This window comes from Notolepis coatsorum (assembly GCF_963971535.1).
Source record: "Notolepis coatsorum genome assembly, chromosome: 12".
NCBI lineage: Eukaryota > Metazoa > Chordata > Actinopteri > Aulopiformes > Paralepididae > Notolepis > Notolepis coatsorum.
The window spans coordinates 86,677,882-86,739,297 of NC_140176.1; the positions used below are offsets into that span (position 1 = coordinate 86,677,882).

General features: G+C 42.6%; 1 protein-coding gene across 1 annotated transcript; it reads right to left on the reverse strand.

The window, feature by feature from the left end:
• Positions 1 to 19,024: 19,024 nt before the first annotated feature.
• LOC311237956 (uncharacterized protein) lies at positions 19,025 to 51,305 on the reverse strand (the record flags this gene model as incomplete). The annotated part of the gene is made up of 6 exons (XM_084325930.1): positions 19,025 to 23,147; positions 33,358 to 33,750; positions 36,705 to 36,848; positions 38,093 to 38,160; positions 46,345 to 48,335; positions 50,496 to 51,305. 6 exons carry the CDS (start codon positions 51,303 to 51,305, stop codon positions 20,611 to 20,613), a joined length of 5,943 nt encoding a protein of 1,980 aa, XP_084182056.1. The 3' UTR covers positions 19,025 to 20,610.
• Between the last annotated feature and the right edge of the window lie 10,111 nt (positions 51,306 to 61,416).

Below are 61,416 nucleotides of genomic sequence, written 5' to 3' on the forward strand. Positions count from 1 at the left end.
AAACACTGTGGCGCCAGCAGTTACACAACATTATGTACAGACACACAGACACACAGACACACAGACACACACACACACACACACACACTAACACTTAAAATCATTGCTAAACAAATGTAATGCTGACAATATAAACTTTGACTGCTGTTTTGATAGGATTAGGGTCTTTACTCTTGGCTACATTTGAAAAAGAAACACAACATCACTTAATACGGACTGTATTGATCTATTTGTGCAACATTAAATATATCTCGGCCCGGTACCGGGCTTAAGGAGTTAATGTAGCCTAGATCCTTACTGTAGCCTAAGTCCTTAATTTAAACTATAAATCCTAACCTTAGCCTGAGTCCTAACCTTAGTCTAAGTTTTTACATTAGCCTAAGTCCTAACCTTAGCCTTAAGGTGCTCCCATAGTCGAGCGGACCGTACTCAGAGCGGACTCCGCGGAGGTCCGTGCGGACTCAAAGCGGACTCCAAGTGCGAAGCTCCAATTTTCTAATGCGCGGACGTCTGCACTGCTCACTTGGTGTCACACAAAACGCTGCTCTGCGTTTTGGTTGACATCGACCTGCATTTAATGTGACGCCGATCTGCATTTTACTCTGAACACTCGCTCCGTGCCAAGTGAGAGTAGGATTGGTCCGGTAAAACGTTGGCAGGTAGATGACGCTAAATTTTGTTTTACTATCCCTAACCGTCACCCATTCCAATTCATATAAATTTGGACCATGTCTTTTTTCATCATCTGAACTTGAGATGTTTGAATGGCTTTTCTAAATGAAGTGTGTAAAACTGCCAGTTTTATTTCTAAATATTGGAAACAGTGATAAAAAATACTCTTTATTTTGACATCGGATGACGACGACGTGACAGAAGTTGAACAGCGTGGGAATTTTTTTTTAAACTGGCGCGAGACAGACAGGAAATTGGTCCACGGAGGTCCGCTCGACTATGAAAGCTCAAAGTGTCCGTGCGGACCTCCGCGGAGTCCGCTCAGAGTAAAGTCCGCTGGACCATGGGAGCACCTTAAGTCCTTACCTTAAAACACAAGTCCTAACATTAGCCTAAATCCGTACCTTAAACTATAAATTCGAACCTTAGTGTTACAAAGGGTCAGATTAAACTGAATATATATATTTATTGTTTGATATCCCTTGTATAATATTTGTATATCGTTTGATATCCCTTGTATATTATTTGTATATATACACGGAATATCCGTTTACCTGCGTACAAACCAGAGTAATATGCGCTCTCCTATTGGACACCCCCCCCCAGGCTCCAGGCAGTCTCGTACTCAGACAGGTGCGGTGGGCGAGTTTGGGGCATGTTACAACATGTCTTTGGCAGTGCAGTGATTCAGGACCAGAGTGACCAGGTTGGCACTAGATTGTCACTTACGTATAAATACGGCGCAGGTGTAAACAGCAGTAGTTCAGTTCAAACCTTAGCACTAAAACGTTGATGCCTTCACCACGAGACAACGTGTAGTGAAGTGGGCAACTTTGCCCCTGAATAGAGCCTTGAGAACCGCGTGCGAATAGATTGCTAAAGTGTCAGAGTTTAACGCAGTACCGTTGAGTTCGACTTATTCTAATGTGAAGTAATAGTCTATCATTTATAGTGTATCGTGCGGCTACCGTTCTTCAGTGACCAGCATTACCACCGGTTCGTCGTGTATATAGCTAGTGCACTTATCCAGGCTGGGCGGCCTAAACTCGTGCCCCCATCCGAGGAGTCCTAGACGAGAACCGTTGGATATGTACACCGGAGAACCTACACCGGCGACTGCAGAACCTTTTCTGGTTGGATTATATTGCTTTGGTACCGTGACTGCTGGAGCAGAGAACCGTCTACCCCACTATCGTGTGGGATCTACCCCCGTGAGGAGCATCCCTCGAGCCCGCCTCTAGGAGGAGGCTGGCTAGCTTTCATCCATGCTGTCGAGCATACTGGATTATAGCTGTTGCTTTGTCTACCGATCAAGGGAGTACTGCACTGGTTCCTGTATCTGGAACCTCGTTATTCCTCGTTGACCCAGACTTTGCATCCGAACATTCCTCTACCCTGCCGGCCTTACACCCGGAGGGAACCCCCCAGTGTCTCCAGCTGGTACTAGTGTGCCTTATGTAATTGCTATGCTACAGGTGGCGTCAGTTTAGACCCATCTTACTATTCTCATTGACTTACGCTCTTGACCTACTTTACGTGTGTTCTTCGCCTTACAAGCGCCAGTATAATTCTCAATCTGTAACCTAACGTTGCTTGCTCTGATAATAATAAATACCCTCTAAATAGAACTTTATGTGTCATTGCCGTATTCTTGTGTGGGTGTTCACCATATATATTCATGTACTGTATGGCCAGTAATTAAAGTACATAACTAAGTAGTGGTTTAATAATACCATACTCTCAATACAGTCAGGGAATTGTACCCCTCAGTTACACTTAGCCTGAGTCCTAACCTTAGTCTAAGTCTTTACCTTAGCCTAAATCCTAACCATAGGCTAGATTCTTACTGTTTCCTAAATCCCTGCCTTAGACTATAGATCCTTACCTTAGATTACAAGTCCTTACGTTAAACTACAGGATAACCTTAGCCTAAGTCCTTACCTTAGACTATAAGCCGTTACCTTAGCCTAACTCCTGACCATAGAGATTAAACATTAAAGAAGATCATAATTAATTGCTATTCTCAAATGGACCCATATGGCAGCCATCTTACCTGGTCTAGTTCTAAAGCTGCATGAACTGAAGCCAATGAGAAAAGTACCCCGAATGTTGGTTCTACATCTTCCAGTTCTACATAAACCTTTCATGAACTACTGTTAAGATGCATTGCATTATATTTAAATAACCAGCTAATGTGTCTGCAATAGTCTACTCTTGTGGAGACATTTTGGTGTGCACACGCACACACACACAGATAAAGGGTATTTGGGTAATAACCAGTAAGAGACTTGAGAGACATAAGTACCATCTACTACTCTATCTCCCTCTATTCCTCCACCCATCCCTTCATATATCCCTCTCTCCATGCCTCTTTCTCTCTCCCTCCCTCTATCTGTTTCTATCTCTGCCTCCCTTTCCCTCCTATCCTCAACTCATCTCCATCCATCTCTCTCTCTCTCTGTCCATGTCTTTCTCAACCACCCTCCCTCCGTCTCTCCATCCAACTCCTCATTCTTCAGAGGGGTCAGTGAGCAAGCAACTGCCGCTCTCTCTCTATCTATATCCCTCTCACTCTCGATCCCTCCCTCTCTATCTATATATATATATCTTTGTTTCTCCCTCTCTCTCACTCTCAGATGGTGACCTCAGCTGAAGTGAATATAATCAGTGATACAACATGAGACAGGTCACACACACACAGACACACACACACACACACACACCTGGTTTACAGATACTGGTATTTAACCCCTTAAACCTGACAGGCTTATAAAAGCCCAGACGGGCTTATAAAAAAGTAACGGTACAGTAGATTTCATTGGCGGTTTTTGCTGCCCTGTCAGGGGCACCTGGTGGTACTAAATCCAGGTTTACCTCTGCCATTGGAAAGAGGAGATTTGGCCTGCTCCATAGATGTATAACTTGGCCAGAATAAGGTCATTTATATGCCTGATATTCATATTTCAAATAGCATGTGGCCGGATTGGCAGAATTCAGTACTGTATCTACAAAACCCCCCTTAAATCATCTGCCCTTTTTCATTTGCTTAGTTTTTTGTACACTTGATCTCAAGAAGGTGCTGAATGAGCTCAGTGAGCATGGTGTCATTCACCGTCAAAGATTAAGAAAAAAAATACTTCTCCTTTGGTTCATTACAATTTACTCAAGCATAGTAACAGACACAATATTTCTGAAACTGGGAATACATTCCCTGAGGTCCATAGATGTCCCTAGATGCCAAGCACATGCAAATGGACCTTGTAGAAGTGGAGCAATCTTCCATTTACTTGCGTATGTATGTACTTTTAGCCAAATTATCTGAAAATATGGCTAGGGCTTAACCCTCATGTTGTGTTAGGAATTGGCACCACTAGCCGTTGTTAGCGGGTCAATGTTGACCCGGGGTCTAACTCAGTCCTGACCACTAAAAAGAAAGGAGTATCACTCAATATAGTTAATACTACATCCTAACTAACATTATATGCATCCATAACCATATAATCCCATTGTAATTTGATTTTATGGCCCCCGAGACACATCATGTCCCTTATTTTTAAGATGAAAATGAGGTTGTTCAATCATAATACTAAATGTGAAACCCATAGATAATAATGTTTTCTGACTATAATAGAACAATATTAGAATATAACTTCTGAAAAAAAGTTTAGTATATTTATTATTATTTTATTTATTTATATTTAGTATTTTTATAGTATAGTTTTACCTTGCCGGGTCAAGAATGACCCTAACACCACAGTCGTACCTTTTTTTCTGCAGATACCTTCCGAATATTCAAAATGGTGAAACATAGTTTTGCTGTGCTTATATATGTGTTGTGGAGGCTATCATAAAGCCTTGTTCTAATCAAATCAACTACATGGTAGTTATTACATATCATAACCTTGAAACGGGTCGCTGGAGACCCTAACACCACATAAGGCTTAAGAGGTTAATAGCCCGGGACAGAGCCTCTGCATCTCTCAGTGGGGTGAATGGATCCAGAGCCAGTGGCTTTACTAGTCTCCTAAGGTGGGGGGGGGGGGGGGGGGGGGCAGTTAGCCTGCCCCTGTGTCACATGACTCATTACAGGACATGAGAAGGAGTTGGTTCACCCCCCCCCCCCCCCCAGGCTACGCTGCAGGAAGCTACTGGTCTGAAATACAAGAGAGCAGAGAAGAGAGTGGAAGCTAAAGAAAATCTGTGTGTCTCTCTGTCTATCTCTCTCTATTCTCTGTCTGTGTGTGTCTCTCTATGTCTCTCAATGTCTCTCCCTGTGTCTGTCTATCTCTCTTTCCACAATCCACCCACTCTCTCGCTCTCTCTCTCTCTCCCTCCCTCTATTCTCAGTAATGGTTGTGTATTGATTGGTTCTGAGTCTCAGATCGTCTGTTATTTGGTCCAACACACTCTGCACTTACCGCTGATTACACCCTCAATACACACACACACACACACACTTAAACATGCACGCACACACACAAATGCATGCACGCAGATACGGAACAGAGAAGAGGAGAAGAGAATAGGCTGACTCAGTAATTATCAGAAAGAGAGAGAGGGAAGAGGAAAAGGAGGATGTGAATGATGGACAGAGACAGAGAGAGAGAGAAAGAGAGAGAGACACAGACAGAGAGATAGATTGGATAGAGAAAGATTATGTGGGGACATCAACGCACGCACGGGAATACTTGCTGACCTCACAGATCCACAAGGAGACAATTACGTCTCAAATGAAAATGTCTCTCACACGATCACTCCCCCCCCCACCGGAGCAATAGTGACCAGGTCATCAACAGGAGTGGAAGAGACCTCCTGCAGCTCTGTCAGAGCCTCAGTCTGTACTTTGTCAACGGTAGGGTTCGGGGGGACAGCTTGGGTAGATTCACCTACTGCTCACCTCTTAGCCACTAGATTACATGATCAGAGACCTTGAACCTTCCTCTCTCAGCTCATTCACTGTCAAACCACTAACCCCTCTGTCTGATCGCAGCCAAATTACCATGTTTATTAAAAGATCAGACACAACAAAGGCACAAACACAACCCAATAAGCTGTACAATATCAGAAATTCCTAAATTCATACAGATGGGACCAAAACAGTACCAAACTTGATTTTGCCTGGGCGCAGTGATTTCAGCACCGCAAAAGCCCCATTTTTCAAAAAGCAACAGGGCTTTTGAGGTGATGAAATCATTGCGCCCAGGCAGCAGTGGTTGGGCAAAAACATTTTCAGAGTAGGCTATATATCAGCTTAAAAAACGAAAATGTCTAATTATTATTATTATTATTTGTTTTTGACGTGGTAAACACACAGGTCACAACATGTTTACAGGAACGTTTTGGAGTTGTATTTGGAGTGACTGTTGGGAACTAGGCTACACTGGCACACCTACTTCCAGTGAATGATGCTAAGCTAGGCTAACGGTGCAGCTGTTCCCTAAGCCTAATGCATGCACAGAGAAGAAAAGGGTATGTATCTGCTTGTCTACCTCCAGGGTAGATGGCAACTAAGCACATTTCCCCAAAAGTTGGCGTGTTCCTTTAAGTTAGATAGTCTAACAGGATTCATAGAACCTCAGTTACATGCGTAACTATGTAACTTTCTTTTACTCCGATGAAGACATGCTAGGTCAATATCAAATGTTGTTTCTTATGTTTTGTTGTAAAAAGGAATTAAGAAAAAAGGCTTTATAAGCAGACACACTGATGACAGTCTCTGAGCGGATCTCGGCCTGTCTGTCCGACATCTCCGCCTGGATGACGACCAACCACCTCAAACTGAACCTAAGCTAAACAGAATTGCTCCACCTGCCGGCCAAATCCTCCCCCCTGACCGACCTTTCCATCACAGTCGAGAATGCAGCTGTGACCACGTCCCCGACCGCTAAGAACCTTGGTGTTGTCCTCGACGACCAGTTGAACTTCTCTGCTCACATCGCAGCGACAACCAGAACCTGCAGATTCCTCCTGAGCAACGTCAGAAGGATCCGCCCCTTCCTGACAAAAGAAGCCACCCAACTCCTCGTCCAATCAACAGTCATCTCCCGCCTCGACTACTGCAACACACTGCTCGCTGGCCACCCGGCCACTGCCACCAAGCCTCTTCAACTCATTCAGAACGCAGCGGCCCGCCTGATCTCAAACCTACCGAAGTCGGCCCATGTCACCCCACTTCTTAGGGACCTGCACTGGCTCCCCATTGCTGCACGAATCAGCTTCAAGGCCCTCGACCTAGCATACCGTGCGGCAAAGAGAACCGCTCCCGCCTACCTCCGGTCAATGGTCTCCAACTACACACCCTCAAGACCCCTACGCTCTGCATCTTCTGGCCGCCTCAGACCTACTCCTATCCGAGCTCCGGGAGGGTCATCAAAGAGATGCCGCCTATTCTCAGTCCTTGCCCCACAATGGTGGAATGAACTACCCACCCCAGTTAGGACAGCCGAAACACGTCCAATCTTTCGCCGTCGACTAAAGATGCACTTCTTCAACTATTATCTGAAATAATTAAAAAAAATTAAAATAAACTCTAACCCTAACTAACCTTACTGTCATGCACTTGTCCTAATAAACGAACCTACACTGTAACACGCAACACTTTGATGAACATTGTTACTCAGCTGATTATGCTGGTCTCCCGTGGAAAATCTCAACTGGACTTTCCTGGTTAAATATAACTATAGAAGGTTTCAAAGTTATTTGCAAGATTTTCAGTTTCATGATCCTTTCCAAGCCACCAGTCATGTTCCATGGAACGAACGCACACACACCTACACACCATGTGATCACGATATAAACCTGGCCACAGGTGGTCGTTAAGCATCAATCAGGAAGCCACTCCGAAGACAATGTTCTGTCTGATTCTGAGAGATCAATAAAGCTTTTCCTGCTTTCTAAATATGAATCTATGCCTCTAAACGCCCATCATAACAAACTAATAAACACATTTATTACCAGGCCAGAGGTGTCTGTCTGACCTCCTCTGTGTGTCTCTGTTATGAGTGGTTTGTGTTGTGACTGAATTTAAACATGATTATAGATCATCTACTGAGCATGCTCAGAGTGAGGCGTGGCTTTATAAATCAATATACTACATTATGAACACACACACAGAGACACGCCTGCAATTGCTGACAAATACACACACACATGCTCTCTCACTTACTGTACATGCAAATACGTCACACACACACTACATGCTTGCACATAATACAGAGAGACATGCACACACACACAGTTAGTGGATGTTATAACTACTGTTTTCTGAATCTCAGATGACCACCTCTCTCTACATTTCTCTCTATGTCTCTCTCTCTCTCTCCCACCCCTCTCTATTTACTACCAATCTCTCAGGGTTAGATATTAAAAGAGCCTTGAGGCAAAACTGCCCTTGAAAATAGAATGAAGGTTAATAAATATATATATAAATATCCCAGATAAATAAATGTGTATTTAAACAGATACATTCTTCTCCACAAACCAAACATGTTACTGTGCAACTTGTGAACCTGAGACAAATAAGTTTTAATTAAATTTAGACCCTAATGGGCCTCCATACACGTGTGTGTCCAACTGTGCCCACAAGGAACATATACCGATACTTTGAAGTTCGAACTCCAAACAGCTGCACTGCCGGCTAGGCTGTCCTGAGCCTGATGTGTGTGGACATCAATAAGTTGATCTAGTCCCTAAGCTCCAGCTATGAGGTGGATACGGTTAATTAGTGTGTGTGTGTGTGTGTGACAGAGAGAAACAGACAGAGAGAGTCAGAGAGAAACAGACAAAGAGTGAGACAGAGAGAGAAACAGACAGAGAGCGTGAGAAACAGACAGAGTGACAGAGAGGAGAGAATAGAGAGAAACAGAGAATAGAGAGAAACAGACAAAGAGAGAGAAGAGACAGAAACAGAGGGAGGCTAATACGACTGACAATAAGTTGATCTAGTCCCTAAATGAAGTGGATAAGGTTAATTCGTGTGTCTGTGTGACACAGAGAAACAGACAGAGATAAACAGAGAAGAGACAGAAACAGACAGAATGAGAGACAGAGATAAACAGACAGAGAAGAGGGTGAGAGACAGAGAGAAACAGACAGAGAGTGAGAGACAGAAACACAGACAGATAAGAGAGAGAAACCGAGAGAAACAGACGGATACGAGAGAGAAACAGACAGAGAGAGAAACAGACAGAGAGAGAGAGAGAGAGAGAGAGAGGGAGGCTAATAAGACTAATGAATGGCTTACAGTGATTCAACACAAAAAAATAATTAGCTTTCCTCTCTCATCAATATTATCCGTTTAAACAACAGCGATCGCCTTGTGTACACACACACAGTATTGATTGACTGGTGTGGTCAGTGAGAAAGGAAAATAGTGTTTAATCTGTCAGGCTTCATTCAGGATGTTCTGATATTTTAAACATCCTGTTATGATGAAACACCCCAGCAGCTAATAAAGTTGTATTACCCATAAACCACAGCTTCTCATTTACATTTGACATTTAGCTGAAATGCTTTTATCCAAAGCGACTTACAAGTTCTGTACGACGAGTCAGCAGGAAGGGTACAACTCTATCAGCTGAGTAACAATGTTCATCAAAGTGCTGAGTGCTACAGTGTAGGTTAGTTTATTAGGACACGTGCATGACCTTAAGGCTAGTTAGGGTTAGTTTTATTTTTTTTTCATTTCAGGTATTGATAGTAGAAGAAGTGTGTCTAGTTGACGGCGAAAGATTGGTCGGGTTTTGGCTGTCCTAACTGTGGTGGGAAGTTTGTTCCACCATTGTGGGGCAAGGGCCGAGAACAGATGGCTTCTCCTTGATGACCCTCCCGGAGCTTGGATAGGAGTGGGTCTGAGACGGCCAGAAGATGCAGAGCGTAGGGGTCTTGAGGGTGTGTAGTTAGAGACCATTGACTGGAGGTACTCCGTTCCCTTTGCCGCACAATATGCCAGGTCTCCTAGCTTCATCTTAAATCCCATTTTTATAATTCATACATGCTATTCCTATATGGTCTAAGACAGTCCAGACATATTAGTGAACAGGAATAACTACAAATAAAAAAAACTAAGAGTGCTAAATCTCAATCGTGTGATGTCATCATGTATAAAGCCTGGAGCTGCTCCAGAGACAATGAGTTGGTGAAGATGACACAGAGCACACTGTTTCAGAACTGACAACACAACTGTACAATTCCATTTCAAACCTTTATTTCAACTCGTGAGACAGAGGTTACCCTCATTTACAGCGATGACGAGCTTACAAAACAAGACAGTTTATCAGCTATTTCATATATTATAGGCACAACAAATAAGAATAAACAATCATCTCCAAGACGAGTCAACACAAAGAACCTTCAGCTTCAGAGTCAGTTGGAGGGCAATTCCACTCATTTGATCATAAAAAAATTTAACTAAATGTGCTGTTGTGTATTTTCATTTGCATTTAAATATGTTTAGTTGGGAGTGTGGATCTTTTCCTTGTTTGATTATTGCGTCATATATGACTGATATATAACTACATATATTTCTAGGAAAACATCAAAATAAGACATTTTAAAGGTGGGAATGCAAACTGAACAGACCAAGCCTTCAACCTGAGCATCTGGCTTTGGTTCAGTGTAGTGTACATTCTACATGTTGGGAGTTGACAGAGCTACAGCTCAGGACACAGCTCCACCCTGTGGTTGATAAGCAGAAGTGTCGGACCAGGGTCGGACCAAGGTCATCAAACATTATTGTATACAGTGTAAACTGCCTGACTGTTTTATAAGACCTATTTGATTTGGATGAAGTGATACGTCAGCTTTTGTGGGGCAGTATTGAACGAATGTGTCCATCCCAGAGAGGAGACATTGTAAATAAATGCTGAGATGAGGGTTTTTGGATAAACACTTCTATAAAAACGTAATAGACTAAACTAACCAACTGTTAGTCTGCAACACTACTATCACCGACATCTAAGAAGGGAGATCCCCCCTTGAATGGCCCTTCTAAGGTGTCTCTCCTCCACACTGCCTGTGGAGCATTTCTTCCCTATTGTTAGGTTTTAGTGAGTTTTTCCTTACCTTCGCGTGGGGTATGTCTGGGAGTGCTTGCATATTTCTATTATTTATTTGCATTTATTTTAAATTTGTTGGACCTTATGGTGTTTTTGTTTTGTTCTTGACTTATTGTTATGTTTCTTCTTGACTCGTTTAAAGAAGACGTGTCCGGCCCATGGGGACATTAACGTGTGTTGTCCCCATGGATTTGATTTGATGAACCAAGCCTCTCTTGTCATAATATGTAAACTATAGATTGACACAGTTCTAATATGTGATGTATTCTGTATTTGGTGGCAAGCATTTTCATGCTTGTCGTTTGTAATATTGTGATTCTTGCCTTTTCATGGCTCCTCCCTTCTTGAATGAGTACTGTGAAGGTAGTGGTTTATTGATTGAGAGAGGTTGTCTGGAGGAGGGCATTTTCACTTTTCCCATATTATGGCAATACCGCTTGACTCTGAAGAAGACGTAGTGCACGTTAAAATGTTAGTAGTTCGTACCTTATCAATAAAATATTAAAGTGAATTGTGTGCTCCAGGATCTTCTTTGGTTTCAGTCATTGAGACGTGGCCCATAGACCTGTTTCTACTATAATATATCTTCCCATTCTGCGACTGACCTCCAACTGAGGAGGGGCTAAAATGTAAGACATTCCTTCAATATAAAAATTAATTGTGGGGGGGGATGCAGATAACCGTCTGTAGTGTGGTAGTGAAAGGTTAACCTTCTGTAGTGTGGTAGTGAAAGGGTTAACACAGTGTTAGACAGTGCAGAGTCACAAATGGTTTAAAATATTTTATTCTATATAGAAGTCCCTCCCCTTCCACTGACCTCAACAGTATGAACACATCCCTGAAGACGACGGTGTGGTGTCCAGGAAATTCTAAAAAAGTACTCAAAACATAAACTCAGTCGAGTTGCTTGGCCAACTTTTCAAATCAAAACCAAATCCATTTAGAAATTATCTATACCGATCTCCACATATGTGACCCGGCATAGACCCAAGTCTGGGTCCTTTAGAGGGATCTTCAAATTATTATTATCTTTACATGATATGAAAGTACATGTTCATACCTTCAAAATAAGCCACCACCACAAATCGGGCGGATACTTCAATCTATGTCTTATGAAACATGCTGATAACACAATACGTATTCCAGAGCTACAGGCCTCAAAAGAAAATGGAGACATTTCTCTTACAATGTATAATGACTACTCTACCCAGATAACCCCCCCCCCCCCCCCCAAGTTAACACCTTCCACAGCAACACCTTGCTTTGTTATTCTGATGTCTTGTGACCTTAGGCCATCAGGATGCTCAATGACTATGTAACACATAAAACAAACTTTAAACAAAAACACTCACCTTTTACTGTATGAAGCACATTCTCAGGGGCTCATACAGAACCAAGCATCACTGTAATGTATATGTACTTTATACATGACAAATAAAAGCAAACTTGAAACTTGTGAGATCGTATAACCATATAGAGGATAAAGGAAAATAGTCAAGATAGTAATCAAGATTCAATATTTTATTATCTTTTAAAATAATAGTACAAAATAGAGCTGGCTCATGTTTCCAAAGACCAGAGATGGGACGGGCGTATTAAGTTTTGCAAATAAGGAAACAGATAGAGAACATTTCAAAGCACTCAAAAATGGCAAATTTCGACCCATTTCTGAATCACGCAACGTTTTCGGCATTTCTGAAGAATCTTCTCCGCCAAGATATGGTGGGGCGGCTATGGCTCAGGGGTAGAGCGGGGCGTCCAATGATCGAAGGGTTGGTGGTTCGAATCCCGCTCAAGCCCATGTCCATCCAATTGCTGTTGTGTCCTTGGGCAAGACACTTAACCTACTTGCCTCGTATGAATGTGTATGCATGTGAATGAATGTTGGTGGTGGTCGGAGGGGCCGTAGGCGATGATTATTCGCCACGCTTCCGTGAGTCTGCCTCAGGGCAGCTCTGGCTGCAATTGTAGCTTACCACCACCGGTATGACTGTGTATGAACGAATAATGGACTCTGTGAAGCGCTCTGAGTCAGAGAAGAGCGCTATATAAATCCAATCCATTATTATTATTAGACCGTGCCGAGTCACATATATCAAATGTATACATTTTTCATATATATATATTTTTTTTAGCATTTATCGCTTTTTGCTACTGGGCAGTCCAGTAGAGAGAGAGAGAGAGGAAGAGCGGGAGACAGAGTGGGGGGAAGACATTCTGCAAATGACGCCGGGTCGGGGAATCGAACCCGGGTCGGCCGTGCCACGACGCAGCGTGTTACATGGTTCGCCCAATTTTTCATTCTTACTTACTCATTCTTATTACGAATAAATAGGATAACCCAACTAACGGACACGCCCACCTTCCCAAAGGTTACTATGTTGGAAATTGGGCTACAACAATATACCTCTCGCGTGCAGTCTCCGGAATCTCCTATAGCTATAGCAAAATTAATGGACTATTAAATAGATGGCTCTTAGTTTCATCTGTAGCTATAGCTAAATTAATGGACTATTCATATATTGTTGTTGTTCTTGTACAGGAACAGAACCAGCTTCCGAATGATTAGCAGAAAGAGGGTCATTGAAGCAGTTTTCCTATGTGTCTTGAATTATGGCGATGCGATTTATAGACATGCTGCTGCTTCCACTCTTAAACCCTTAGATTCTGTATATTACTCAGCCATTATCGATGATATTTATGGTACTCACTGTACAATAAGGTTGGGTATGGCAGATTTGCACTGGCATCTGTTTCTATATAAAGCCATTGTTAGGAGATATTCCCCCTTATATCACTCATTTCACAATAATGTTAGTGATAGAAGGGAACTCATTTTGTGCAAAAAAGGAAAGCTTGCCAATGTTCATGAGGCACAATTATTACAATAGCAGATAATCCATTTTCCCAATGATGAATCCCTAAATGGGTGGACCGAGCGGGAAACTAAAGCGATACGACTGGACCTCAGTCTGGACCTTATCATACTCGCTCCAATGCTTGTTTTACATTTCAAACCCTTTGGTCAATTAAAATCCTTAATGACCAACCCGTCTGCAGTTATGTTTAATTGACTTTTCTTGTTTGTTTTGTATTGTTTGTATTTATTGTGTGGTAATTCTTGATAAGAGCTTGCTCTCAGTGATATTTCACAATTAAATAAAGATTGAACGAATTAATGAATTTACATTTAGTCATTTAGCTGACACTTCCTTTTATCCAAAGTGACTTACAAGTTCTGTACGACAAGTCATCAGGAAGGGTACAACTCTATCAGCTGAGTAACAATGTTCATCAAAGTGCTGAGTGCTACAGTGTAGGTTCGTTTATTAGGACAAGTGCATGACAGTAAGGTTAGTTAGGGTTAGATTTGAATTATTATATATATTTTTTTCAGATAATGGTTGAAGAAGTGTGTCTTTAGTTGACGGCGAAAGATTGGACGGGTTTCGGCTGTCCTAACTGGGTAGTTCATTCCACCATTGTGGGGCAAGGACTGAGAAAAGGCAGGTTCTCCTTGATGACCCTTCCCGGAGCTCGGATAGGAGTGGGTCTGGGTTAACCCTTTCACTGCCACACAACAGCCGGTTAACCCTTTCACTGCCACACGACAGAAGGTTAACCCTTTACTATCACACAACCGACGGCAATATGTTAGATTACAGGGTTTAGCCCCTGTAGTTATAACTGTCAGGTGGGTATCATCTTGAGACGGTCTGTAGGGCCTCAAGATGAAGCTCTGACCTCAGTGTCTCAAACGCAAGGCGGCATCCTCTACCAAGCGTTCTAACACAAGCCAGTGTGTCTGTGCAGGGTACCGTGTGTTAACCTCTCAACCAGTGGTGCAGTCGTAATATGGGAACTGCCCGGGGGGCGGCTACGTGGCGTAGTGGGCAAGGCGCTCGCCACGTAATCTGGAGACGCTGGGCTCGCCTGTTCGAGCCCAGCACTCCACATTTGCTTTCAGTTTAGCTGGTCGTCCGTACTAATACACATTGGCCGTATTAGGGGGTGGGAAACTGATGGGTGGGGATCGGGCGTTGTGGACAGCGACTCCTACAGGTCGGTTGGTGCGCCTGCGCAGTGGAATCAGGAAGTGTCGGGGGCAGCGTGAGCCTCCCACGCGTTACTCCTCACCACTGAGAGATCGAGCTGCGCAGGTGAAAAGATGCGACTGCTGTTACCTAAAGTACCGGAGGGGACTTGTGCTCTGTATGACTTAGTCCACATTGCAGTCGGCTTGTGGGAGGCAAGAAACAGCGTTCGTGACAGGGGAGGGTTGAATTGGATGATACGAAATTGGGATGGGAGAAAATATAGAAAATGGGAGAAAAAGTGGATAAAAAAAAAAACATGGGAACTGCCCGGACGCCACGTGCACGCGCGCTCCCGTGCACGCGCATACATGTTCCCTCGCTTGCGCACAGAACAGATGATTATTATGCATAACAATGTTTTAAATGTAATTGTAGTTACAATTTCTTTAATTGAATTAACTTAAACTAGAAAAGTAAATACAAACTAAATTAACAATGTAACTTAGTTTACAGAAGGAGTTTCCTTCTGAAGCACAACTTAATGTCTCATCCTTCCAGTCGGGACCACAGATGAAGCAAACCCCCACCAATTGGTACAGGGCTTGTATTTTGGTTTGGCCCTTCTCGTTCTTTGTTATGCTATCGGTATCCTATTATTATGCAAAGTCTAGGTGATAAGTGCCGGCCCGGTACTTGGCGCACGGCGCGACGAGTCCAGTGACAATTGTGAACGCATTTTTGTGTGCGTGCGTGCACATCTGTGCGCGATTGCGCGCACTTCTGCTCAGCGAACTACTAGGACGGCGTGGTACCCCGTCCACCCACCACTGCATCCCTGCTTTCAACACATTCACGGCCATTCCATATCCCCATCTAGCTATAGCTGGGCCAGCTTTCCATTACACACTTTCCCTGTGCGTCACATTGTTTGTAGAGCTAAATCCATATTTTATATTATAGCTATGGATACAATGTCATGGTCATTTGACACTAAGAACCTTCCGTTCAAGATGCAAAAAATAAATAATTTTTCCATCGATACGTTCCCGTTTTATACCGTGGTGAATATGAGTGTTATTTCAGAATGATCAGGGCTAATTCCTGTGAGGCTATTTATAAGCCGCAACGTGTATTATACCAAATCCATTGGCGTTTTGCCCCTACACGCGCCACAATTAAAAAGTCAAATGCATATGATAGGTATTATGTTTCATCATGAATGCATGAACGGGGGGGGGGGGGGGGTCGTTTCTGATTAATTGATTGCCAATAACGGCATTCGTTATTACCACAACATACGCTGATCAGGGAGATAATTATGCATGAAAACAATCTACGATCAGGCTGAAATTGAGGTCAAATTGTTCTTACCTGTGGCAGGTGGGATTCCAAAAAGAATATTCCAATTATTTGATCGCCATCTGCTAGATCGTATGTCCATTTGATCTACGACATAACCCACCACAGCATAATGAATCGGGGGTCCCGAAAAAGATTCAATGCGATCGGGTGAAGCCCTAGGTTCAGGTTAGTAGAAAAGAGCGCCCGGAGCGTTTTCAGTGTGGCACCTGGTCTGGAAGCCTGTACCGGTTCCGCAACTATAAGTTACTTCCGGGGTAGGCCTGATTGGCCCCGACAGGCACGTGACAGGCGCGGCCACGCCCCACGGCAGCCTCAGGACGCGCAACGAGGCTGCTGAGAGCTGTCGCGCGGAAATAGGCTGTCTATTGCCATTCTCTAAGACAAACTCTAACCTTAACCAGCTCCTTAACAGCGCCTAAACTTAACCCTTTAACCTTAAGCAACTCCGAAACTATGCCTAACCTTAACCTTAACCATGCCTAACCTTAACCATAAGGCATAACCAACTCTGAAAGAATATTGCCATTCTCTAAGACAAACTCTAACCTTAACCAGCTCCTTAACAGCGCCTAAACTTAACCTTTCTAACCATAACCAACTCCGAAACAATGCCTAACCTTAACCAACTCCGAAACAATGCTTAAAGTTAACATGCCTAAACTTAACGGCGAACGAATGCACGTTAAAAAAAATAATAATAATTTGAAGGGAATCGAACTCGCCAGCAACGGACGGTAGGATCCACACCAATGCAACACTGCCAATTGAGCTATTTCTGGATAGTGAAAAAGGGCGTATTACTACATAATGCTGCCGCGGAGCGTGCCGCGCGGCAGAGAAAGTTGCGCGTCCTGAGGCTGCCGCGGGAGCGTGGCCGCGCCTGTCACGTGCCTGTCGGGGCCAATCAGGCCTACCCCGGACATAACTTATAGTTGCGGAACAGTAACAGGCGGTCTGGAACAGGGGTTACTGCATTCTCGATACAGCGCTACTAGCAGGATCTGGCCGGTACTGCACCTTTGGAGTCCCAATATGACTTTTACATGCAAAATACAGCTCCCTGACATTGAATAGGGTATTCAAATCGAATAAAAGGGAAAACGAGTCAAAAACGTATATATACGTCTTTGGCCGTCAACCGCTGGTGCCCAATAACGTATATATACGTGGTTTGCCGGGAAAGTGTTAACAGTCCTGTCAATTTGGCATAAAACGCCTGTCGATTGCATACTGAAATTAAATTGGACGCTATTCTGGAACCATTTGTAGCAGATGCACAAGTCTAGCCTCTTTTAAAATGGAATACTCTTGGAATTTTCTTCTACAACAGGAAGAATCACTCTGAGTGCTATTGTCATAGACCAGGGGTTCTCAAACCTTTTTATACCACAACCCCATTTAATCTAGGATTTTTTTTGGCGACCCCCACACTAATAATGTATAGCGTAATTTCAACATGGAAATAAGGAATATAAAAATAAAAGCACACGTTGTTGAACTTGATCATGCATATTTATTAGAAAATGAAATTACAGCACTATGTTATCAATGAAATTAATGAATATTATCAACAAAAGCAACGGAATTGTTTCTGTATACACATTTATAAAACAAGGCATATTTAGCCAAAATATGTTGCCAGAACATGAAAAGAAAATGCGATCACGTGCACTTTGGCGAAGATCCGCTTCTACTCTGAAAATCCGGCCTCACAGAGGTATGTTGATGCGAAGGGGACAAGCTTTCTCAGTGCAGCATTACACAACACTGGGTACTCGTTCCGGACTTTGCAAGGGCCTGTCCAGTGAACTTGACTTTCAGTAGCTCGTCACACGAAAGATCATTGAGCGCTTCCTGCTCAGACAGTGGCCTGCTGCGTCATGAACAGATCTTTGATCCAGTTGTCCAAATTGTCCGCGCTCTCTTGTGCTCTAAATTGTTCAATGAGCCCTTCTAGTGACTATAGATGATAGGCTTCAAATAATCTTTTGCAAAATTCTGTTCCTACAAAAAGCCAGCAAGCAGGAAATACCCCAAAATCTCCACTGATTATCGTGGAGTGCCACTAACGGAGTCTTAATCCATATCAGCACATTTCTCTGCCAATGGGTTGTTTTTGTCTGCAAGGAAAATCTGCGCTTCTTCTCAGAGTTAAAAAAGGCGATTTAATACTCTGCCTCGAGATAGCCACCTCACTTCAGTGTGGTATAGCAGCTGATTTAATACTCTGCCTCGAGATAGCCACCCCACTTCAGTGTGGTATAGCAGCTGGTTAAGCGCAGAGCTCATTTCATCGTGGCCAACCGGCACCGCTTCGGACAACAAACCTATCCATTGCGAGTCCAGGTTACACACAAAAGACCAGACCCCCCCTCCTGCGATTATAAATATGCAGGATGTAGTGAGATGTGTATTGGAATATTGTGTGTCGGCCTCCGTTGATGAAGGGGCGAGACATGGCAAATACACACAGCTGCCAGGTGGATAACTCTATCAACGTTTTTTTTAGTTTTTTTTGCAAATGCGCGACCCCACTGTCACCTAACCACGACCCCACTTTGGGTCCCGACCCATAGTTTGAGAACCGCTGTCATAGAGAACACACTGAAATGAAGGTGTTTTCATTTTCATCTGAATTATTTTGCAAACAGATGCCTGCAGATCTATCTACTCTATAGTTATTAGCTGAAAACACTGCTGGGGCCATAGCCTGAAGTCTTACCTAGAACATGTCCAAAGTTGATAATAATATCAAAAGAAAATGTAATGGTATATTTAGGCGTTTTTTTCAAAAACTAGTGAGATGAGTCAACACTACCGCAGTCCCCTCTCCCCCACGATTCTCTCGTCACATACACCACCCCCACCCCTTCTCACACAACAGATCAGCGCAGTGGCGTTGCGCAATATGTCGGGGCCCCCCCGCAGGTCAGACCATGAGGCCCCGCCCACTCCCACACACGCGCCGTGTGGGAGCAAAAGGTTGCAAAAAGGTGTCCCACGGTCTCCTCTATGGCCGTGAATATTTTCACGCGGATCGGAATCACAGCGTGCCCGTGGGACACTTTTACGTTTCTGCGAGTTTATTCCACGCTTTCAGCTTTCCTTTTCTAAGCATTTTCGGGGCTACATGTGAATGAGTAAAAGTTGTGGGACGTCCATGATGTACCCACGGTATAAAGCTCGCGTGGAGCCCATAATAGGCTCACTTCATACAGCGTTTTTAAAATCACGCGACATTTTCAGGGTCGCGAGCCGACCTTTTCCCCTCGTTTTCGATGATTGAAGTGATTTAGGAAAAGCTTCGGTACGCCGAGAGGTACCTGTGGATTTAATCTCGCAAGAATCAGGGCAATGTTCGGCCTGTGGGAGCACTCGCAAACCATGTACTAAAAGATTAATGGATTCGATTTTCCAGTTCCAATGTAACCTGTAGGCTACTCGTACTGGTTATGGCGAATAAAACGTTATATTATTCTAACCTGTCTGGGCGGCTGTAGCGTGGCTGGGGGCCGCCGCCTGGCTGGGCTGTCTGTCTGCCTGGACTCGACGCAGAGCTGACCGGGGGACCGGCGTGTTGATAGCGGTGGACGCGGCCGGCCTGGGTGGGGAGCTTACTGCCGATGCATTCTTCAGTAACGTTAGAGTCAGTCTACCTTTGCTGCCTGCTGGAACAATGATGTTCTTTTTCGTAGCTTTGCCGTCTCCTGTTCCGCTTGGATATTTGCGGCATTTTTACCGGCGCTTCCCGCTGTGTTTTGAACGCTGCCAATGAACATAGTTATCAGCCTAGCCCTATCGCAGGTGAGCAAATCATAGCAGGGAGGGGGGGGGGGGGGGCCGCCCTCTGCGCGAGATGCATCCAGCTGCAGCCCCGGAGAACCATACTGGGCTCCTCACACTGTCTGCGGTCTGCGCCCTGTTCCCGCACGTTACGAAATCTAAGAGGATAGTCTACAGTGGGGGCGGGGCCCCCTAAGCTCCGGGGCCCCCCCGCACCGCGGGGTCGGCGGGGGCCTCCCCTACGCCACTGGATCAGCGCAACAACAGATCAGCGAAATGTGTGCTCCGGAGAGACAGGCGCACGTTTATTCTCTTGCATACAGTACTCTTTTACCGCTTTTACCGCTTCTCGGTCTCAGAAAACCAACTCAAGTAAGATATCATTATTTTCAGAATTTCATTGGCTACACAAATGGTCAATAATTGTCAGCGTCAGTGGTGATTTGTCCAGTCACTTTTTAGAAACTGACACTCGTTGGCTGTTATAACCAGAGATTGAAAGCATGTAATAGGTGTCAATCAAACAGCGGCCATTTTAGCTTTCAACCGATGGATGGTGTTGGTTGAGAGGCAATAATACAGCGTGATGCCGACAGGCGGCTGTAAAGGCCCATGCGCGGGCGGGGCTGTCGGAACGTTAAGTGGTTAAAACAGCAGCATTATTCATTATCTGTATAATGCTACGTTTTCCAGTTTATAATTCAGTCTGATTGTCCAGAACTATACATCTCCAGGTCAGGATGATGCAATGGGAGGGGCTCCAGCACAACAGAGCAAGGCTGTATAAATGATGTCAGATCTGCCCGTCCCTCGACTGTCACACCTGCGTATTTCCCAGTGTTGATCCTCTTGGTGAGTGTGTGTTGCGTGTATTTGCCCGAGGTGCAGAATTTAACTCCTTCAGCATGCACATCTTCCTGTCGGTCTGTTTCGTCCCAGGTCCAGAATGAACTTTCACGTTCCAGAGGAATCGTCCTCAGCCTTCCCGATTTGCGTTTAACTCTTTTAGCACGCTCATCTTCCTGTTGGTCTGTTTCGCTGGAACCGTCTGTGGGAGCCATCCAGCTATCGCCCGAGGTGCAGAATGAACTTTCCCGTTCCAGAGGAATCTTCTTTGGCCTTCCCACTTTGCGTTTAACTCCTTTAGCACGGTCATCTTCCTGTCGGTCTGTTTTGCTGGGATCTGTCTGTCTGTCTGATAAAGTCCAGTGTGGTATGTAGTCGTTGTCTACATTTCTTGATCTTTTTGGCCTTCCTGGTCCACGCCAGGACCTGGGCCGTCCTAGTTTCCATCCCGGCCTCCTTCCCGTTTCCTTATCTGTCTCCATCATGTTATCTCTCTCCTCTCCTCCACGGCTCCTATCCACCCTTCCCTCTGCTTCTCCTCCATATTTCCTCTCCGTCTCGCTCTCCTGAGCGGGCTCCTTCTCCGCATGTGTCTGCAGGTCAGCAGCAATGTAGAAGCTCTCAAAGAAGTCTTTGTCCAGATGGTCTTCGAGACCTGAGCCGGTTAGCACAGAGCTAGCACTGCTAGCAGCATTTACATATTCAGCTACATTACCTTCAATAGCATCTCCAGCTTTCTCTATCGAGTCCTTAGCAACACTGTCCCATTTGTGTTGTTTCAGATAGTGTTGTCTCAGCCCCGTTGTGGTCCTATAGCAACGCCCACAGAGCTCACAGGCGTGAGGCCTTTCACCGGTATGACAAATATAATGGCGTTCCAGGCCAGATTTGTACTGAAAGTCCTTCCCACACACTTCACAATGCCAAGCTTTTGCGAAGGTCTTGGCGTGGAAGAGCTGCTGGTGTGTGTAGAGGGCAGCGGAGCGGCTAAAAACTTTCCCACAAATGCCACACTTCCAGGAGCGCGGTTTGCGCGGTTTGGCTGCTTCGGGAACGTTCACAGTGACCTCTATGGAGTCTTTAGCCTTACTACTGCCGTTGGTCAGTGGCCTCGCTACCTCCTCGGAATGACACAGCCTCCGGTGTCTGGTCAGGTTGTGCTGGACACTAAAACCTTTATGACAGATGTCACAAGGGAAGGGCGAGTCTGCCGTCCGTTTTAGGGGGGAGAGGCTCCTGTATTCCACGGCAGACAGAGGCTCTGGGATGCCATGGACTTCCTTCCTGTGTCTATTCAAGCTACGGAGATGGTTGTAACTTTTGTCACAGAGGTCACAAGCACAGGTTTTTCGGCTTCTCTCTTCGTTGTGCTCCATGTAGTGGTGTTTCAGCAGGGTACTGGTTTTGAAGGCCTTCATGCACATGGTACAATCAAAGACTGCAGTTTCACTTTCCAGTTCAGAAGGAATTAGTTGGGCGCTAATTCCTTTGAGGAATGTTTGTGAAACAGCGTGAGCGATCCTCCGGTGCTTCTTCAAGCTGGGCAGGTGGAAGTAACTCCTACGACAGATGTCACAAGGATAAGGCTTTCTTGTTGTGTCTTTTTTGTGGACAAGAGAGTGGACAGTCAGCAAATATCTGGATTTGAAAACCGTCCCACACACTGAACAGACACAGGCGCTGGCAGAGCTTTCAGTTTCCTGCTGAGAAGGACTACTGTGAGAGACGTTGTGAGAGAGTTTCTTGTGCCTTATCAAGTTGGTCATTTGGTCGAAACTCTTGTGGCAGATGTCACAGGGATGAGGCTTTGTTTCTGTGTCTTCAGCGTGCTCCAGGGAGTGATGTTCCAGCAAATCTCTGGATCCAAAGACCTTTGTTTCTGTGTCTTCAGCGTGCTCCAGGGAGTGATGTTCCAGCAAATCTCTGGATCCAAAGACCTTTGTTTCTGTGTCTTCAGCGTGCTCCAGGGAGTGATGTTCCAGCAAATCTCTGGATCCGAAGACCTTCTCACACAAAGAGCAGACGAAGACAGCAGCAGGTGTTTCGGTTTCCTGTTCGGTTTCGGTTTCCTGCTTGTATTCCTTTTGAGGTTTTAAAATGCCGTGAGAACTCTGACGGTGTCTTAACAAACTATCCAGGAAGTTGTAACTCCTCCAACAGATATCACAAGAATAAGGCTGTCCTTTTGTGTTTCTAGTGTGTTCCAGGGAGTGGCGGGTCAACCAAGTTTTGGATCTGAAGACCTTTTCACAAACTGTACAGACAAAAACATTGGCAGCGTGGCTGGTACTTCTCTGTTCAGAAGGAGTCCAGTCATCCCCGTCTTCTCTTTGAGACAGTGTTTCTGTAATGAGACTCCTCCTCTTCCAGTTCCTGGGTTTGGGCAGCGGATCTGCAGATGAGGATAAAAAAGGAACTTTATATCAACTTTATTAATATTGTGTCCGTTACTAGGCTTGAGTAAATTGTAATGAACCAAAGAAGAATATCAATTTTCTTTTTATTTATTTTCTTTTTTTCATCTTTGACGGTGAACAACACCATGCTAAAATTGACCAGACATGAAAAACTACCACTTAGCCCGTTCAGCACCTTCTTGAGATGACGTGTAGACAAAATCTAAGCAAATGAATAAAGGGCAGATGATTAAAAGGGAGGTTTTGTAGATACAGTACTGAATTATGTAGAGCCATATGAAATCCGTTTTATTATTTTCCAAATTCCATTTTATTTTTTCCCAAATTCCGTTTTTTCCGTTTTAATATTTCAGAATTCTGTATTTTGCTTTTTATGCTCATTTTACCATCAGAAATAGTGTCTAATAAGTGGGAATGAATAAATGTCTACAATAGAATATGATATAACAGTCCATTTAATGTTTTTAAGTGCTGCAACTCAGAAATACAGTTACATTTTACACAATACTTTTCAAATAATATTGTGACAAAATAAAAATACACATTTCAAGTGTAAACAATAGATACAGCTAGCTACTACTGACATTATCACAATGTCAGTAGCCTAGCTATATCTATTTTATTGTGATGAAATATAGTAATGCATAATTTAGGCACCTTTAGTTTAGTTTATTTCGTTTATAAAGGACAGTGTATAATGACAATCGTTTGCATTAAACAAATGGATTGCACCAGATTTAGCAAGAAGCTATAATTTCCATCTATAGTCCTATGTACTGTAAAACGTTTCATAGCTATTTAAGTTTATTTCGATTATAAAGGGCAGTGTATAATGACTCGTTTGCATTAAACAAATGGATGGGTGCACTAGATTTAGCAAGAAGCGATCATGTCCTAACGTTATAGTTATAGCTCCAGTCCACGGAACGTTGACAGAATTAGCAAAACACCTTATCGCCGGAGGCATAAAAGTCATTAGGATACTGCTCTGCTCTGAATTGAGGGCTTATTGGGGAATTTATTAGCTTCTTGACGATGTAAACACCGAAGCAGCGAGACGCTTGGGAGACTGCCTGTGTTGTGTGTAACCCGCTCTAGCGTCCGCCTCCCCGGTCGCGTGTGCACCAAGCGTTCCACCCAAAAACGGAATTTCAGTCCAGATTAGGCCAAATTCTGCAATATTCCACGTTTTGCAGTTGATTCCATTTTTATTGGTCAATTCCGCGATTCCGTCCGCGATTCCGTGAACGCGGATTTCATATGGCTCTAAATTATGCCACCCGGACACATGCAATTTAAAATATTATAGAATATCAGGCCTATATGATGACCTTATTATGGCCAAGTTGCTCATCTATAGATCGGGCCAAATCTCCTCTTTAAAGTGGCAGAGAACCGTGAATTAAATCTACTGTAAGTACAGTTACTTCTTTATAATGGAAACTACTCTGTCATTTTGAATGAGATTGCAACACAGATTTTTGCTAAATGTTCACAGAAAGATAGATAAACTAACTGCATTCTAATTTATGCCAATAACGTTCAGTTTTGTGGTAGATAATCCCGAAAAATAAGAAATAAAATTCACACACAAGTAATTTGATTGACAGGAGCTGGCTTGAGCTGGGTAGTGTTGTTTTTTAAAATCCCAACGCTCATTCAAAGCTCAAGGTCTCATCTCCTCATAATATGACTACAAACAAAATGGCGGCGCGCATTAAACCTGGGCGGATATTTGCTAGTAAATGAATGCATTTCAAAAACGAATATTCCACTAATATTTGGTAACCAAACGTATTGCTGAAAATATACACTATGACTGCTGTTGTGACAGGGTTAGGGTCATTACCGCTCGGGCTAAAGAGGTTAAGGGGTTAATGTTTCTCTGCATATGCCACTCCCCACAGCGTGGGAAATAATACAGCCGCACTATCTAACAACTTTTTAATTAAATCAACTTTCTTTAATGAATATAACTCGTCAGTTTCGTCAATATGATTGTGATAGTGACGTCTCTCTACCGGACTGCCAGGTAGTAACAAAAAAAACTATAAAAATCTACCAATCTTTTTTAAAATAAAAAAATAAAATAAATGAAGCTTCGAACTATTCGGTGGAGTGCAGATCAACATGAACATTCACGCTGCGTTAATCGGCCATAAGGTGGGGGGCCAACGTCGACAGTATTCTGTTGAATCCATTGGTCATCGGGGCTGCACCCATAATGTGTTCAACAGTCTTACAATTTATTTTCACGTGAATCCATTGATCACATGTGTTACAAAGGGTCAGATTAAACCGAATATATATATTTATTACTTGAGATATATTGTATAATATTTGTATATCGTCTGATATCCCTTGTATATTCTTTGTACATATACACGGAATATCCCTTTACCTAGGTACAGGCCAGACCATAATATTCGTTCTCCTATTGGACAGCGACCCCCTAGGCGCCAACGGCCATACCCCCAATGTCTAGTTCAAAGTCACCGCTAAGACATGTCTCAACATGCCCAGGTTTGCGCAGTAATACGAGACAGAAATGAGGTTGGCACTAGATTATTCATCTTACGTATAAATACGTTGCAGGTGGATACAGCAGTTAGTTACCCCAACAAGCTGAAGCCTTCACCACGATACAACGTGCCGTGAAGTGGGCCCGTTTTGCCCCTAAATAGAGCCTTGAGACCGCGTGCGAATTGATAGCTAAAGTGTCAGAGTTTAACGCTGTATCGTCGAGTTCGACTTATTCTATTATAAAGTAATAGTCTATTATGTATAGTGTATCGTGCGGCTACCGTTCTACAGTGACCAGCATTACCACCGTTTCATCGTACCGAGCTAGTGCGCTTATCCAGGCTGGGCGGCCTAACCTTGTGCCGCCATCCGAGGAGCCCTAGACGAGAACCGTGTGGATATGTACACTGGATAACCTACACCGACGAATGCAGAGCCCTTTTCGGCTGGATTATATTGCTTTGGTACTGTGGCTGCTGGAGCAGAGAACCGTCTACCCCCACTACCGTGTGGGATCTACCCTGTGGGGAGCCCCGTCGAGCCCGCCTCTAGGACCCAGAGGCTGGCTAGCTTTCATCCATGCTGCAGTGCATACCGGAGTATAGCTGTTGCTTTGTCTAAGGACCAAGGGATTATTGCACCGTCTCCTGTACCTGGAGTCTCTTTATTCCTCGTTGATCCAGACTTTTGCTCCCGACAATTCCTCTCCCCTGCTGGCTTACAACCGGAGGGAACCCCCCTAGTATCTCCAGCTGACCTACGAGTGTGCCTTATATAATTCTTATGCTACAGGTGGTATTAATTATCCCCATCGTAATATGCTCATGGACTTACGCTCTTGACCTATTCATGCACATTCTTCGCCATACAAGCGCGACCCTAATTCTCAATACTGTAATCTACTATTGCTGCTCTTCTAATAAATATTCTAAACAGGACTTTCTTTGTTAAGCCGTGTTATTGTGTGGGTGTTCATCATATATACCCGTGTACTGTATGGCCAGTAATTAAAGTACATAACTCAGTAGTGGTTTAATGATACCATACTTTCAATACAGTCAGGGAATTGTACCCCTCAGTTACAACATGGATTAGGCTAACTAAAAGTAGAGGAAATTTGCCGGGAAGAAAGTAGGGCCGTCTTAAATACTTCGAAGCTTCGTTCGATGGGCATGGGATTCGAATATGAAAAAAAATCGATTATGTTATAAAAAAAAAAAAAAAAACATGAATATATATATAATTAGTGCTGTCAAACGATTAAAATATTTAACTCGATTAATCGCATGATTGTCCATAGTTAACTCGCGATTAATCGCAAATTAATCAATTTTTTTTTTTTTACCTTAAACAGATCTTTTTCAAGTTCCAAGTTTTAATACTCTTATCAACATGCGAGTCAACAAATGCTTGCTTTGTGCAGCCATTTAACACAAAAGGATGACCCTCATGCATTGCAAATTTGCATCAAATTCAAAACAGAGTGATGCACAAAATAACTTAAAAGAAAATAATAATTTAAAACAATGAATAAAGTGTGCATGAAATAATAGGGGAAAGAAAACGTTAGGAACTTGTTACATTCACACACACAAGGGCTGATTAATCACACACCCCCCTCTCTCCCTCACACACACACTCTCCCAGCTCTTTTTCTCTTTTGCCCCTTCCTCATCTCTCTCACCCCCCTCTCTCTCTATATCTCACACACACACACACACACACACACACACACACACACACACACACACACACACACACACACACACACACACACACACACACACACACACACACACACACACACACACACACACACACACACACACACACACACACACACACACACACACACACACACACACACACACACACACACACTAACATAGTATCAATGAGAGCATCAATAATACACCTGAGTGAAGTCTAGTTAAAAAAAAAAAAAAAAAAATTTTAGTTAATCTTGAGTTAAAAAAATTAGTGGCATTAATAGAATCAGGAGTTAACGCGATATTAACGCGATATATTTGACAGCCTTAATATATATATATATATATATTTTTTTTTGCTAAATCAACTCTGCCTCTCTTTGTTAACTAAAACAAGCAATGCTGTTTGTTATTTAAGATGAGGTCGGACTCGGCACTGACAGATTTGTGTTCATTGTGCTGCTAGACGGCTTACAATATTTCATGGAAGCAAAGTGTTTAGTTTGTCTAAGATTTAAAAAGGTTTAAACTTTACAGCACTGACAAAGTTGAACAAAGTGCTGTACAAGTCCCACAACATAAAAAAATTAAAAAAATTAAACAAAAAAATTATATATAATTTTTTTTTAAATTTTTGACGAAGCTTCGAATTAAAATAGAATCTTGGCTCTGAAGCTTCGAATTCCAAAAAAGTTGGTGTGTGTGTGTTTCATCATTATTCTCCGCTTGTCATCATGCCTTTACAAGCGTCAACGTTTTATTTATCATCTGAATTAGATGATAAAAATCGAAATTCTAAAAGCGTTGATCATTTGATTAATTATATCAAGTGGAGAACGGAGCAATTTAAATCCCCTCCCCTTTACTAGAGACGAAAAGTAACCCGGTATAACCAGAGCGCCCCCTACTGGTTGAGTATTGTTAACACAGCAACTGCTTGGCAACCGTGCTCCATCTGTATCATTTAGGAGCGCAGTGTGCAAGTAATAGTTTTGCGTAGTGGCCGTGTCAACGCGCAATTGTCATTTCATAATAGACACAGAGCAGCGCGGACCAGCTCTGTAACAACTCATCTCGCGAGTCACATGTTACAAGGGAATGGGGAATGTTGTATAACCCCCCCCCCATAGTTGTGTGTTCAGTTGGTACGTCGCAGGGACCAGGATGTAATCTATATGATGCCCATGTTATAGTTTGTTCTTCGTTCTTTGCGTCTAGTAGGCATGCCAGTGTTTCCCTTATATGCATTTAGCGGCAGCGCAGCGCTGCTGCTAAATCATGAGCGCCGCTGCTCTGAACTAGACTACCCCCCGAATGCAAAAAAAGAAATTATAATTATATATTTATTATATATATAATATTTTATTATCATTCCATTTGGGCTGTGTGGGGGTGCTTAATGTCTGAAGGAGTCGACTGAAGGCTTCTTGTCCTCTGCGAAAGCATGCAATTGGTCCACTGATGGACTCTTTCAGTGCCTCTGTGCCCGTTTTCTTAGGCAGTTAGCCTCGCTGGTATGCGCACCATTAGCGTTAGCCACGCTTCTAGACCTCTTTGTTTTTGGAAAGAATGTTTAAAAAAATTAATGTATATATATACACTGCATATATATATATTATAACTTTTTTTTCTTGCACTCGACTAAGAGGTTGGCAGTCGACTACGGCTCCTTTCGATCGATTAGTTGACTATTCGAGGTCAGCCCTAGTCATTTGTAATCAGATTTGTTATTTGACTTGCCACAAATCTCACCCAGCCGCCCCCACTGAGACTTCTTAGGTGTAACGTCACGTGCTGTTGTATTGTTATGATTTGTGTATGTTAGACAGTTGGTATGTTCTATGTTTTCTATTTATATTATCTATTAAATCATCTATATCTATGTTCAAATAGTGTACATTTTCTTAAGTGTTGAGGCATGTCATTAATCTCGACATTTACCCTGATTACAACTACACTGCAACAATAATTTTGCTTATTTCAAGTATATTTTTTTCCTGATTATGGTCAATTTAATCTTGTTTTAAGAAAACAAGATTAACATTTTCTTAAAACAAGATCAAATTGACCAAAATCAAGACAAATTTAAATAAGCTATATTATCTGCCAATGGAATAAGATAATTCAAGATAATTCTACTCAATATTGGACTTATTGTACCAAATACAAGATATTTTCACTTGATAAGATCAAATCTTTTGCAGTGTACAAATATGCAGCTACCTGGGCCTCCAGAACACTTCTAGTGTCAGCGGACACACCAAAAACATCCTAGCAAATTCACACGCACACGACTCCATGAACATGAACATAACCAATCTCAAACAATTCTAAGGTGGTTTTAAGTTATTTCTCCGGCAGCGTGCGCTAATATGGATTCCGGCGGCACGATAGAGCGGTATTGCACATCCTTGTAAAGTTCAGCGCCAGAGGTCGCTGTGGCTTATGGCCGTGTGTGCCAGCGCTGTAATGAATGGGGATACATGCCGGTGTTTGCAGTGCTAAAACTATATTAAATATTATAGCTATGGATCTAATAATATAGTCGATTGTCATTGAGTTTCTTCCGGTCAAGATGCAAAAAACAGAATCTTTTCTCATCAATACATTCCCGTTTTATACCGTGGTAAATGGTAAATGGCTGCTTTTTTATATAGCGCTTTTATCCAAAGCGCTTTACAATTTGTTACTCACATTTGACCCATTATTCACTCACACATTCACTCAGACATTCACTCACACATCCACACACCGACGGCGGAGGCAACCATGCAAGGTGCCAACCTGCTCACCGGGAGCAATTAGGGGTTAAGTGTCTTGCTCAAGGACACATCGACACGCTGCCCAGGAGGAGCGGGAATCGAACTGGGAACCTCCGGATTGCCAGACGACTGCTCTACCTCCTGAGCCACTGTCGCCCCCATGGTAAATAGGAGTATAGTTTTAGAGTAATTCTGTGTAATCCCAGGAAACGCCGCTAAACAGCGTTTTAGGAATCGTGCCATTCCACCAAAACACATGAATCCACAGTGCTCGAGTCTCCCCAATCCATGCGTTATAAACGTTACTCATGCCCGAGAAGGAAAACCCGGACCGGACTTCTTAGACCGACGTACAGGCTGAGACAGAGGGTTTCCAAGGATGTGCAATAGAGGCCGCAAGGCGTTAGGCGGCGGTATTGGACGTTTGCGATCTCAGACCCATTCCCAATGATAACATCAGGCTGGATTATGAAGGGAAATATCGAATAAAAGAAATAACGATGAAAACCCGACTTTTCTCGGGTCTGGCGTCCAATGCGTTAAAGCGCTGGCACACACAGCTGGCGCTGAAAGTGTTAATAAAGTAACTGATTACTATATGTTGTCATCAGATTACTGTGTTAAACGTGTGGGCGATGACAGACTTGTCTTCTCATAAGGACATGTCTTATCCCCTCCCTTTTGCCAAACCTCCATCCAGCCATTCTCTGACTATTCTGTATTCGATACTTTCATTCTAAATTAATAAATTGTAGAGCCATATGAAATCCGTTTTATTTTTTTCCAAATTCCATTTTATTTTTTTCCAAATTCCGTTTTTTTCCGTTTTAATATTTCAGAATTCTGTATTTTGCTTTGTACGCTCATTTTACCATCAGAAATAGTGTCTAATAAGTGGGAATGAATAAATGTCCACAATTTAATAAGATATAACAGTCCATTTAATAGGGCTGTCTTAAATACTTTGAAGCATCGAAGCTTCGTTCAATAGGCATGGGATTCGAATATGAAAATAAATTTTGATTAAAAAATATAAAAATATAAATGATATATATATATTTTTTTGCAAAATCAACTCTGCCTCTCTTTGTTAATTACAACAAGCAATGCTGTTTGTTATTTAAGATGAGGTCGGACTCGGCACTGACAGATGTGTTCATTGTGCTGCTTTTATAAAGCCTCAAATGACGGCTTACAATATTTCATGAAAGCAAAGTGTTTTGTTTGTCTAAGATTTAAAAAGGTTTAAACTTTACAGCACTGACAAAGTTGAACAAAGTGCTGTACAAGTCCCACAACATAAAAAAAAATAATAATAATAATATATATAATTTTTTTTATTTTTTTTTAATACAGTTGATTCCATTTTTATTGCTCAATTCCGCGATTCCGTCCGCGATTCCGTGATCGCGGATTTCATATGGCTCTTGGGCAATTCATCGAAATAAAATCGAGATCTCGATTCATAGACCTATGCAATCTCATTTCTAAATTATGAAAAAATATGTATTTTTTTTATTTTTTATAATAATTATTTTTTATACTCAAGTTAACTTTTTTAAATAATGACGATTCTGACTTGAGTTATTTTGTATGTTACAAGAGACTTAAGTTTAAGTCAAGCACCTTCATATATGTTATGTTTAAGTTTAAGTCAAGCACTTTGATATGTTATGTTGTCTGTTTAACTCATTCAGCGCCAGAGGGTGCTGTGTACTGTGTGGTTGAAAGGCGAGCGTTCTAAAGTATAGGAATACGTGGCGGTGTTTGCAGGGCTATAACTATATTATAGCTATGGATACAATACTATTGCCTATTTGACATCGAGTATCTATCGTTCAATATGTGAAAAAGAAATAATTTTCTCATCCATACATGAATGGAAATATTGAATAAAAGAAAGAACGGCCGTAACCCGACTATACTCGGGTCTGGCGCTGAACGTTCAGCGAGTTAACCCGACTATCATCGGGTCTGGCGCGGAAAGTGTTAAGAAAGAGTGCAATAAATGATTTTATTGAAAAAATAAGAATCGTGTGAGAGAATCGTGATCTCAATTCTTAGAGAGAAAAATCGTGATTCACATTTGAGCAAGAATCGCCCAGCCCTAATAAATTGTATTAACCGGATCCATCGACTGAGTAAGTTATTACATGTTTCCCACAAAGGTGTCCAGTGGAGTTTCTTGACCACTAGTTGATGAAATGGGCACTATAGCGCACAGCAGCAGGAGGAAAAGGGTATATGAAAACGTGTTCTTCCAGCACGTGCACGAGGACGCACAAGCACGAGCCACGAGCGCGGGGTGACATGACATAGAACACAGAAATAGAGCACTGGAGGCATGTAAACATGCCCTTCAGGTCTATATGCTGTTCATCGTAATCTTAACAAGCCAACTGCCCATCAATCAAAGTCGGACTCATTACAATTTAGCCAAAACAGAAATTGAAACTTAACACAGATATAAACATTGCAAACATTACAGAGCAAAGAAAACTGAGAAAATTTACTTTGCATAGGTTATATATGAGGTAGGGCTGTCAAAATTGGCCTAAAATGACATTCGAACATTCCTTCTAAAATAACACAGAGGTTCGAACCATTCAAATATCTATTATTGCGCATTAGTTGTGCATAATCAAGTTTTACCCTGAGGGGTGATTTACAATAAAGTGCTAAAAACTGAACAGTAGGCTACTTACATTCTTGACACTAGAACTCCCAAAATAGTGTTAGCATAAAAAATAAGGTAGGCCAGCTGTAGTTTACATAGCTTGCATACAACATTGTCTCAAGGTTCCACAAGTTGATCAAAATCCGAAGTATTTCCAAACAGAAGCGCTTTCTGCGTGCAAATCACTGTATTTGCGACCGAGTTGGGTTCTGAATTCTCTCCCATCACCCCATGCGGTTGTTGTTGTTGTTACTAGTGACACATTATTCAGCTCTGCTAAATGAAAGTGACGTTGTGTGTCTCCTGTCCAACATGCAGCTCATTCACGCCCACACGAGAAGTTGAGGAAGACAGCCGGGGGCGAATATTCATTTTCACAATCTAATGTATGTATGTTTTTTTTTTTTTTTTTACAATTTGATTATTAATTTTAATATAGAATATTCATCGACAGCCCTAATATGAAGTAAGAAATATATTCAGCTAGAACAACAACAGAAATCGTAAGACTCACCAGGGTCTGAATTCCACCATGGGTCCAACTCGACCTCCACCTCTATCTCTGCCTCTGCCTCTGCCTCTGCATCTGCATCTGCATCTGCCTCCTCAGGGCTGATAGGGGCTATGAGTCCTGGAGGCGGCCCATCGAGACAGTCATCCATCTCATCTGCACTAGGAACTTCGGTCTGGTGGGCTGGGGAGGAGGGGAAGTGGGACAGCAGGAACAGTGGGACGCTGGGTAGAGGCAGAGTCTTGTCCAATGTGTCCAGAGGTTGGACGTTCTGTTGAGGCGTGTCCGCCGGTACTAAAGTGTTCTGTTGGGTCGTGTCCGTCTGTAGTTGGGTGTTCTGAGAACATCCACATGCAGAACAGACTCCAACACACTGCACCGTCAGGCCAGACCACCCTGGACAAAACACACATGACATTTATTATTAAATTTATTCAAACTGTGTATAACCAGGCAAGTTGATTGACTGAGAACATATTATTTAACCAGCATTGTTGACTAAAGGGAGGTCAATGTATACTCAATGCAGACACAATCATTTCTGCAGGTTTGTAAGGACAAACTCACACATTTGCAGAGAATACGACACAGTGTGACCTGCCTGCTAGCTGAACTAGTAGGATCCACAGTGTGACCTGCCTGCTAGCTGAACTAGTAGGATCCACAGTGTGACCTGCCTGCTAGCTGAACTAGTAGGATCCACAGTGTGACCTGCCTGCTAGCTGAACTAGTAGGATCCAGTGTGACCTGCCTGCTAGCTGAACTAGTAGGATCCAGTGTGACCTGCCTGCTAGCTCCCATTAATAACCATAACCATTAACCCTAACCCATTAATAACGTGTTAACGCAAATGTACTGTATACTCATAAGAAATGGCACACATCAAGTCAAGTCAAGAGTTTTATTTGTCACGGCATACAAGCATACAGTGAAATGCGGGGGGTCATGCCCGCAGCGATGTGCAACACAAGTAATAGACAGTAAATAGGACATTTGTGCAATAATATGATGTGCAATAATACAAGTAATAATAATAACAACAGGTAAACTACATAAAGTTTACAAGAGCATGGTAAGACATGCTAAGGTCCTGCGATAGTGCATACACAGTTAGCTACGGATGAGGCACTGGGTCTTATGTACACTACTATACATGCTATACTATACAATCTACAGTTATACTATGTGTCCTAATGCTAGCTTGCTATATCCTTCTGTTTACTATACAAGAACCTCTCCTGTTCTTATTTTTTAATGTGACCTTTTCCATTTTGTAAGGTGTCCGTTGAGTGTTGACGCATGTACATTTAAATTTTTTTTATCTACTTTTTCTCCCATTTTCTATTTTTCTCCCATCCCAATTTCGTATCGTCCAATTCTACCCTCCCATGTCTCGAACATTGTTAGGCCATGCCTCCCACAAGCCGGCTGCAATGTGGACGAAGCCTTACATCACGTGTCCCCTCCGGTACTCGAGGAAGGAGCAGTCGCATCTTTTCACCTGCACAGCGCAACCTCTCAGCGTCGGGGGTCTGCGTTTGGAGGGCACGCCGCCCCCATCGCTTCCTGATTCTGCTGCGCAGGAGTCGCTGTCCACAACGTCCGATCCCCACCCATCAGCTTCCCACCCCCTAATACTGCCAATTGTATTAGTATGAACGACCAGCCAAGCTGATAGCAATGCGGAGAGCTGGGCTCGAACCCAGCGTCTCCTGCATTGGTGGTGAGCGCCTTGCCCACTGCACCGCCTAGCCGCCCTACATTTGTTTTTCTTTGAAATTGTAAACTGTACAAACATTTAGTCACACCAGTTCATATATCAAGAAAAATAAATGTCATTTTGGTGACAGACATCTTCAGACAAACATTTCTGAGTACATTGTAATTACTGACATGCACTGACATGTATTATTGTGTATGCGTCTGTCCCACAATATGGCCAGACAATGAAATAAATCACATGGTACTGTGTGAGAGGGGGAGAGAGAGAACTTGTACAGTACAAAAGCATATTAGTCAGTAAAATGTTGGCAAGAGATTAACATTGGACAGTACACCCATGCAATTGTATTTGTGACACTCTTTTGATTCCACATAGTAGAAGGGGATGTTTTTGTGACTCTTTATTTTCCCCCATGTGAGGTTGGACACAATTACATTTAGTGATTTGCTTTATAAGTGCAAGAGATCCAGGGAATGATCTTTGAGTAATGGAACATTTAGCTTACCAATGTACCTGTTGTACAATGTGTCTGTTGTTGCAAGGTCCATTGTTTGGTTTTAATGCTTAAAAAGCAGGGGATGTTTTAGTGAACCTTTATACGAGTAAAGGACACTACATTGTGTGACTATTAATATTACTGAGTAATGTTACATTTAGCAGGTCAATATGGCCCTCTGTTGTTGCCTATTGGGCTTTGCCATGTTATGATTGCAGCATATTTATTTCATGCTAAAATAGAGTACATTTGTTTTTCTGGACAATATTTGTCATTTTGGTTTTGGTTTTCTATCCAATCAATGACGGATCAATGTAGCTGCAGCCTTGCATCGTGCAAACATACTGTTGCCGGTCTGGACTGGCCCTCAGAGCTCCTTCCGCTTTCGCTGCTGCAGGGTTTAAATATAGAAATATTGCCAATCCACCGCCATTAATGTGTAACCTGTTGCGTCGTCTCTAGAGCTTCTTTCTCCATCATTTCTCTCCTTCACGTGAAATTTAATCTACTCTCAAAGTGAAAGTGAAACATAAGTTACTCTGTACTGCAGGGCTCTGCTGCACAGACCTATAAAATATAATCCATGTAGACACTTTCAGTGTATACTGTTAGTATTTTACAGATTTGAGTTATTTTATTTGATGAATGTGGACACTGAAATGCAAAAATGAACTAAATGGGTTTTATTTATATGTAAAAAAAAAAAGAATTATACATAAAACTAAGCATACACCAGTGGGGGCAGTGAGAAAGTAATGTACTCGTGGATGCCTGAACACAGAGTAACAACGGTATCACCAACTACCGCGGCAAGCTTTGTGCTCTGGTGACAAGTTCTACACAAATAACAATCTGTATAGTCAAAGTCATGCATGCAAGAGGAGTTAACCATACAAAATGGGTGATCTATAAATATCTGGTGTAGTTTGAGATTGAACATAATGTGTATACTCTATATAGAGTGTGGTGTGTGTGTGTGTGTGTGTGTGTGTGTGTGTGTGTGTGTGTGTGTGTGTGTGTGTGTGTGTGTGTGTGTGTGTGTGTGTGTGTGTGTGTGTGTGTGTGTGTGTGTGTGTGTGTGTGTGTGTGTGTGTGTGTGTGTGTGTGTGTAGCTCCAGCTTCCTTACTGACCTGAGGGTGTCTGAGACATTCTGGATGTTACTGTCTTGTTGACCTGGACAGTAACATCTCTCATCTCTCCCCCTCCTCCTCCACTGTCTCCTGCTGTGGGGGTGATGAGGGGAGCACCGGGAGCCAAACGACACATCCTCTCCTCTGTGTTGGTGCTTAGGGGAGAGTGGGATAAGAAGGTACACAGCCTCTCTACTCCTACTATGCGGGCGATGAGGGAAGCAAGGGACATCAAGTTCCCCAGCCGCTCCTCTCCTGATGGAGCATGGGGTAATATGTTACTCCTCTGCTCCTCTTCTGATGGAGCATGGGGTAATATGTTACTCCGCCTCTCTTCTCCTGATGGGGAGGTGCTTAGGGGGGCATGGATTACGATGTTAGTTCTCTCCTCTCCTGATGGGGAGGTGCTTAGGGGGGCATGGATTACGATGTTAGTTCTCTCCTCTCCTGATGGGGAGGTGCTTAGGGGGGCATGGATTACGATGTTAGTTCTCTCCTCTCCTGATGGGGAGGTGCTTAGGGGGGCATGGATTACGATGTTAGTTCTCTCCTCTCCTGATGGGGAGGTGTTTAGGGGGGCACAGGGTAAGATGTTACTCCTCCTCGCCATCAAGTGAGACTCAACGTCAGAACGAATCAACACCCAATCTCCTTCCGGTAGACCATTGAGCCGAGCTGAGTCATTTAGTCCTGCTATGTAATTTAGTACTGCCGAGTCATTTAGTCCAGCTGAATCGAGTTTTGGAAACACGCTGTGTGGTAAATCCGGCAGTCCAAAGGCTTTGAGATGAGGGGAATCTCTCGGAGCTGAGGAATCATTTAGATCAGATGATTCTTGTTCAAGTGAATCACATGGTTTGGGTAATTGTTCATGAGGGGAATCGTGTAGTTCAGACAAATTCCGTTCAAGTGAATCACATAGCTTGGATAATTCTTTGAGAGGCGAAACAAACTGTCCAACAGTTTCGCACTGAAGTGAATCACAGAGAACAGTTGATTCTTTCAGAGCCGGATCGTTTAGTTCAACCGATTCTTGTTTAAATGAGTCACGTGGTTTGGATAATTCTTCACGAGGGAAATTGTTTATTTCAAACTGTACCAATGACTTTTGTCCAAATGATTCTCGAGGCGAGTCATGCTTCGATGACTGTCGCTGAAGTGAAACAGAAGGTAAACATGGCTCTCCTGCAGGAGGCGGAGTCTGGTCTGCAGGAGGCGGGGTCTGGCCTACAGGAGGCAGAGTCTGGGTAGATTCTTCATGAAGACCATGCAGTCTGAATAATCCCCCCTGATCTTGAGATGACTCACAAATTACAAATGATTCTATTTGACAAGAATCCTTTAGCGTAGTGGATTGTTCTTGAGGTGAATCACAATGTGCTGCTGACTCTGCCGATTCAGCATGTGCTCCATGTCCACGCAGCTCTCCTGCTCCTGCCTCCATCTCTCAATAGGCCTAAAAAGAGAGAAGGGGGGTAAAAAAAGACATTTACATTTAGTAATTTAGCTTTTTTCAACTTAGGCTACAAGTTCTGTACAAGTCAGCTATGGGTAAGTGGTAATGTTCATCAAACAGTGTCAAACTTGAGTGCTACAGTCTTGAGTGCATAGTAGTATAGACATACAAATGGGTGAAATAAGTATTGAACACATCAACATTTTGTTCAGTAAATATATTTCCAATGAGCGTATTCAAGCGAAATTTGCACCAGACGTTTGTATTAACTCAAGAAATCCAGACATAAATAAAGTTATGTGTAATAAAGTGGAATGAAACAGGAAAAAGGTATTGGACACACTAAGAAAAAGCAGTACACCACAGCAAGGAAAGGCAAGGAACTAGCTGAAAACCAAAACTAATTAGGAGGCAACTCTACCTCCTATCTGTGCTAATAATGTCAACTGGGTTAGAATATATTGATGGGCTATAAAATTTTATTTTTTTGTTACCAAGGTGCCACACAAGAAACATCAAATGATGGGTAAAAGCAAAGAGCTCTCAAGACCTTCACAAACAGATTGTTGCAAATCATGAAAATAGAATTGGCTAAAGACGTATTTCACAACTTCAGAATCTTCCAGTAAGCACCATTGGGGGCATTATCCATAAGTGGAAGCAACATCACTCCATCATCAACCGGCCATGCACAGGTGCTCCTCGCAACATTTCTGATCAGGGAGTCAGAAGGATACTTAGAACGAAGAGTAGCCAGAGAGCCATGGACCACTAGGAAAGAGCTCCAAAAAGACTTGGAGGCAGCAGGTACAACTGTGACAGAAAGGACCATAGGCAATGCACTCCACCGCCATGGCCTCTGTGCACGCTCAGCCCGCAAGACTCCACTACTGAAAAAAAGACATGTTGAAGCTTGTTTAAAGTTTGCCTAACAACATTTGGACAAGCCAGTGAATTACTGGGAGCATGTACTCTGGTCAGATGAGACCAAAATGTTACTTTCTGGAGGAGAAATGGCAGTGCACATTACCCGAATAACACTACCAACAGTGAAGTTTGGAGGTGGAAGTATCATGGTGTGGGGAATGGGGATGCTTCTCCTCTCCTGGTACTGGCAGACTTCATATTAGGGATGCCCCGATCGATCGGCCACCGATCGTTATCGGCCGATAATCAGTATAAATATGCGATCGGTGATAATGCTTTATTTTCGCCGATCGTCAAACCCGATCTCACTCGCTGTCACTGAGTTCTGTCTCAGACACCGGGTGGTGCGGCGTCTGCTCATCCCTCCAGCCCCTCCCGCACGCATGTAAACACAGGTCTAGTAGTCTAGTGGGACGGGACACGGGAGGACGGCGTCTCCCTGAGCTAACGTTAGCTTAGCTACCGTTACGAAATGACCCAGACAACTATTCACTTTTAGTTTAATACATGATGAGGCATTGTCTAACCGAACGGTATCTAGCCGACCAGCTACCGATAGCTCCTGACATCAACAAACGCTCCATCAAGTCTAGTAGACGTGTATGATACCTGTTAGCTGTTAGCTCACGTTAGCGCAAGTTAGTTCACTGTTCAAAACTAAATGTCCCATTGAACTAAATAATTCACTGAGGCGTTGTATTAACGTTATATATCCGGCTAGCAGTAGCTACAGATAGCTCCTGATATCAATGTCTTATAACACTGATTCGATGCGTATTCGAGCTGAGGGCTTGTGAATGTGATTTAACGTTATACCAATACTAGGGTCCAGCTGCAGCGCCGGAGAATCCTGGCCGTAGCTCGAGGCTACTCGAGTATAGGCCCAGCTGCAGCTCCGGAGAATCCTGGCCGTAGCTGGAGGCTACTAGAGTACACACAGACAGTGGAGCTTGTTGCGTGGTGGCGATGTCTCGCAGATAATACAAGTACAAGTCTAATTATATAATATATATATTTTATAAAAAAAATAAAAAAAAATTATATAAAATTAAATTAAAAAATGTTTAATCAAAAACGATCGGTATCGGATCGGTATCGGCCGATATGGCTCACGACGATCGGTGGCAAAAAACGTGATCGGGGCATCCCTACTTCATATTAGGGCTGGGCGATATGGAAAAAAATCATATCGCGATAACGATATGATAATTTTATTTTATTTCTCGATATCGATAATTATCGAATTGTTATAAGTATAAAAAAAAAAAAAAAAAAAAAAAAAAAAATTTTAACAACAGATTTATGTTTATTTTGCAGCAATTCTTTGTCATTGCCGCCATCTTTAGTGTTACATCCCCTCACACTCCAGTTCTCAGGCTGCAGCTGGTTTAAAAGCTAAAGTAAACCGGCTTCTCTGCTGGCTGTGGCTCCAGAGGAGTTGAACAGTTCTGGCTCTGCTAGTTTATTTTCGATCTTTTGGCGCTTTTTTGGTGGACAAACCACCGCACATGTGCACTGTGACTCGTGACTGGAGTCTAGTTCTGCTAGCACACATAGCCTACTGTGTACAGACGGTTTCAAAATGTATTTTAAATTAGAAAGCAAACAAAATAAATGGACAAGAGAAAAATAAATCTGAATTTGGTCAGTATTGTCATTTGGACAAGCAAAGCCATTACTTTAAGTTGCAGGCAAGAAAGACAAGTCTGTCCACTGTCTCTGGTTTTAAAACTGCCCTGTTGCAGGTAAAATTAAAAAAAAAAAAAAAAAACGATTTTTCGATATTTTTTTTTATTTCGATATTCGATATCGATTATTAAAATATATCGCGATATTTATCGTTATCGTTATATCGCCCAGCCCTACTTCATATCATTGAAGGAACAATGAATGGAGCCATGTACAGAGAGATTCTTGAGATGAACCTGCTGCCATCCACCAGGATGCTGAGGATGACACGTGGGTGGACCTTCCACCAGGACAACAATCCAAAGCATACAGCAAAGGAAACTTGCAGTTGATTTCAGAGAAAGAAAATCAACGTGTTGGAATGCCCAGTCAATCACCTGACTTAAACCCAATTGAACATTTGTGGAAGCATCTGAAGATCCAGATCCACAAGAGGCCCCTCCGCAATCTTCAAGATTTAAAGACAATCTGTGTAGAGGAATGGGCCAAAATCACACCTGAATACTGCGGGTGATTAGTTACATCATACAGAAAGCATCCTTGGAGCTGTCATTACAAACAAGGCCTAAAAAAAAGAATGGTTTGGTTCCGGTTGCTGACCGACCCTGCCGATTTAGGTGCGACCCAATTTATTTTATGTTTATAAAAAAAAATATATATTTACAATAAAGTTTCACAAGAATCTTAGTCAAACCTTTAGTATTATGGATATTAAACATGCTGGCAGAGTACATGCATCCATGTTGTTGTGAACATTTTAATTAAATAAAGAAATTCCCTATCCATAGTCGGGAAAAAATAAAATAAAAAATAAAATAAATTCCCTACCTACCCATGGCCTTAACTAACAATCAACAGGAACCAAACAATATTTTCTTTTATGCCCAAAGGCTTCTCCACTAAGTATTGAATTAATTTCAGTTAGTGTGTTCAATACTTTTTTCCTATGTCATTCCACTTTATTACACATAACTTTATTTATGTATGGACTTTAATGTTTAGATGTTTTGTCTGGATTCCCTGAGTTAATACCAAAGTCTGGTGAAAATTTCACTTGAATGGCCACATTGGAAATATATTTACGGGACAAAATGCTGATGTGATCAATACTTATTTCCCCCATTGTATTAGCATAGTAGGCATTAGTATAGGCAGGCACTAGGGCTGTAAACATTTCTAACCATTCGAATATCTATTGTTGCACATTATGCCCACAAAAGGGCAAACCAACATAAGAGACATAACTAGTAGGCTATAGGTCATTTATTTAAACAAAAGTAATCAAACCGACAAACCATTGGGGATCTGTATGATGTCAATGAATTATTCAATATGTGTTCAGTAAGCCTACAGTAGCCTATACTTAAAATGAAGGCACACAATTCCTAGAAATGTGACAAAGTAATTTTGCCCTGAGGGATGATTTACAGATTTACAAGTGCTATAAAAAACACAAAAGTTATGGTGCTTAAATTCTTGACGTTATAACTCTCAAAACGCTAGCGGTAGCACTTAGCACACAAAAAGATACATGTAACATAGCTAGTGATGTACGATATATCGGCGGCCTATGGCCGTTTTTTTACACATCGGTATCGGTCCGATATAAAGATAGGGCCGATATTAAAAAAAATAAAAATAAAGATTCTTTTTACATGTTTTGGCCTTAAATAGTTTCAAAATATCAGTCATTTCTGGTAAGTTACAAAAGTAAAAAAATATGCGTTTTGGAAAATAGCTCTTTATTTGATTATCATAAAAAAGTGTTTTCTATACAGAGATATCGACATCGGTAAATATCGGTATCGGCCAGAACAGCAATATTAATATCGGTTATCGGTATCGGCCACAATTTTCACATCGGTGCATCACTAAACATAGCTGACTTAACGCTAACTGGTTCAGCATAAATCCGAAGTAGTTCCAAACGGGGCTTTTCAGATTGAGCTCGGAGTGCAGATCACTCTCTCCGGAGTCGAGTTGGGATCTGAACTCTCTGCCATCGTCACGCATTGGAAGCGTTGTCGTCGCGTGTCGTTCTAACCCTTCCAGAAGCTTTGTGGTCCGGTCTTGAACTTTCCATAAATGTGTCTCCATAAATCCATTTTGTTAGCACTGAATGTATCTTGTGATTATTAAATGATTAGCCGTTAGCTATTTCCTGGTTGATTCCGGACATGATGTCACACGAATGCCAGGCTGCTCAGCCAATAGACAATTTGTTTTATTAGTGTGATGTGAACGTATACTTTTATCCAGTGCTTTTGTAAAGTGCACGTAAAGGGTGCAGTGATATCCCATGGATTCTTAATAGGACTAGTTGTTAAAGATCCCTAAATATTCAGCACAACAATTGAATGAGGTTGGAGTGGGGACAGGCCTGCCGCGATAAGCAATAAATCGATTAATTGCCGCGATAATTAAAATTAATGCAATGATTTTGACGGGCGCGATTAATTGCTATTTGCGTGTTTGTTTTAATGAGGCGGAACCAGTGCCCCTTGTCAGTCACTGTCCGTGTTGGGAGGCGGGCCGCTGGCCTTACTACAGAGCACAGCACGGGAGCTCGCCTATAGCAACGCCACATATAGCTTAACTACATTTCTCAATAGTGTTGCTCCTTTTAACCAAGTAGCGTTATTTGTAGTGTAACGTTAGAATAACACAGAATAACGTTAATACAATTACATGCATCATTGTTTACAATGAACGGGTGGGGCTAGTCAAAGGACTGGAGACGGGGACAAGTTAAACATGAATTAATTTATTATAACAGGTCGTTTTCGAGTCGTGCTGCAGTAGGGCTGGGCGATATAACGATAACGATAAATATCGCGATATATTTTAATAAAACCAGAGACAGTGGACAGACTTGTCTTTCTTGCCTGCAACTTAAAGTAATGGCTTTGCTTGTCCAAATGACAATACTGACCAAATTCAGATTTCTTTTTCTCTTGTCCATTTATTTTGTTTGCTTTCTAATTTAAAATACATTTTGAAACCGTCTGTACACAGTAGGCTATGTGTGCTAGCAGAACTAGACTCCAGTCACGAGTCACAGTGCACATGTGCGGTGGTTTGTCCACCAAAAAAGCGCCAAAAGATCGAAAATAAACTAGCAGAGCCAGAACTGTTCAACTCCTCTGGAGCCACAGCCAGCAGAGAAGCTGGTTTACTTTAGCTTTTAAACCAGCTGCAGTGCAGCCTGAGAACTGGAGTGTGAGGGGATGTAACACTAAAGATGGCGGCAATGACAAAGAATTGCTGCAAAATAAACATACATCTGTTGTTAAAAAAAAAAAAAAAAAAAATTATACTTATAACAATTCGATAATTATCGATATCGAGAAATAAAATAAAATTATCATATCGTTATCGCGATATGATTTTTTTTCCATATCGCCCAGCCCTATGCTGCAGTGCCTACGCACCACAGCTATTCTATTATATACTGCTTTGACGCTTCCTCCTCATCGTTGATTGCATGTAGTAGCTGCATCTAACGTTAGTAGCTAACGTTAAAACTAAAAAACACAACCGGACGAGACAAGTTGTCGGCTAGGATAATCACAACAATACTTCCGGTCCGGTCGGTGGGCTTCAAAATAAAAGTCTTAAACACCGGAAAAGACGGAGCGGTGGGCTTCAAAATAAAAGTTTTGGGAAATAAATTTCTCAAAAAAATTCTCTAACCGGTCGCAATAATATCGCTTATCGCGATATTTTCGGGGGCAATTAATCGCCCAGCAAAATGTGTTATCGTGGCAGGCCTAAGTGGGGTGGAATTTGGCAATGATCACGTGATGATCACCAGTACACATTAGGGCTGGGCGATATGACGATATTATATAAATATCGGGTACAGTTCATTAACGATACACTTTTTTAACGTATCGTGGATATCGTGATGTTTTGCCCAAGAGGATTGTGTCGCGTCAATCTGGTCCACCCCGTTCAAACTTTTGAACAACGCCGCTCCCACACACACACTACTGCATCAAAGTTAGTTAGTACTTATGATTAACAAAGGCATTCGTTTTGTGGCATCAACATTATATAGTTACACGTTATATAGTTACACATCAGCGTATTTACCCAAACATAGCAACGTCCGATGACGACATAGATAGCAAGCGTTACTGTTCATATCTCAGTCCGTGCCGAGTTGTGCGTGCCCATTCTGCGGTCTGTTAATAAAGTTTTCAATCAGACAGATGTATGGAAAGGCTTTTATTATAACATTTGTTGCAGTAAAATGAAATCATTATGCCTCGTTGTCATGCTGCGGTGCGCTAGTAATCACTCGTCGGCTGCGGTGAGCTGTTGTTGTTGTCGTTGAGCTGAGCTCTCGTTAAAATCAAGGAGGGCATTCAGGAAGTAAAAAAAGAATAGCGCTGCTTGCCGATTGGTGCTAAGAACAGCAGGGCGGGTACAAGCGGTGTGACGTAATTGGCAGACTCGACTGTCAATCAAAATTATTCTGTTGCCGGCTGAATGATTGAATGAATGAACGTTATTAACGATTGCAGAATGGGTACAATACAGTACAGCTCAATACAACAACAGTGGACTGACTGGAGGATGAAGACCAGAAAAAGACTTTCGGCTTTTTTACATAAGGGTCCTCCATTTTCAATTCATCAAAACATTTAGAGACATACAAATATACAGTAGTTTCATAAAAATGCTAAAATCCTATTGATTGATTTAAAACTTTATTAACATATTGCAGAATGGGTACAGTACAGCTCAATACATACAATTGTTAAGGGGATGCAGACCAGCGAAAGACTTTCGTCTTGTTTACATCAGGGTCCCCCATTTTCAATTCATCATATTTCATATCTAAATCATATAATATCTCATTGCTAAATATATGCAATATATAATCTAATAATCCAATAATCTAAATCTAATATATAATATAAAAATGCTAAATGCATGGGTATTTTATTTTGTCTTTAATGTTAGCTTGCAAACTCAAATACTGTCTTGGTAAGCCTCATAATGAATTGTTTGGGGAAAAAAAGAAAAACATCGTGATGCGTATCGTGTATCGCCGAAAGGTCAGAAAATATCGTGATATCATATTTAGGCCATATCGCCCAGCCCTACGACACATCTTCAGTTGTGTTCCCCGACCTCATTGGGTGTTTCGGCCATTTATCACAATACACCCTCTGCCGAGGTTGGCCCACCACAGGCTGATCAGGCCTGGGTGTGTGTCGCACAGTGGCACCACGTGTTCATTTAGCAGCCCATGATGCGTCTCTACGTTTCAGCCACAACCAGTGACTGCTCCGTTCTGCTGCAGTGGCAAGTTCTTTGATTGCCTTTCGTTGGGCCTGTCCTCTGATCCCTACTTCCTTCAGGAGCCTTGTGGTGGAACTGGCTACAAAGCCTCTGCAGCCCACCTCCACTGGCCACACCTTCACGTTCCAGCCCCGCCCCTCTGCTTCAGCTGCTAAGTTGGCATATCGCAGCCTCTTCCGTTCAAATGCCTCATCGATGGCTTCCTCCCATGGGACCGTCAGCTCAACGATGAAGACACGCCGGCAAGATTTGGACCAGAGGACCAGGTCTGGGCGCAGGTTGGTCGCTGCAATTTCAGATGGGAAGGTAAGCCTCTGGCTGAGGTCTACCCGCATTTCCCAATCCCGGGCTGCGTTCAGTGGGCCTGAGTTCGGAGGAGACGGCTTGGTCCGCCGTTTCTCCCCTTCCCGGATGAAGGTTGTTTTCCGTGGGAAGGTAGTTTGGGCATTTAGAGGCATGGCGTTGGTGGTTACTCTCTTGTTCTCAAGTTCGGCAGCCAAGCACTTCAGTACCTGGTTATGGCGCCAGGTGTATCTTCCTTGAGTTAGACTGGTCTTGCAACCCACTAAGATGTGTTTGAGGGTTGCTGGGGCTGCACACTGGAGACAGGCTGGGTCCTCTCCATACCAGAGATGTAGGTTGGTTGGTGAGGGCAGGACATCATATGTGGCTCTGATGATGAAGCTTAGCCTATTAGACTCCATGCTCCACAGTTCGTTCCACGTGATTTTCCTCCTCTCCACGCCCTCCCACTTCATCCACCGGCCTTGCTGGGCTTGAGAGACTGCCTTGGCACACCTGGCTGCTTCCTCCTGGTGGCGCACTTCCTCCACCACCATGTGCCGCCGTTCGGTTGGAGTAGCCTTTTGCCATGTGGGTGTAGTTGCTTCCAATCCAAGGCCCCCTCTGCCATGTTGGACATGCCCCACTATATCCCGGTGTCTGAGGGCGGTCTTTGCCACTGCAACTGCTGCAGATGGCTTCCATTTCCTCCCCGTTGCTAGGGTTGGAGCAGCACCTCTGACAAATGGATCCCGGGATTCTGTGAGAGTCATTTCCAGCCTTGATTTGGCACATTTGTACTCCTCCACCAGGCTTGAGATTGGTAGGGAGAGGGCTCCGTTGCCATACAGGCCTATGCTGCTAAGGCCTCTCGGCAGTCCAAGCCACTTCCTCACATGTGCATTCACCAGTCTCTCCAGCCGATTGGCATGGGATAGAGTGACCTCATAGATGGCAATTGGCCACATGAGACGGGGCAGCAGTCCAAACTGAAAGCACCACAGCTTCAGCTTCCCAGGGAGAGCAGTGTTGTTGATCTGCTTGAGGCCACTGATTGTATCCTGCCTGAGTTGTTCCACCTGCTTCGAGTCTTTGAGTTCTGCGCTATACCAGCGGCCAAGGCTTTTGATAGGCTTTTCCAGAACAGTTGGTATTGGCTCGTTGTTAAGGTGGAACCTCTCATTGGCGAGCTTGCCTTTGACAATGGAGATACTGCGGGATTTGCTTGGTTTAATCTCCATTCGTGCCCATTTGATGTTTTCCTGGAGTTTATCCAGCAGGCGTTTGGTGCATGCCTTTGTTGTTGTTATTGTCGTCATGTCATCCATGTACGCCCTGATTGGAGGAAGACGCAGCCCGCTCTTCAACCGTTCCCCTCCAACCACCCATCGGGATGCTCGAATAATGAGCTCCATTGCCATGGTAAACGCCAGTGGAGAGATGGTGCAGCCCGCCATTATGCCTATCTCGAGGTGCTGCCAGGCAGTTGTACTGGCCTGTGCTGTAACACAAAACTGGAGGTCTTGGAAGTAGGCTTTGACCAGCCTTGTGATGCCCTCTGGGACTTGGAAGAAGTTGAACGCTGTCCACAAAATCTCATGAGGCACTGATCCGAAGGCATTGGCAAGATCTAAGAAAACCACATGCAGGTCTTTCTTCTCCTTCTTGGCCGTCTGCAGCTGGTGCCAGATGACACTTGTGTGTTCCAGGCATCCTGAGAAACCACTTATCCCTGCCTTCTGCACTGAGGTGTCGACAAAGTTGTTCTTCTGCAAGAATACTGAGAGCCTCTGGGCCACAACACTGAAGAATATCTTTCCTTCCACATTCAGAAGACTGATCTGGCGGAACTGGTCGATGGTTGAGGAGTTCTTCTCTTTGGGAATCAGGATCCCTCCTGCCCTTCGCCATGCCTTTGGTATAATTCCTTTTTCCCATGCCACTTTCATTAGCTTCCAGAGGTACTTCAAGACACCCGGAGTGTTCTTATAGAGCCTATATGGAACGCCGTTGGGCCCAGGGGCTGAGGCTGTTCTTGCCCGCTTTACTGTGCTCTCAACTTCGCTCCATTTGGGGGGCCTTGTTTCCAGCTGGTGCTCAGGTGGTTGTATTGGTGGCATGTCATCCGGAATGCTGGCTGGCACATGCCTCTGATTGTCAGAGTAGGTCTTCCTCAGGTGATCCTCTAGTTCCCTTAGGCCTAACAAAAATAATAGTTGGTTTCAGGTTGGTTGTCAGTTTGGCCATGGGTAGGTAGGGAATTTATTTTATTTTATTTTTTTATTTTATTCTTTCCCACGGCGACTGGACCCTCTGCAATTTGCATATCGCCCCAACAGGTCCACGGAGGACGCCATAGCCCATGTGCTGCACACAGCAGCATCACATCTGGACAAGAGGCAGGGGAACTATGTGAGAATGCTGTTCATTGACTACAGCTCAGCATTCAATACCATAGTCCCCTCCAAACTCATAGCCAAGCTCAGGGACCTGGGCTTGAACTATGACCTGTGCCAGTGGGTCCTGGACTTCCTGACGGGCAGACCCCAGGTGGTAAGAGCCGGCAACTGCACCTCCTCATCCATCACGCTCAACATAGGGGCCCCCCAGGGCTGTGTTCTGAGTCCCCTCCTCTACTCCCTGTACACACATGACTGCGTAGCACAGCGGAACAACAACACCATCATCAAATTTGCTGATGACACAGTAGTGGTGGGCCTGATCTCTGCCAACGACGAAAGGGCCTACCTGGAAGAGGTAGAGAACCTGTCACAGTGGTGTCAGGAGAACTGCCTCTCCCTGAACGTCAGCAAAACAAAAGAGATGATTGTGGACTTCAGGAGGTCGGGGGTCAAGGACTACAGCCCCCTCAGCATCGACGGGGCACCAGTTGAGAGAGTGAACAGTTTCAAGTACCTCGGAGCCCACATATCCGAGGACTTGACATGGACCACACACATTGACAGTGTTGTGAAGAAGGCACGACAACGCCTCTACTTCCTCAGGCGCCTAAGGAAGTTCCAAGTCAGTCAGAAGATCCTTAGGAACTTCTACTCATGTACAATAGAGAGCATCCTGACCGGCAACATCACCTCCTGGTTTGGGAATAGCACTGCACAAGACCGTAGCAGACTACAAAGAGTGACACGTTCAGCCGAACGCACAATTAGAGGGGGGCTTCCCACCCTCCAGAACATTTACAACAAGCGGTGCAAGGGGAAGGCTAAGAGAATTATTAAGGACTCGAGCCACCCGAACAACTGCCTCTTTGAACTGCTGCCGTCAGGCAAGCGATACCGGAGTCTTATGGCGAGCACAGAAAGACTCAGAAGGAGCTTCTATCCCCAGGCCATCAGGCTGCTAAACGAACAATAATCGCTAAACGAACAATAATCACTATGCAACAACCATCAAATGCACACAGCACACACACCCACACGCACACACTCACTCAAACAAACAACACACTGCAGCACCCACTCTCCACACTTTAGATCACACAAACACACTTACACTTTATATTTATTGATAAAGGATTTGCACTACAACTCGTACACCTACTGTGAATTGTACCTAAACTGCACCTCGTCCATTTATGCCTTGCACTATATAGTATTGTATATTAGTACACTGCACAGTATTGTATATTGTATGGTAACTACGTCTACGAACATTGTACATATGTCTAAACTGAACACTGTGACCTCTTTTTTTTACTTCTAATTTTTACTATGTTTTTATTTCATACTTATCTTGTCATGCACAGTCTCTGGAGCGCAACAGTAAGAAGCATTTTGTACAAAAGTATTCTGTACTTCTGTATGACAACTATTAAAGAAACTTGAACTTGAAACTAGGGAATTTCTTTATTTAATTAAAATGTTCACAACAACATGGATGCATGTACTCTGCCAGCATGTTTAATATCCATAATACTAAATGTTTGACTAAGATTTCTATGAAACTTTATTCTAAAAAAAAAAAAAAAAAAAAAATTTTTTTTTTTTTTTTAAATATATAATTTTTTTTTTTAAACTCATAAAATATATTGGGTCGCACCTAAATCGGCAGGGTCGGTCGGCAACCTGAAACCAACCATTATTTTTGTTAGGCCCTATGGGTACTTTGAGGGTCCCAGTTTTCTCCTTGACAAAGAGATCTTTGACAAACTTGTAGGGATCTCTGTAGAAGGTGGTCCTCATTCGCTCTTTCTTCTTGTGTTGCTTTCTCAAGCATTCTGCTCTTCGCAGTGTTGCAAGACGCTGCTTGATGTCCCCCTGTAGAGCCTCAAGTCCTTTCCTTTCCACTTCTGTGGCCTTCTTCCACTGCTTTCTCAGACACCTTCTTTCTTTCACAAGTCTTTCAATCTCTTGTTGTCTCCTGGACTTGAGATGAGCTGATGGTTCCTTCTGTGTCCTAAGGTTCTGACTTTTCACCCCAAATCTCTCTGCTCCATAGCTGTAAATGATTTCTCCAATCTTGTCCAGCTTTCTTTCCACGCACCCTTTCAGACCTTCTAGAATATGGATAAGGTCTGTGTCGGTGGTTTCCCACTCCTTTTTCTGGCAGGATTTAGGCCACAAGATTTGAGGCTTTCGTCCGTTCATCTTCCTCTCTACTGCTGTCTGTGGCTGGATGGGCTCTGGACTCATGTCCGTTGGTGGATCTGTGCCTGATTGAGCTTCGTCTGGGGTTCTGATACCCTGTGGACTGTGGTGAATATCCTGCCGCTGGGCTTCACTCGACTGATTTGGCCTACCTCTGAGGAAGTAGTGGTCAATGCGAGGCCCCTCGCTAAGCTCTCTCAGGCACTTTTTCCTGCCCTGGTGGATCTTGAGACCCTTCTCTGATGTTATCTTTTTCCAGTCACAGATGCAGCTTTGTAGCTTGTGTCCTGCCAGTGCGGTTACTCCGTCAACTACTGTGCTGATCATTTGATTCGTTGTCGTTCCAGGGTCTGTTACCATGAATATATATAGAATATAATATTATATTATATACATATATTTTTTGCATTCGACTAAGAGGTTGGCAGTCGACTACGGCTCCTTTCAAACGACTATTTGACTAGTCGAGGTCAGCCCTAGTGTATATACATACTGCAGTACACTAGACCTCCTATGCTGACTGGGAATCAGAGGTTACAGACAGACATAGTACCACAGGGTACTGTGCCAGTCTAAGTGAGAGAAGCTCTCTCATTTCATGGAAGAGTAGAAAACAACCAACAGTTGCACTGTCTACCTGCGAGGCAGAATACATGGCCTCATCAGCTGTGTATGTATTTGCAACAGCTACTCAAGGGTATTGATAAATGTCAGTATGGACAAACCAAGGTTTACGATGATAACCAAGGAGCTATTACACTAGCTATTACACTAGCTAAAAGCGTCTATGCTTTTACCAAACGGTTCGTGTTTCCACATTCCCGTTTTGCGCTCTGATTGGCCACTGACCTACGCTAGTACGCCCCCCTCGCTATGAGCGTAGAATAATGCGTGGACACTTTGAAATGGGTATCAAACTGCCTCCAGGAACAGCTGTTTCCGTGTGACTTTATGTGCGCTAAAGTTCTGGTACGTTTAAAGTGCTTAAAAATGCCGGTAAATGCCGGTTCATTCATGCTTTGAGGCACGCTTCCTGACAGGATTTTATAATATTGTATTGACAGGATTTTATAAAATACAATTTTAAGAAACAACACTCTCAGCTGAGTCGCGAAATGCCGCTCTCTCAGCTGCGTCGTCAGTAGTGTGATCGGTCAGTAGTGTGAAGCACCTCTGTATTCATGGGACTATGAATGCCAATTTCATGGGCAGCACATTTAATGAATTCATTTGAATCATCCTGTGTTGGTCCTTAACATGACACGCCAACATGACTCATCCTTGAATCCTTCCTTCGTTTCAAGGAAGGACACGCGCTTTTACACGTCCTACGTCCCACCCACCCTCGTGCTGGAAGATGGAGGATCACTGCTATTCAAAGCAGAGGTACATTTTAGTATAAGCAGGGCTGAAAATTTACTTAAATGAATTAATTCATTTGGCGACTAGATTTCAGAAGTTAACCATATGTATATTTCTCTCCCACCCACCCACCCCCTCCTAATGTACAGTCGCCTCCCCATCATATATACTCTGTCAGGATCTATGGGTAACAGTACTGTATATTTGCATATCGTATATGTCACAAATGTAACAGTACTAAATACCTGTATGTCATGTATGTCCCTATGCCATAAATGTCATGTATGTTGGGCGCCCCAGTGGCGAACCACATGACGCGCTGAGTCGCGGCGCGGCCGACCCGGGTTCGATTCCCGGACCCGTTGTCATTTGCCGAATGTCTTACCCCGACTCCGTCTCCCGTCCTCCTCTCTCTCTCTCTACTGGACTGCCCAGTAGTAAAAAGCGATAAACGCTAAAAAATAAATCTTTCAAAAAAAAAAATTCATGTATGTTGTGTATGTCATAAATGTCACTATGAATTGAAAATGGGGGACCCTGATGTAAACAAGACAAACGCCTTTCTCTGGTCTGCATCCCCTTAACAATTGTGTGTATTGAGCCGTACTGTATTGGTGTGTATGCATCAAAGGGTTAAATCAAGCATTTTTAAGTGCTTTAGAGGAAATGTCAAAATATCGCGATATATATCGTGTATCGTGATATGGCCAAAATATATCGCGATATCATTTAGAGGCCATATCGCCCAGCCCTAATGTGATGACAAAACCAGCCACTAAGCTACAACTTAAGACGTTTGCTCAGTATTTGTTTGGCACTTAACCTGTTCCACCCGTGGTGAAAATCCGCCTAAAATATATACCTAGGTAAATGGAATATTGCTCCACTTCTACAAGGCTCATTTGCATATCTAGGTACATCTATGGACCTCAGGGAATGTATTCACAGTGTCATAAATGTTGTGTCTATTACTAGGCTTGCTTAAATTGTGATGAAACAAAGGAGAATATGAATTATGATTTGTCTTTGCATCTTTGACAGTGAATAACACCATGCTAATAATGCCAAAAAACTGCCACTGATCTCGTTCAGTACCTTCTTGAGATCATGTGTACAAAAAAATCGAAGGAAATTAATAAAGGGAAGATAATTAAACAGAAGGTTCTATAGATACTGTACTGAATTATCCCATCCGGACCAATGCAATTTGAAATATTATTATAGAATAGGAGGCTTATAAATTACCTTATTATAGGCAATTCGCACATTTATATATATATACATATATTATCTTTCAAATGCCTGAGTTCAATTTGGATTTAGTATCACCAGGCGTGCATAAGAGCAGATAATGATATCTACTGTAATTTACTGTACTTTTTTATTTTCACCACAGTGCAACCATTTTGAAACTAATTTCAGATCTAATTGTTGCTACATGCTAACAATAGGGAGGAGAAACTAACTCTGTTTCAATATTGGTCAAAAACGTTACCTTTTGTGGCTTATTATCCCAAATAATAACAGTTATTGATAATATTCATTCAGAACGCTGAACTTTGAACCCCCATAGAATCTGCCAGGAAGTATAGTTCGGAAAAATTCCAACGCTGATTGACAGCTATAGATGCCCTCCACAAAATGGCCGCAAAAAGACTACAATTCCCATGATTCAAAATTTCCAAAATGGTCACCGTCTCGCAATAGACTTCAGTAAATCGAAAACTTAAAACTATCTAATGGCACTTTTAACCTATTGCTAAACTAACGTATTGATGATAATATACATTCTACATGCTTTTGTGACATGTTAGTGATGTTAATACTTAGATATGTTTTAAAATCGCAAATTTTTTGCAACACTCTGAAAAATATTGATTCATGACCAGAGCCATTTTGGGACCGGATCCGGTCCCGTCGGGTGGAACAGGTTAAGAGTGCAAGAAATGCATATGTATGTGCCAATGTGATTTTGTATTGAAGGCCAAAGAGAATATATATACAGTATATATATTTTTTTGTTATCAGGGATTAAAGCAAGGACCCTGACGTAGGGCTGGGCGATATAACGATAACTATCGCGATATATTTTAATAATCGATATCGAAATAAAAAAATCGTTTTTTTTTTTTGGACCTGCAACAGGGCAGTTTTAAAACCAGAGACAGTGGACAGACTTGTCTTTCTTGCCTGCAACTTAAAGTAATGGCTTTGCTTGTCCAAATTACAATACTGACCAAATTGAGATTTATTTTTCTCGTCAATTTATTTTGTTTGCTTTCTAATTTAAAATACAGTTTGAAACCGTCTGTACACAGTAGGCTATGTGTGCTAGCAGAACTAGACTCCAGTCACGAGTCACGGTGCACATGTGCGGTGGTTTGTCCACCAAAAAAGCGCCAAAAGATCGAAAATAAACTAGCAGAGCCAGAACTGTTCAACTCCCCTGGAGCCACAGCCAGCAGAGAAGCCGGTTTACCTTCGCTTTTAAACCAGCTGCAGCCTGAGAACTGGAGTGTGAGGGGATGTAACACTAAAGATGGCGGCAATGACAAAGAATTGCTGCAAAATAAACATCTGTTGTTAAAAAAAAAATTTAAATAAAATGTATACTTATAACAATTCGATAATTATCGATAGAGAAATATGATAACATTATCATATCGTTATCACGATATGATTTTTTTCCATATCGCCCAGCCCTACCCTGACGAAAGTCTTTCTCTGGTCTGCATCCCCTTAACAATTGTGTGTATTGAGCTGTACTGTATTGTACCCATTCTGCAATCTGTTAATAACAATCAATCAATATTTAACAGATTGCAGAATGGGTACAATACAGTACAGCTCAATACACACAATTGTTAAGGGGATGCAGACCAGAGAAAGACGCTCGTCTTCTTTACATCAGGGTCCCCTATTTTCAATTGATAGTGATATTTATGACATAGGGAAATACATGACATACTATAGTAATGTTACATTTGTGACATATACGATATGCAAATATACAGTACTGTTACTAGGGATGGGTACCGAATTCGGTACTTTTGAGGTACCGAACCGAAACACGTCGGTACTACCGAGTATCGAATCAAGTGAGAAACCGAAGAAAAAAAAAAAGAAAAAATTACTTTTTTTTTCATGTCAACGTTCACACGCACAATATATGCTTACCTAGGATTTGACTTGATTCAACAACAAAGCAGTCGGAGCAATGACAAGCCGAAAACTGTCGAAATTGTAGTTATTTGAAGTTTGGATTTTTTTTTACGACTGAGGTAGGTAAATTAAATTTCTTGAGACTAAGGCCCCGTTTAGACGGAAACGCTAGCAGGTGAATCCGCAAAAATATTTTTTCGGATGTGCCTTTCGTTTATACGGAAACGGCGTTTTTACGGGGTGAAACCGCAAAAAAGTGAGACTACCTTCCAGGGTGGAATTCCTAGAAACGCAAAAGCTTTGCGCTCTCGTCTAAACTGTTAAACCGTATAAATCTGTTAAAACGATGACGAAAGGGTTGTCACGGCTCTGGTCGCGCGTACTGCTTACGTCACAGGTAGCAGGTATGCGCCAGTAGCCGAGACGTAAACAAAGCATGTCTGACTATTATCAACGGAGATCACCTGAAGGCTACATTGGCAGTACTTTTAACCCTTTCACTGCCACACGACAGAAGGTTAACCCTTTACTATCACACAACCGGCTGTCGTGTGGCAGTGAAAGGGTTAAATACACAAGAATCTGTCCCGCGGCGTGAGTGGTAGGGCTGCACGATTTTGGGAAATAATCTAATTGCGATTATTCTGACAGATATTGCGATTGCGATTTGCGATGCGATTATAACATATTTAAAAAAAAAATTACAAGAAGAATGTTGCTGCTTTCTGTAGTCGGGTCCCAACTGCAAAATTACTGTATTACCCTGTATTATACACTTTTACTATCATGTAGACCAGGGAGGGGCAACTGGCGGCCCGCGGGCCGCATGCGGCCCTCACCGACGTTCCATGCGGCCCCAGGCCAATATTAAAAATAAAAATAAAAAATATTATAATATTTTTATATTTTTTTTATTTTTTTATTTTTTTGTATTGTATTCGACTAAGAAGAGTTGGCAGTCAACTATGACTCCTTTCGATCGATTAGTCGACTATTTGACTAATAGGGGTCAGCCCTAGTGTGCACATATTCAACGCTGTTGAAAGTGCCGTGCAGCAATATGGGGGTTTTGATAAACTGTCGGCTGTTGTTACCGATGGATTCGCCGGGCTTCTAAGGCAGAGTGGCGTTGAGTGTCCAATGCTGCACTGCATTATACATCAGGTAAGTTCGCTAACATAATTTCCATCTATTGTGCGTCACTATAATGACCAATGCGAGTCGAGTGTAGTCAAATTATATGCGAGAGTCGTTAAATCGTTTTTCTTTTTTTTTTATCTGATATAGGAGGCTCTCTGTGCCAAGAAGCTTGAATACAGCCATGTTATGGATTTGGTTACCAAGGTTACCAATCTAATTCGTGGAGGCAACAGGTCACTAAACCATAGAAAGTTTGTCTCCTTTTTGGAAGAGATGGACACTGATTATGGCGACTTGCAGCTACACACAGAAATCCGATGGCTGAGCCGTCGGAAAGTACAGGAGCGACATTGAAACACTGCAAATGCAATTCAATGATCGGTTTGAAGATTTCAACGGCATGCAGTCACGGATAGCGCTGTTTGCCGGCCCCCTCACCGCTACGGTGTCAGAGCAGCCCCCACCGTTGCAGCTTGAACTGTGCGAGCTACAGTCAGATCCTTTTTTTCAAGCAAAGAGAAATGAGAGGGGAATTTCGTTTTGGAAACTGCTACCTGAGCCCCGCTTCCCACTCCTCAGGGACTTTGCCCTCTCTATGGCCAGTATGTTTGGGAGCACATACATATGTGAGAGCAATTTCTCAAACATGAAGCACATCAAGTCAAAGGAGAGAAACAGGCTGTCGGATGAAACATTATTTCATCTGATACAGATTGCATGCACAAACATTGAAGTTGACATTCCTGCTATTGTGCGCCAAATGGAGAGACCACAAGTGTCTCATTAAAGACAGGGGGGGGAGGAGATGATGAAGAGGTGTAGAGGGGGGGAAGGAGATGATGAAGAGGTGTAGAGAGGGGGGGGAGAGATGATGAAGAGGTGTAGAGAGGGGGGGGGATGATGGAGAGGTGTAGAGAGGGGACCATTATTATTATTATTATTATTATAACCATTATTGACCCACTGTGGGGCGAGGGTGAATGTCATGCCAGTTTGATTAAGGGTCAATGGGAGGCATGTAGTATTGCACTTTACTTTACTTGCACTTTACTTGTTTACTTTTGTAGTGTTCAGATAACACTAATAACACAAACACAAAGCAGCATTCCTGCTGCATTTCACTACAACAGTAAATCAAAAGTGCAATAATAAATGATTTTGTTAAATGTATAAACTTGTATCCTGCTACTAAACAAAACATTCCTGAGTGCTTCATATCCATAACATGCATTTCAGTGTTATAATGTTTTGTTTAGTAGCAGGATAAAAGTTTATACATTTAACAAAATCATTTATTATTGCACTTTTGATTTACTGTTGTAGTGAAATGCAGCAGGAATGCTGCTTTGTGTTTGTTGAGCAGTGGGCTTTAAGTTCATACATTTATTTTATTAGAAGCCTTAATTATAATTCATCATTTTTGTATATATTTGGGGTTACAGCAATACTTTTAAATTCAGCTGTTTATAAATTCATAAAGTTGAAATTGCATTACTAAATGCATTTGAAATGGAATAAAAACAAAGTTACAACAAATTATAATTGTTTATATACCTTATTTATCACATCTGTGACTATTATGGGCTATTTGAGTGATGGGGTACTACTGGCGGGACTGCCGATAAACAATGCGGCCCCCCAGATTGATTGTGGACATTTTGTGGCCCTCACCATATACAAAGTTGCCCACCCCTGATGTAGACTATTCTGCTTTGTGTTTACATGTGATGTATTGTATACATGCACATTTATTATGTTCTTGTGTGATGTATCGCACATTTTATTGCTGTGTGATGTATTGCAAATGTTATTGCTGTCATCTTGGCCAGGTCTACCTTGCAAAGGAGATTGTGTATCTCAATGGGACTTCCTGGTTAAAGAAAAAAAAGAAAAAAAAAAAATTAATTGCAGGCTTGGCGATTTGATAATTGCATCATTCCAAATCGCGATTTCAATTAAAAAACGATTAATCGTGCAGCCCTAGTGAGTGGACCCACTGTCTGCGAGTGACTCTGCTTTGGTCCAATCACATTCCCCATCCACAGTCTGCGAATCAGAGGCAGAGTAGGGCGGGTCTTCACAGCACGTCATGTGACATATGCGCCAATCGTGTGACAGCGGGGCTCCGTCGTTACAGCGTCGTCTGCACGGAGAATTCCACCCCAAAACGCTCGTCTAAACGTAAAATTAAAAGTGAAACCGCAAGATGACTTTTGCGGTTTTTGTTCACAAAACGCTCGTCTAAACGTAGCCTAAAGTACCGAAAAAGGGTACCGTTGGGTACCGGTATCGATTCACAGGTACCGGTACCGGTATCGGTTCAAATGTGAAAGGTACCCATCCCTAACTGTTACCCATAGATCCTAACAGAGATTATATACATATGGGGAGGAGACTGTACATTATGAGGGGGTACTGTGAAGTAACACGACAATGACAAATGTGTTGTTTCTGTTTTTCTTTTTGACATAGTTGCGGCACACGGAACAAGTTAACAACTCACCACTACAGACAGCCCCCAGTAGCCTAGGCCCTAGCCAGTCTCTTCAAACGTCCTCTCGCAAATTTATTTTATTAGGCAGGGCTGTACGCTAAGCTTTTTCACTAGGGGCACTAGGGGCACAGAATATTTTTTAGGGGCACATTTTTAAATAACTATTTTACCATTATAGTGCAAAGAAATATGTTCCTCCTGACTCATTACTGTGGTCCTTTTATTTAACATTTAAGTGCGTTTTTTTTATAATGAACCAACTGAGAAAGTGTGTAAATCACTAATAGAACAAAAACAACAAACTGTGTGTGTGTGTGTGTGTGTGCACGCGCTTGTAGTGCTCCTTGAATGAGATCACCACAACACACACACACACACACCATTGCATTAATCAGGAGGACAAGAAACTCTGCATACCTTTGTTTCACAATGAAAAGTGCTTTATAAATAAAATGAATTATTATTATTGTAAATAACCCCATGAAAGGTTTATTATTTTGATGGGTAATTACCCGCTTCATATTTGTGATGTTACTGGTTTCAGGGTGTGCCTAAAGTGATCAATGTGTTGGGCCATTTATAGAGATCTATGCCAATGAATGTTTATGTATATCCGTCCGGGACTTTTTTTATAAGAATTGAGAGGCCTACTACGGTATGTGTATATGTGACCTTTATTTTGAAAACAGTGTTGCGACGCAACCTTGTTTAAGTTTGCGCTTTTGACAGTGAAATGTTCAGTTCAATTTAGTTCGAAGGAAAAACTCGAATCAAAAAGGTTTAATGGACCTGTATGAGGCCATAGCTCTTACGGTGGGACTTTATAGAAGAGGAATGTAATACTATGCAAAACGAGAAATAAACAGTGATTTTACCAGCAGTAAGTTGCAAGCCACTTTCATACGGGGAACCGTGACAATTATTAGTATTATCTTATTTGCATATTGTCTCATTATTAGATAGATAGGTTGATACTTTATTGATCCCCGGGGGGAAATTTAAGTAGACAGTATTTAAGTATTGAAAAACGTCCTAATAGTGGGCTACTCACCTAATACATGGCTGAACGTTAGAAGTGTCCGTGTCCCCGTCATTGTAATCATCACTGCCAGATCAGACTTAATTTAATCGGCTATGGTCTCTTATCATCTCTCCACATCGGACGTGGTTGTCATAAGATGGACTGATATCCGCTCCGTTCTTCTTGCAGAGCAAAATTAGCGGCTTAAACTTATTGAAAGGAAGTTCGGCGATGCCACATTCAGTTTCGATTCGATTGTTCGCTAGGAATTATGGGATTTGGTGTTGGATGTATGGACTCTACACAGACGGGGACATGGTATTTAATCGCACAATAGACTACAACTACCAAGTTGAATAGCGTGGCCCAGATTCACTTCACACACAAATCTTTTTTTCACACAGGCTATGACTGCTTGCCGCGGCAGGAAAAAAAGCCCCTTTTCATGATATTTGACGCCTCTGATTGGCTCAGGTTAAAATCCGTCACGACTCCGAATCAAATGACGGAACTACAAATCAAATGGATGGATATCCGTCTCAAGACGGAACGCTTTAATGCCTGTGTTATGTACTACCACAATAAGCTAAATTCGAGTGGGCATAGTGTTGTCACGATACTGGAATTTCGACTTCGATACGATACCTTGAAAAAGTATCGATACTTCGATACCAAAAAAATAAATAAAAATTATAATAATTTTTTTTTCTTTTTTTTTAACAAATTTAGCTTTTGTTGCTGGTTGATTCTCCTCAGCTTCTCTCTGCTACTATACGATAAGATAAATACACTTTTAAAACTGGTCATCACCTATAGAGCACTCCTTGGTCAGGCACCTGCCTACATCTGCGACCTACTGCGTCCATACACCACGAACAGATCGCTCAGGTCGTCTGTACAGGGCTTGCTGGCTGTCCCCCTGTCTAGATTGAAGAAAAAAGGGGACAGAGCATTCGAAACCGTGGCCCCCAGGTTGTGGAATGCTCTGCCCTTGGACCTTAGATCTGTGGTCTCTGTAAACACTTTTAAAAAGCAGCTAAAGACTGTGCTGTTTAAACAAGCGTTTGGCGAATTATGCTCTATGTAAATATTTTATGTCTTTTTATCTGTTTTGGCTTTTCCTGATCTTTCACGTTTTTAATTATTTTCTATTACCATGCTGCTATCTTTTGCATTTTATTGATGTTTTTACTATGTGAAGCACTTTGTGACCCTTATAAATAAGCTTGCTTGCTTGCTTGCTTGCTTGCTGTCACTCA